At 43.9% G+C, this 72089-nt stretch overlaps 2 protein-coding genes and 1 pseudogene across 7 annotated transcripts in view; all 3 read right to left on the bottom strand.

Moving 5' to 3' along the window:
* Positions 1 to 31423: 31423 nt before the first annotated feature.
* On the bottom strand, positions 31424 to 57819 carry LOC149977379 (uncharacterized). 5 transcript variants are annotated; one of them, XM_090199241.1, is made up of 7 exons: positions 57156 to 57203; positions 56841 to 56922; positions 54872 to 54900; positions 54654 to 54718; positions 54379 to 54538; positions 44751 to 44883; positions 31424 to 33274 (listed from the first exon to the last, which is right to left on the bottom strand). In XM_090199241.1, exons 4-7 carry the CDS (start codon positions 54689 to 54691, stop codon positions 33054 to 33056), a joined length of 552 nt encoding a protein of 183 aa, XP_090055367.1. In that variant the 5' UTR covers positions 54692 to 54718; positions 54872 to 54900; positions 56841 to 56922; positions 57156 to 57203; the 3' UTR covers positions 31424 to 33053. The 5 variants fall into 5 exon arrangements, with proteins under 5 accessions (XP_090055367.1, XP_090055371.1, XP_090055369.1 ...); XM_090199245.1 differs by having other exon boundaries at positions 57172 to 57203; XM_090199243.1 differs by lacking the exon at positions 56841 to 56922 and having other exon boundaries at positions 57172 to 57819.
* Positions 57820 to 65567: 7748 nt separating this feature from the next.
* Positions 65568 to 68181, bottom strand: LOC110490903 (mitochondrial import inner membrane translocase subunit Tim21). The gene is made up of 6 exons (XM_090201535.1): positions 68097 to 68181; positions 67531 to 67593; positions 67327 to 67424; positions 66992 to 67065; positions 66772 to 66872; positions 65568 to 66590 (listed from the first exon to the last, which is right to left on the bottom strand). Exons 1-6 carry the CDS (start codon positions 68179 to 68181, stop codon positions 66583 to 66585), a joined length of 429 nt encoding a protein of 142 aa, XP_090057661.1. The 3' UTR covers positions 65568 to 66582.
* A 2344-nt stretch (positions 68182 to 70525) lies between these two features.
* LOC110489564 (neuropilin and tolloid-like protein 1) overlaps positions 70526 to 72089 on the bottom strand; it is a 200766-nt pseudogene continuing 199202 nt past the window's right edge. Inside the window, exon 12 of the transcript XR_016487006.1 lies at positions 70526 to 71470. The product of XR_016487006.1 is annotated as a neuropilin and tolloid-like protein 1 (transcript). The remainder of the gene's footprint in view (positions 71471 to 72089) is intronic.

The following is a 72089-nucleotide window of genomic DNA, read 5'->3' as shown; positions in this document are numbered from 1 at the left end:
TTCCATTACCGGTGATAATCTCTTTCCCACTTTTTATAATAATGAGGAGGCAGTATGATGTTGAAACTCATTAAAAACAAAAACCCTACATCCATCACACATCACAGGCACACACAGACACACACAGACACACACAGAGACACACAGACCGGACAAGTTAATTCATTGTAATTACTGGCCTGGGATCCGCTTGGGGTTGAATGGAGGGAGAGAGACTGAGCGACAGAACAGACAGAAGTACAAAATGCAAAACAAAAAAAACATGTTTGTGGTCTGTTAGGTTGTTTGTGTTCTTCCTCAGAGAGGACAGTGAAATGTAACTCAGTCTGACATTCAGGGCTCTGATGGGCTGATCTGAGCTGGGCTGCTCTGATGGGCTGAGCTAGGTTGGGCTGAACTAGGCTGGGCTAAGCTGCTCTGATGGGCTGAGCTAGGTTGGGCTGAACTAGGCTGGGCTAAGCTGCTCTGATGGGCTGAGCTAGGCTGCTCTGATGGGCTGAGCTAGGTTGGGCTGAACTAGGCTGGGCTAAGCTGCTCTGATGGGCTGAGCTAGGTTGGGCTGAACTAGGCTGGGCTAAGCTGCTCTGATGGGCTGAGCTAGGTTGGGCTGAACTAGGCTGGGCTAAGCTGCTCTGATGGGCTGAGCTAGGTTGGGCTGAACTAGGCTGGGCTATGCTGCTCTGATGGGCTGAGCTAGGTTGGGCTGAACTAGGCTGGGCTGATGGGCTGAGCTAGGTTGGGCTGAACTAGGCTGGGCTAAGCTGCTCTGATGGGCTGAGCTAGGTTGGGCTGAACTAGGCTTGGCTGATGGGCTGAGCTAGGTTGGGCTGAACTACGCTGGGCTGGGCTAAGCTGCTCTGATGGGCTGAGCTAGGTTGGGCTGAACTAGGCTGGGCTGATGGGCTGAGCTAGGTTGGGCTGAACTAGGTTGGGCTGGGCTAAGCTGCTCTGATGGGCTGAGCTAGGTTGGGCTGAACTAGGCTGGGCTGATGGGCTGAGCTAGGTTGGGCTGAACTAGGCTGGGCTGATGGGCTGAGCTAGGTTGGGCTGAACTAGGCTGGGCTAAGCTGCTCTGATGGGCTGAGCTAGGTTGGGCTGAACTAGGCTGGGCTAAGCTGCTCTGATGGGCTGAGCTAGGTTGGGCTGAACTAGGCTGGGCTAAGCTGCTCTGATGGGCTGAGCTGGGCTGTTCTGATGTGTTGAGCTGTGCTGGACTGCTCTGATGGGCTGAGCTAGGCTGGGCTGGGCTGATGGGCTGAGCTAGGCTGGGCTAGGTTGCTCTGATGGGCTGAGCTAAGCTGACCTGAGCTGGGCTGCTCTGATGGGCTGAGCTAGGGTGGGCTAGGTTGCTCTGATGGGCTGAGCTAAGCTGACCTGAGCTGGGCTGCTCTGATGGGCTGAGCTAAGCTGACCTGAGCTGGGCTGCTCTGATGGGCTGAGCTAAGCTGACCTGAGCTGGGCTGCTCTGATGGGCTGAGCTAAGCTGACCTGAGCTGGGCTGCTCTGATGGGCTGAGCTAAGCTGACCTGAGCTGGGCTGCTCTGATGGGCTGAGCTAAGCTGACCTGAGTTGGGCTGCTCTGATATACTGAGGTAGCCTATTGGGTTTATACAAGGACAAAAGATTATGGGTTACCTTGATGGGTAAGGGTTGCCCAAATTGAGAATATCCACTCACAGCAGTACTATAACAGTGAAGGAGCAACGTACCAGAAATCAATTTCAAAAGGAGAAGTGTGTGAAAATAGGAGACAGCAGAGACAACAACACATTGTAATCAGAGACATGCCTACAGGGTCTACTAGTACTTACCATAAAAACAATGAATTGGGTCTCAAGTCTCCGATGACCCATTGCAAACTACAGGGCACCTCGACGCGGTTAGCTGTAAAACACCCAACTAAATGTGACAAAGGGTTTCGAGTCAGGATTGTGTGTGTGTGTCTCTGTGTGTGTGTGTGTGTGTGTGTGTGTGTGTGTGTGTGTGTGTGTGTGTGTGTCTCTGTGTGTGTCTCTGTGTGTGTGTGTGTGTGTGTGTGCTTGGGGCCACTGTGTTTAATGTTGTTATTGTCCAGTTGAGGGTCGAATATTATGGTACTTTATGAATGAGAGTCCACAGGCACTACATCAATGAATATAAGTTATTTGCTTTAGAACCTTAGGAATGAAAAATTCATTCAACGCTGATTCATTATGCATGTATATATTCATCAGGTTTGGAGTAGAGTCAACAGCAGCTTTGGAGGTTATAATAGGAGGCAATTGTGTGGCTGGTTATTTCAACAAATCCATTGTTTGACCCATAGGAGAGCTGTGTATTTGTTCTATTGGTATGAAACAGCTTGACACCTTCTTATTGTTATGTTTTAGTATCTATTATTGTAACCTTGAACCATAACATGAACAACCTGTCTCATCTATACCTCCCTGAACAACCTGTCTCACCTGTACCTCCCTGAACAACCTGTCTCATCTATACCTCCCTGAACAACCTGTCTCATCTATACCTCCCTGAACAACCTGTCTCACCTGTACCTCCCTGAACAACCTGTCTCATCTATACCTCCCTGAACAACCTGTCTCATCTATACCTCCCTGAACAACCTGTCTCACCTGTACCTCCCTGAACAACCTGTCTCATCTATACCTCCCTGAACAACCTGTCTCATCTATACCTCCCTGAACAACCTGTCTCATCTATACCTCCCTAAACAACCTGTCTCATCTATACCTCCCTGAACAACCTGTCTCATCTATACCTCCCTGAACAACCTGTCTCATCTATACCTCCCTGAACAACCTGTCTCATCTATACCTCCCTGAACAACCTGTCTCATCTATACCTCCCTGAACAACCTGTCTCATCTATACCTCCCTGAACAACCTGTCTCATCTATACCTCCCTGAACAACCTGTCTCATCTATACCTCCCTGAACAACCTGTCTCATCTATACCTCCCTGAACAACCTGTCTCAGCTGTACCTCCCTAAACAAACTGTCTCATCTATACCTCCCTAAACAACCTGTCTCATCTATACCTCCCTGAACAACCTGTCTCATCTATACCTCCCTGAACAACCTGTCTCAGCTGTACCTCCCTAAACAAACTGTCTCATCTATACCTCCCTAAACAAACTGTCTCATCTATACCTCCCTGAACAACCTGTCTCATCTATACCTCCCTAAACAACCTGTCTCATCTATACCTCCCTGAACAACCTGTCTCATCTATACCTCCCTGAACAAACTGTCTCATCTATACCTCCCTGAACAACCTGTCTCATCTATACCTCCCTGAACAAACTGTCTCATCTATACCTCCCTGAACAACCTGTCTCATCTATACCTCCCTGAACAACCTGTCTCATCTATACCTCCCTGAACAACCTGTGTCATCTATACCTCCCTAAACAACCTGTCTCATCTATACCTCCCTGAACAACCTGTCTCATCTATACCTCCCTGAACAACCTGTCTCATCTATACCTCCCTGAACAACCTGTCTCATCTATACCTCCCTGAACAACCTGTCTCATCTATACCTCCCTGAACAACCTGTCTCATCTATACCTCCCTGAACAACCTGTCTCATCTATACCTCCCTGAACAAACTGTCTCATCTATACCTCCCTGAACAACCTGTCTCATCTATACCTCCCTGAACAAACTGTCTCATCTATACCTCCCTGAACAACCTGTCTCATCTATATCTCCCTGAACAACCTGTCTCACCTGTACCTCCCTGATATATATATCACATCGTTTCTTCTGTACCTCTCTGAAGCACCTAATCACATAGTCTATACTGTACCTCCCTGAACAACCTGTCTCATCTATACCTCCCTGAACAACCTGTCTCACCTGTACCTCCCTGAACAACCTGTCTCACCTGTACCTCCCTGATATATATATCACATCGTTTCTTCTGTACCTCTCTGAAGTACCTAGTCACATAGTCACATAGTCTCATCTGTACCTCCCTGAAGTACCTAGTCACATAGTCTCATAGTCTCATCGGTACCTCCCTGAAGTACCTAGTCACATTGTCTCATCTGTACCTCCCTGAAGCCAGCCTGTAGTGTAACACCCTACACAAAGAACAATTCCACTCACAGACATGGGGGTAAAACACAGGGTAAGATACATTTAGTCTGATGAGTGAATGTGAACCCGGTGTGTGAGAAAACAAGACAAAACAAATGGAAAATGAAAGGTGGAGCAGCGATGGCTAGAAGACCGGTGACGTTGACCGCCACCCGCCGCCCGAACAACAAGAGGGACCGACTTCGGCGGAAGTCGTGACAACCTCTCTGAAGCACATAGTCACATAGTCTCTACTGTACCTCCCTGAAGCACCTAGTCACATAGTCTCATCTGTACCCCCCTGAATTACATAGTCACATAGTCTCTACTGTACCTCCCTGAAGCACCTAGTCACATAGTCTCATCTGTACCTCTCTGAAGTACCTAGTCACATAGTCTCTACTGTACCTCTCTGAAGTACCTAGTCACATAGTCTCTACTGTACCTCCCTGAAGCACCTAGTCACATAGTCTCTACTGTACCTCCCTGAAGCACCTAGTCACATAGTCTCTACTGTACCTCCCTGAAGCACATAGTCTCATCTGTACCCCCCTGAATTACATAGTCTCATCTGTACCCCCCTGAAGTACCTAGTCACATAGTCTCTACTGTACCTCCCTGAAGCACCTAGTCACATAGTCTCATCTGTACCCCCCTGAATTACATAGTCACATAGTCTCTACTGTACCTCCCTGAAGCACCTAGTCACATAGTCTCATCTGTACCTCCCTGAAGTACCTAGTCACATAGTCTCATCTGTACCCCCCTGAATTACATAGTCACATAGTCTCTACTGTACCTCCCTGAAGCACCTAGTCACATAGTCTCATCTGTACCTCCCTGAAGCACCTAGTCACATAGTCTCATCTGTACCCCCCTGAATTACATAGTCACATAGTCTCTACTGTACCTCCCTGAAGCACCTAGTCACATAGTCTCATCTGTACCTCCCTGAAGCACCTAGTCACATAGTCTCTACTGTACCTCCCTGAAGCACCTAGTCACATAGTCTCATCTGTACCTCCCTGAAGCACCTAGTCACATAGTCTCTACTGTACCTCCCTGAAGCACCTAGTCACATAGTCTCATCTGTACCCCCCTGAATTACATAGTCACATCTGTACCTCCCTGAAGCACCTAGTCTCATCTGTACCTCCCTGAAGTACCTAGTCACATAGTCTCATCTGTACCCCCCTGAATTACATAGTCACATAGTCTCTACTGTACCTCCATGAAGCACCTAGTCACATAGTCTCATCTGTACCCCCCTGAATTACATAGTCTCATCTGTACCCCCCTGAATTACATAGTCACATAGTCTCTACTGTACCTCCCTGAAGCACCTAGTCACATAGTCTCATCTGTACCTCCCTGAAGCACCTAGTCACATAGTCTCATCTGTACCCCCCTGAATTACATAGTCACATCTGTACCCCCCTGAATTACATAGTCACATAGTCTCTACTGTACCAACCTGAAGCACCTAGTCACATAGTCTCATCTGTACCTCCCTGAAGTACCTAGTCACATAGTCTCATCTGTGCCCCCCTGAATTACATAGTCACATAGTCTCTACTGTACCTCCCTGAAGCACCTAGTCACATAGTCTCATCTGTACCTCCCTGAAGCACCTAGTCACATAGTCTCATCTGTACCTCCCTGAAGTACCTAGTCACATAGTCTCATCTGTACCTCCCTGAAGCACCTAGTCACATAGTCTCATCTGTACCCCCCTGAATTACATAGTCTAATCTGTACCCCCCTGAAATACATAGTCACATAGTCTCTACTGTACCCCCCTGAAGCACCTAGTCACATAGTCTCATCTGTACCCCCCTGAAATACATAGTCTCATCTGTACCCCCCTGAATTACATAGTCTAATCTGTACCCCCCTGAATTACATAGTCACATAGTCTCTACTGTACCCCCCTGAAGCACCTAGTCACATAGTCTCATCTGTGCCCCCCTGAATTACATAGTCACATAGTCTCTACTGTACCTCCCTGAAGCACCTAGTCACATAGTCTCATCTGTACCCCCCTGAAATACATAGTCTCATCTGTACCCCCCTGAATTACATAGTCTAATCTGTACCCCCCTGAATTACATAGTCACATAGTCTCTACTGTACCCCCCTGAAGCACCTAGTCACATAGTCTCATCTGTACCTCCCTGAAGCACCTAGTCACATAGTCTCATCTGTACCTCCCTGAAGTACCTAGTCACATAGTCTCATCTGTACCTCCCTGAAGTACCTAGTCACATAGTCTCTACTGTACCTCCCTGAAGCACCTAGTCACATAGTCTCATCTGTACCCCCCTGAAATACATAGTCTCATCTGTACCCCCCTGAAATACATAGTCTCATCTGTACCCCCCTGAAATACATAGTCTCATCTGTACCTGCCTGAGGTACATAGTCTCATCTGTACCTGCCTGAGGTACATAGTCAGCATTTTTCTTATGTTATTGTCTTTTATCTGATTTACTGGCACTCACTTCTCATCACCCATCCATTCCTAATAGATACACAAATTCTCATTAACCTCTATGAGATCGGAGTCCCACCCACGGGACGGTTGAGCTAATGTAGGCTAATGTGATTAGCATGAGGTTGTAAGTAACAAAATCAAAATCCCAGGTCATAGATACATCTGATGTGGGCAGAGAGTATAAATCAGGTGTTTCCTTTCAAATGGTGTCAGGAATATGCATGTCCTTGCTTCTGGTCCTGAGCTACAGACAGTTAGATTTGGGTACGTAATTTTAGGAGAAAATTGAAATAAAGGGTTGGATCCTTAATTAACTCTATAATTGAATGGGTAATTGGTTGGTTAATTGATTTGCTCATTAATTGGTTAATTTCTTGGAATCCCTGATCTGTGCCCCTACGGCCCACTGGAGACACACTAGGGATTGGGGGAATTATGTCAACCCCCCCCCACTCCGTCTCCTTCAGTCATTTCTCTCTCCATTACTCCTCCTCTCCAGACTGTGAAGCATGAGATTGGATTTATTCTGTAATGGAATAAAGCACATTGTTTCACATTGGTGGAGTGAAAGGGAGGACATATACAATATAGCACCGACGGGCCTGGTCGGGTAAGTTGATCAAGAACAGTGTTTCCTCCAGACAAAATCTATAGAGGTTTTTACCATGAAACAGGTCATCTCCAGGAGAACGAAGAAGAAGCTCCACTCAGGTATTTCCAGGTACTTTAACAAATTCTACAACGATAAAGATGAAGTTAACTAGACACTATGTTCAGTTTGGGGTTTTCCCATGATAATAGATTATCCTAAGAGCTGTGTTTACGGGCAACGTCCTACTCAGGGCAGTGGAAAATATTGAAATTCATACCGTGATGCCGGCCTATTTTTTGTGTGGAGGGAGAATAACTTGCATTGTTCACGATGCTATCTGTGGTTTTAATTGAACACGTATCTCTGTTATCTCTAATGCCCATTATTCTGTCAGCCCTTTCAGTCTTCTTCTCTGCCTCATCGTCTCACTGAATGAAGACACGCTATCAGCCCATTATTCTGTCAGCCCTTTCAGTCTTCTTCTCTGCCTCATCGTCTCACTGAATGAAGACACGCTATCAGCCCATTATTCTGTCAGCCCTTTCAGTCTTCTTCTCTGCCTCATCGTCTCACTGAATGAAGACACGCTATCAGCCCATTATTCTGTCAGCCCTTTCAGTCTTCTTCTCTGCCTCATCGTCTCACTGAATGAAGACACGCTATCAGCCCATTATTCTGTCAGCCCTTTCAGTCTTCTTCTCTGCCTCATCGTCTCACTGAATGAAGACACGCTATCAGCTCATTGACTATTTCCTTACAATGACATCACATCCTCATAGCATCTTTCAGTGTGACATCACATCCTCATAACATCTTTCAGTGTGACATCACATCCTAATAGCATCTTTCAGTGTGACATCGCATCCTAATAGCATCTTTCAGTGTGACATCACATCCTAATAGCATCTTTCAGTGTGACATCACATCCTAATAGCATCTTTCAGTGTGACATCACATCCTAATAGCATCTTTCAGTGTGACATCACATCCTAATAATATCTTTCAGTGTGACACCAATCCACAGTCAACTGCTATTTAATGTTGCATATTAATTTTCATATTCACATGGGCAGGGTAAGGACAGTGTATTAAAAGTTTTGTTTTAGTTGAAGTGATGCGATTGAGAAGGTCAGGATATATGATGTGCTTTATGCAGTATCTTAATGACTATCTTCTGGAAACTGAGAAAGTAGCCCCGATGGCTGGCCTGAAGTTCAATTTTAACTCTTGACTTTTCTGGGCCACACAGAGTTCATAGAAAATCTGTGTCTTTATCCCTGCTAGGACATTTGAACAGTGCCCCAACTCTTGGTCACTCGGTTGCATGCACAAACAAACAAACACACACACAAAAACACAAAAACACACAAACACACACACACACACACACACACACACACACACACACACACACACACACACACACACACACACACACACACACACACACACACACACACACACACACACACACACACACACACACACACACACAGCTAGACCAGACATTATCAAAACCCCCTGTCTCTCACATCAGATGAACAGTTCTTGGTCCTGGAGTTCCACATTGTCTGCAGCCTAAGGTTCATGCCAGACACGTACACCTCCTCATCTAGCCAATCACCATCCTGATTGAACCACTTATGATGCTCATTCAACCAATCAGGTCCTGAAAGAACCAATCTAGCTCCCTGTGTCCCAGGATCAGGGATGAATCAGGTGGTTCTCCCTGTGTCCCAGGGTCAGGAATGAATCAGATGGTTCTCCCTGTCTCCCAGGGTCAGGGATGAATCAGGTGGTTCTCCCTGTCTCCCAGGGTAAAGGATGAATCAGGTGGTTCTCCCTGTCTCCCAGGGTCAGGGATGAATCAGATGGTTCTCCCTGTGTCCCAGGGTGAGGGATGAATCAGATGGTTCTCCCTGTCTCCCAGGGTCAGGGATGAATCAGATGGTTCTCCCTGTGTCCCAGGGTCAGGGATGAATCAGATGGTTATCCCTGTCTCCCAGGGTAAAGGATGAATCAGATGGTTCTCCCTGTGTCCCAGGGTGAGGGATGAATCAGATGGTTCTCCCTGTCTCCCAGGGTCAGGGATGAATCAGATGGTTCTCCCTGTGTCCCAGGGTCAGGGATGAATCAGGTGGTTCTCCCTGTCTCCCAGGGTCAGGGATGAATCCGATGGTTCTCCCTGTCTCCCAGGGTAAAGGATGAATCAGATGGTTCTCCCTGTCTCCCAGGGTAAAGGATGAATCAGATGGTTCTCCCTGTCTCCCAGGGTAAAGGATGAATCAGGTGGTTCTCCCTGTCTCCCAGGGTAAAGGATGAATCAGATGGTTCTCCCTGTCTCCCAGGGTAAAGGATGAATCAGGTGGTTCTCCCTGTCTCCCAGGGTCAGGGATGAATCAGATGGTTCTCCCTGTCTCCCAGGATCAGGGGTGAATCAGGTGGTTCTCCCTGTCTCCCAGGGTCAGGGATGAATCAGATGGTTCTCCCTGTCTCCCAGGGTCAGGGATGAATCAGATGGTTCTACCCAGTCTCACAGGGTCAGGGATGAATCAGGTGGTTCTCCCTGTTTCCCAGGGTCAGGGATGAATCAGATGGTTCTCCCTGTCTCCCAGGGTCAGGGATTAATCAGATGGTTCTCCCTGTCTCCCAGGGTCAGGGATGAATCAGGTGGTTCTCCCTGTCTCCCAGGGTCAGGGATGAATCAGATGGTTATCCCTGTCTCCCAGGGTCAGGGATGAATCAGATGGTTATCCCTGTCTCCCAGGGTCAGGGATGAATCAGGTGTTTCTCCCTGTCTCCCAGGGTCAGGGATGAATCAGGTGGTTCTCCCTGTCTCCCAGGGTAAAGGATGAATCAGATGGTTCTCCCTGTCTCCCAGGGTCAAGGATGAATCAGATGGTTCTCCCTGTCTCCCAGGGTATAGGATGAATCAGATGGTTCTCCCTGTCTCCCAGGGTCAGGGATGAATCAGATGGTTCTCCCTGTCTCCCAGGGTAAAGGATGAATCAGGTGGTTCTCCCTGTCTCCCAGGGTAAAGGATGAATCAGGTGGTTCTCCCTGTCTCCCAGGGTCAGGGATGAATCAGGTGGTTCTCCCTGTCTCCCAGGGTAAAGGATGAATCAGGTGGTTCTCCCTGTCTCCCAGGGTCAGGGATGAATCAGATGGTTCTCCCTGTGTCCCAGGGTAAAGGATGAATCAGATGGTTCTCCCTGTCTCCCAGGGTAAAGGATGAATCAGATGATTCTCCCTGTCTCCCAGGGTCAGGGATGAATCAGGTGGTTCTACCCAGTCTCCCAGGGTAAAGGATGAATCAGGTGGTTCTCCCTGTCTCCCAGGGTAAAGGATGAATCAGTTGGTTCTCCCTGTCTCCCAGGGTCAGGGATGAATCAGGTGGTTCTCCCTGTCTCCCAGGGTCAGGGATGAATCAGGTGGTTCTCCCTGTTTCCCAGGGTCAGGGATGAATCAGATGGTTCTCCCTGTCTCCCAGGGTCAGGGATTAATCAGATGGTTCTCCCTGTCTCCCAGGGTCAGGGATGAATCAGGTGGTTCTCCCTGTCTCCCAGGGTCAGGGATGAATCAGATGGTTATCCCTGTCTCCCAGGGTCAGGGATGAATCAGATGGTTCTCCCTGTCTCCCAGGGTCAGGGATGAATCAGGTGTTTCTCCCTGTCTCCCAGGGTCAGGGATGAATCAGGTGGTTCTCCCTGTCTCCCAGGGTAAAGGATGAATCAGATGGTTCTCCCTGTCTCCCAGGGTCAAGGATGAATCAGATGGTTCTCCCTGTCTCCCAGGGTATAGGATGAATCAGATGGTTCTCCCTGTCTCCCAGGGTCAGGGATGAATCAGATGGTTCTCCCTGTCTCCCAGGGTAAAGGATGAATCAGGTGGTTCTCCCTGTCTCCCAGGGTAAAGGATGAATCAGGTGGTTCTCCCTGTCTCCCAGGGTCAGGGATGAATCAGGTGGTTCTCCCTGTCTCCCAGGGTAAAGGATGAATCAGGTGGTTCTCCCTGTCTCCCAGGGTCAGGGATGAATCAGATGGTTCTCCCTGTGTCCCAGGGTAAAGGATGAATCAGATGGTTCTCCCTGTCTCCCAGGGTAAAGGATGAATCAGATGATTCTCCCTGTCTCCCAGGGTCAGGGATGAATCAGGTGGTTCTACCCAGTCTCCCAGGGTAAAGGATGAATCAGGTGGTTCTCCCTGTCTCCCAGGGTAAAGGATGAATCAGGTGGTTCTCCCTGTCTCCCAGGGTCAGGGATGAATCAGGTGGTTCTCCCTGTCTCCCAGGGTCAGGGATGAATCAGGTGGTTCTCCCTGTCTCCCAGGGTCAGGGGTGAATCAGGTGGTTCTCCCTGTGTCCCAGGGTAAAGGATGAATCAGATGGTTCTCCCTGTCTCCCAGGGTCGGGGATGAATCAGATGGTTATCCCTGTCTCCCAGGGTCAGGGATGAATCAGATGGTTCTCCCTGTGTCCCAGGGTCAGGGATGAATCAGATGGTTCTCCCTGTCTCCCAGGGTCAGGGATGAATCAGATGGTTCTCCCTGTCTCCCAGGGTAAAGGATGAATCAGGTGGTTCTCCCTGTCTCCCAGGGTCAGGGATGAATCAGATGGTTCTCCCTGTGTCCCAGGGTGAGGGATGAATCAGATGGTTCTCCCTGTCTCCCAGGGTCAGGGATTAATCAGATGGTTCTCCCTGTCTCCCAGGGTCAGGGATGAATCAGGTGGTTCTCCCTGTCTCCCAGGGTCAGGGATGAATCAGATGGTTATCCCTGTCTCCCAGGGTCAGGGATGAATCAGATGGTTCTCCCTGTCTCCCAGGGTCAGGGATGAATCAGGTGTTTCTCCCTGTCTCCCAGGGTCAGGGATGAATCAGGTGGTTCTCCCTGTCTCCCAGGGTAAAGGATGAATCAGATGGTTCTCCCTGTCTCCCAGGGTCAAGGATGAATCAGATGGTTCTCCCTGTCTCCCAGGGTATAGGATGAATCAGATGGTTCTCCCTGTCTCCCAGGGTCAGGGATGAATCAGATGGTTCTCCCTGTCTCCCAGGGTAAAGGATGAATCAGGTGGTTCTCCCTGTCTCCCAGGGTAAAGGATGAATCAGGTGGTTCTCCCTGTCTCCCAGGGTCAGGGATGAATCAGGTGGTTCTCCCTGTCTCCCAGGGTAAAGGATGAATCAGGTGGTTCTCCCTGTCTCCCAGGGTCAGGGATGAATCAGATGGTTCTCCCTGTGTCCCAGGGTAAAGGATGAATCAGATGGTTCTCCCTGTCTCCCAGGGTAAAGGATGAATCAGATGATTCTCCCTGTCTCCCAGGGTCAGGGATGAATCAGGTGGTTCTACCCAGTCTCCCAGGGTAAAGGATGAATCAGGTGGTTCTCCCTGTCTCCCAGGGTAAAGGATGAATCAGGTGGTTCTCCCTGTCTCCCAGGGTCAGGGATGAATCAGGTGGTTCTCCCTGTCTCCCAGGGTCAGGGATGAATCAGGTGGTTCTCCCTGTCTCCCAGGGTCAGGGGTGAATCAGGTGGTTCTCCCTGTGTCCCAGGGTAAAGGATGAATCAGATGGTTCTCCCTGTCTCCCAGGGTCGGGGATGAATCAGATGGTTATCCCTGTCTCCCAGGGTCAGGGATGAATCAGATGGTTCTCCCTGTGTCCCAGGGTCAGGGATGAATCAGATGGTTCTCCCTGTCTCCCAGGGTCAGGGATGAATCAGATGGTTCTCCCTGTCTCCCAGGGTAAAGGATGAATCAGGTGGTTCTCCCTGTCTCCCAGGGTCAGGGATGAATCAGATGGTTCTCCCTGTGTCCCAGGGTGAGGGATGAATCAGATGGTTCTCCCTGTCTCCCAGGGTCAGGGATGAATCAGATGGTTCTCCCTGTGTCCCAGGGTCAGGGATGAATCAGATGGTTATCCCTGTCTCCCAGGGTAAAGGATGAATCAGATGGTTCTCCCTGTGTCCCAGGGTGAGGGATGAATCAGATGGTTCTCCCTGTCTCCCAGGGTCAGGGATGAATCAGATGGTTCTCCCTGTGTCCCAGGGTCAGGGATGAATCAGGTGGTTCTCCCTGTCTCCCAGGGTCAGGGATGAATCCGATGGTTCTCCCTGTCTCCCAGGGTAAAGGATGAATCAGATGGTTCTCCCTGTCTCCCAGGGTAAAGGATGAATCAGATGGTTCTCCCTGTCTCCCAGGGTAAAGGATGAATCAGGTGGTTCTCCCTGTCTCCCAGGGTAAAGGATGAATCAGATGGTTCTCCCTGTCTCCCAGGGTAAAGGATGAATCAGGTGGTTCTCCCTGTCTCCCAGGGTCAGGGATGAATCAGATGGTTCTCCCTGTCTCCCAGGATCAGGGGTGAATCAGGTGGTTCTCCCTGTCTCCCAGGGTCAGGGATGAATCAGATGGTTCTCCCTGTCTCCCAGGGTCAGGGATGAATCAGATGGTTCTACCCAGTCTCACAGGGTCAGGGATGAATCAGGTGGTTCTCCCTGTTTCCCAGGGTCAGGGATGAATCAGATGGTTCTCCCTGTCTCCCAGGGTCAGGGATGAATCAGATGGTTCTCCCTGTCTCCCAGGGTCAGGGATGAATCAGGTGGTTCTCCCTGTCTCCCAGGGTCAGGGATGAATCAGGTGGTTATCCCTGTCTCCCAGGGTCAGGGATGAATCAGGTGGTTCTCCCTGTCTCCCAGGGTCAGGGATGAATCAGATGGTTCTCCCTGTGTCCCAGGGTCAGGGATGAATCAGATGGTTCTCCCTGTCTCCCAGGGTCAGGGATGAATCAGGTGGTTCTCCCTGTTTCCCAGGGTCAGGGATGAATCAGGTGGTTCTCCCTGTCTCCCAGGGTCAGGGATGAATCAGGTGGTTCTCCCTGTCTCCCAGGGTCAGGGATGAATCAGATGGTTCTCCCTGTGTCCCAGGGTCAGGGATGAATCAGATGGTTCTCCCTGTCTCCCAGGGTCGGGGATGAATCAGATGGTTCTCCCTGTGTCCCAGGGTCAGGGATGAATCAGATGGTTCTCCCTGTCTCCCAGGGTCAGGGATGAATCAGGTGGTTCTCCCTGTCTCCCAGGGTCAGGGGTGAATCAGGTAGTTTAATGACTGGCTGGAACAGAAGACTGAAGCACTCAACGATCAGGGCTTGGGAATGGAACTTGTTGCGAAGAAGAAGGTGTTGTGTGAGGTTGAATATCAGAAAAGTATTGTGTTGAATTAAATATAATGGCAACAGTGTTACAGTCAGCACTATCTGTAATACAATTATGAAATAGAATTATTGCAAGGAGGCAATAGGGAGTTATACTGGTCAAACACTGAATGCGAATGAACCTGTATCTAAACTAACCTTTATTACAAAACAGCAAACTCAAAGGAAACAACAGCAAGGGTTCTCTTCAGAGACGTTCACTCTGTAGGTAGAGGCAGAAAAATACTGCAGTCACTCAGGACAATCCTAACATGTGTTCCTCCCTCCAGTTCTGTTCCTCTCCAGCGTTCTACAGTACTGTCAATATGAGACATCAACTCAATCCCAACAGACAAAGGAACTGACGAATCACATCTGTTCAAGGTTTCTTGTGTGTTATTAGAGTCTTATTGGGGTCTTCTTTAACTTCAGCAGAGTTAGTGAAGGAGGCGTGTCAAAGACACAGCAGGACTGGACACATCGTCTTCAATCAACAGGAGTGATGGGTCAGAGAACACACACATTCTCATACACAGGACTGGACGCATCGTCTTCAATCAACAGGAGTGATGGGTCAGAGAACACACACATTCTCATACACAGGACTGGACGCATCGTCTTCAATCAACAGGAGTGATGGGTCAGAGAACACACACATTCTCATACACAGGAGTGGATGCATCGTCTTCAATCAACAGGAGTGATGGGTCAGAGAACACACACATTCTCATACACAGGAGTGGATGCACGGAAACATACGGACACACAGAAAGAAAGGCAGATGCAGGCACGCACACACACACACACACACACAGGCAAGCTCACTCACACACACAGGCACTCTCACGCACACACTCAGGCACTCTCACTCACTCACACACAGGCACGCTCACGCACAGACACAGGAACACACACAGGTACGCTCACACACCTCTCCAAGGCCCTGCTCTAATTCGGCAGGTCTCTTATATACACACTTCAATGATATCCCCCTAAAACCCCTGAGTGTCAGTTTGTCAGATATCACTTGGATTCTGTATGGCTAATGTGAGTCAGTCTGACTGCCTGTCATCTTCAACCAAATCATAATAACACAGCTCTATAACACTAACCTCCAACTCGTGTTTATGTGAAGCAGGGCGTCTACGAACCACATCATGATCCAATTAAACATGTGAATTCAACATTCCACTGATAACTGAGGACAAAAGGACTTCAGTTCCACTAGTCACTAGACAGGAGACAGTCTGAAGCCTTGCTGGCGGAAGGTCAGCTTAGCGTAAGGTCAGGTGGTCAGGTGGTCATTGGCATTCAGGCGTCGCTCAGACAAGATATGGGCCATTTTAAGGGATCAGCAGATGATCTTTGACTCTACTCTCGTTCCCCTTTCAGAAACATGTTTTATCTATGTCTGTGCTTGTTGAAAGCTTTGCGATAAGACAAAAACTGCGCTCCACACCTTCTGTACACCTGGTGAGCCTTTAAAATATGTAAAGTGTAGTGAGATGTTGTTCTCTTACACACGACAGTGATTTAAAGGGGTTGAGATTCACCATTACATTACACAACTGTTTTATAAATAACAGGGTATTCAGTGACTCTTCACACCCACTGGAGTGATGTGTTCCACTCTCTGTTAGACCTACGGAGTACTTTGCTTCTCTACTTCCACATGTTAAACTGCAGAGGGAAGAGCAGTAGAGTACATGAATGACTAATGCCAGCATTAAAGCCACGGAGGCTCTCAGCCTCTTGACAGTTTTTAATTTACACCCGTGATTCACCGTAAGCTTCATCATAAGTCACAAATCCACTCGCTCGGACGACAACTTTTCGCTCAGGGGGAAATGTTTGGGATAGCTTTATGCAGAACATATCGGTTCCAAATGACCAACAAATTACCACAGGCAAGAGGTATTGCTGCAATAGCACAATACATGCTTCAGTGCTAGTCTGTGGGTGTCCCGGTGACAGAGTAATCAAACCAAGACTAGAGCATATTCCTACTTCTGACCCGAGAAGATACTACCTTAGAGCAGTGAGTATATGCATAACAATGATATAACATGATACATCTCCTTACTCCCGCATGTCCTTCAGACTATCTGGAGCTGTCATTGTGTCATGCGTTGTCTTTGAAGGATCTGTCTTCATCTCAACAATAACATCCTCTCCAAACAACTTCCTCTTCTGTTCTTCGTGTTCATACCTCTTGTATCTCTTTTATATTTTTATTTGTCGGACGTCTTCACTTCTCCTGTCATCACACACAGACACTGAGTCTTATCCCAGACCTATATGTTAGATCTATTGTGTCTCGTTAGTTGAACGGTGAGGCGGCTATTATGCTATCAACACTTGATGTTCATGAGGGCTCACTTGGTCCCCGTGCCTCCTCTCAGATCCCTGGGTAGACAACAGGGCAATGTGCGTGTAGGTGTGTGCTGCAACAATCTCTCACAGTCTCACGTTACAATTATACGGTCATTGTCTCCTGAGAGGTGCAGTGGTCTAAGGCTCTGCATCGCAGTGTTGAGGTACCACTACAGCCTCGGGTTTGATCCCAGGCTGCGTCACGTCGGACTGTGACCGGGAGACCCATGAGGCGGCGCACAATTGGCCCAGCATCGTCCACGGTTAGGGGAGGGTTTGGCTGGGATTTCCTTGTCTCGTTGTTCTCTAGCGACTCCTTGTGGTGGAAGCTGACTTCGGTCATCAGTTGGATGGTGGATGGTGTTTCCTTCGACACATTGGTTATGCTGATTCGGGGTGAAGCGAGCAGGGTCGTGTTTCTCAGGACGCATGGCTCTTGACCTTTGCCTCTCCCAAGCTCCTTGGGGAGTTGCAGTAATGAGACTAGATTGTAAATACCGATTGGGGAGAAAAATGGGGATAAAGATAATTATATGTTCATCCATGTTTCTCAAAGTGTTTAAGGTTAGGGTTAGGCATTAACTCAGACATGTTGAGGCATTAACTCAGAAATGTTGAGGCATTAACTCAGAAATGTTGAGGCATTAACTCAGAAATGTTGAGGCATTAACTCAGAAATGTTGAGGCATTAACTCAGAAATGTTGAGGCATTAACTCAGACATGTTGAGGCATTAACTCAGACATGTTGAGGCATTAACTCAGAAATGTTGAGGCATTAACTCAGACATGTTGAGGCATTAACTCAGAAATGTTGAGGCATTAACTCAGACATGTTGAGGCATTAACTCAGACATGTTGAGGCATTAACTCAGAAATGTTGAGGCATTAACTCAGACATGTTGAGGCATTAACTCAGAAATGTTGAGGCATTAACTCAGAAATGTTGAGGCATTAACTCAGACATGTTGAGGCATTTACTCAGAAATGTTGAGGCATTAACTCAGACATGTTGAGGCATTAACTCAGACATGTTGAGGCATTAACTCAGAAATGTTGAGGCATTAACTCAGAAATGTTGAGGCATTAACTCAGACATGTTGAGGCATTAACTCAGAAATGTTGAGGCATTAACTCAGACATGTTGAGGCATTAACTCAGACATGTTGAGGCATTAACTCAGAAATGTTGAGGCATGAACTCAGACATGTTGAGGCATTAACTCAGAAATGTTGAGGCATTAACTCAGAAATGTTGAGGCATTAACTCAGAAATGTTGAGGCATTAACTCAGACATGTTGAGGCATTAACTCAGAAATGTTGAGGCATTAACTCAGAAATGTTGAGGCATTAACTCAGAAATGTTGAGGCATTAACACAGAAATGTTTACAGTCAAGGTTAGGCATTAACTCAGAATGGTTAAGGTAAGGGATTATGGTTTGGGATAGACAAAAAAAATATATATATATTTCTGGATTTGGACATGCAAAATTTTGAGCTTTGGCACCCGAGGCGGATGCTTACATCTCTCCACCATCCCTGTCCAAAACATCCTAGCAAAACCAACACCTACTTGAAGGTAACATCGCTCACTGTTTCCCCTAGTGGCCTGTTTCCAAGTCATCTCCCGAACGTCCTCAGGCGTGGATGGACGTTCAATGCTGACTTGTACCACGGGTGACCTGGCTGGTGTTTGCTCTGCCGCAATTGTTTGTGACATTTTCAGCTGAAAATAGGTCGACAGATGGTGCTACAGTAGTGCCAATGTAATGGCACTGATTAGAGGAGCTTGTCACTCCTCTTTCTCTCTCTCTCAATCTCTCTGTAAAACATAACTCACTCTCCCTTCCATCCCTACAGCATCATTCTCTCCCACTCTCCTCCCTTAAACATAATTATATTTTCCTCATTCCTTAAACATCTCTCTTTCTCTCTCTCTCTATACCTCTCTCTCTCTCCCTCTCTCTACCTCTCCCTCTCTACCTCTCTCTCTCTCTCTCCCTCTCTACCTCTCCCCCTCTCTCTCTACCTCTCTCTCTCTCTCTCTACACCTCTCTCTCTACCTCTCTCTCTCTACCTCTCTCTCTCTCTACCTATCTCTCTCTCTCTACCTCTCACTCTCTACCTATCTCTCTCTCTATACCTCTCTCTACCTCTCTCTCTCTACCTCTCTCTCTACCTCTCTGATCTCTCTCTACCTCTCCCTCTCTCTCTCTACCTCTCTCTCATCACCATCACTCACTTCTGCACCCGTTTCCTCAACATCTCCAATCATTCCAGGATGGGCCTCCAGACACGACACAACGAGCACTGATGCCTCGTCGTTATGGCCATAGCTGACGATGGAGCACAGAGTCATGAAGATGGATCAGGAAGATAGATCCCTGGGCAAGTCAAAACAGAGAGCAGGGGGGGGGGGGATGTACACATTGATAGACTTCTACAGAACTAGTTCATTCTTTGCATTATATCGTATTTTATTCTGTTTGAAAAGCCTTGAGAGGTCAAACTTGTATATAAAAAAAAAAACAGTGTTTATGAATTATTTACTATTTGCTTGTTAAATGTTAGTGCTGGAAATACACATTAGCATATCCAAACAGCAGTGCTGGACAACTAATAAAGGGCAAAAAGGTTCAAACGCATTTATTACATGCCGCGAAATATTCGGTCTAATTACTGATATTTTTATGTTTTGCATATCGGTGGGTAGTCTGTTTCTATTAAAACTGTATACATATAACAGTATAGTATCAGCTCACAATTAGGTTATAATTGTGTTCAGTCGTAAAAGGTCTCAGCTGCTTTTAATGCAAGAAAGGTCAGGCTTGTGACTCAATATTCCATCTAATTACAAATTCTGTGGTACTTAGCGTAGTTTGTTTACATAATGTTTCATATCACATATGGCCTCCAAAGCAATTAAGTCTGAATCTACAGCCTGTAGTCACATGGCAAGCTCTACATCCCTCCTGAACTCTCTAGTGTCACAGCCTCAGCAGAAACAAACTCTGTTTCCACTTTTACTTTTAATCCTTTAATACCAATGTTAATGAACAGGCGATAACAGGGCTAATGAACAGGCGATAACAGGGCTAAAGAACAGGCGATACCAGGGCTAATGAAAAGGGGATAACAGGACTAATAAACAGGGGATAACAGGACTAATAAACAGGGGATAACAGGGCTAATGAAAAGGGGATAACAGGGCTAATGAACAGGCGATAACAGGGCTAATGAAAAGGGGATAACAGGGCTAATGAAAAGGGGATAACAGGGCTAATGAAAAGGGGACAACAGGGCTAATGAACAGGGGATAACAGGACTAATGAACGGGCGAGAACAGGGCTAATGAACAGGCGATAACAGGGCTAATTAACAGGCGATAACAGGGCTAAAGAACAGGCGATAACAGGGCTAATGAACAGGCGATAACAGGGCTAATGAAAAGGGGATAACAGGGCTAATGAAAAGGGGATAACAGGACTAATAAAAAGGGGATAACAGGACTAATAAACAGGGGATAACAGGGCTAATGAAAAGGGGACAACAGGGCTAATGAACAGGGGATAACAGGGCTAATGAACAGGCGATAACAGGGCTAATGAAAAGGGGATAACAGGGCTAATGAAAAGGGGATAACAGGACTAATAAACAGGGGATAACAGGACTAATGAACAGGCGAGAACAGGGCTAATGAACAGGCGATAACAGGGCTAAAGAACAGGCGATAACAGGGATAATGAAAAGGGGATAACAGGGCTAATAAACAGGGGATAACAGGGCTAATAAACAGGGGATAACAGGACTAATAAACAGGGGATAACAGGGCTAATGAAAAGGGGATAACAGGACACTCATAAGCGGAAGCAGGAAAAAGTGAGAATGAGAAAACAGAAAAAATAAACGTTCCCTTAGTTTGGCTCTCCTTGGTTTGGACTCCTTGGTTTGGACTCCTTGGTTTGGACTCCTTGGTTCGGTCTCCTTGGTTTGGACTCCTTGGTTTGGCTTTCCTTGGTTTGGACTCCTTGGTTCGGTCTCCTTGGTTCGGACTCCTTGGTTTGGACTCCTTGGTTTGGCTTTCCTTGGTTCGGACTCCTTGGTTCGGACTCCTTGGTTCGGACTCCTTGGTTTGGACTCCTTGGTTCGGACTCCCTGGTTTGGACTTCTTGGATTGGTCTCCTTGGAGGAGAGAAAAAGCTGTGAGAAGAGGGAGACGATGGATCCTGGATGATTCACACACACATGCACAGACACACGCATACACACACAGAACACGAACATACAAACACACACACACACACACACACACACACACACACACACACACACACACACACACACACACACACACACACACACACACACAGCTCTTCTGGCATTGGTCCAACACAGCTCTTCCTCCCCGGTCCAACTCCTCCTCCAGGTTGGCGCACGCTGCTTGGTCTTCTTGTGGTGGGTAATTCTGTCACGCTCGCTATCCTCAAACTCCCTGTCATAAATCAACCAAGGCGTAGCTTGCATGTAGTTCCACATCTTTTAATGAAAGTGAAACCAAAATAAACAAAAAAACAAACAGGTGAACAGCAAAGAACGTGACACAACCGAGGTGCACACACGGAAAAATAATTACCCACAAAACACAGGTGGGAACAGGCTGTCTAAGTATGGTTCTCAATCAGAGACAACGATTGACAGCTGCCTCTGATTGGGAACCATACCAGGCCAAACACATAGCAATAGAAAACCTTGAAAAAACACAGAATGCCCACCCCAACTCACGCCCTGACCAAACTAAAATAGAGACATAAAAAAGGAACTAAGGTCAGGATGTGACAAAGACACCTCTGGGGTTTGTGTGTACATAGTTAATGGGTACATATTATTTATTTGTGTAATTTCCAGGTGTTTTCACGATTGTCTTAACAGAACACAAAGACATGTTTTCCAGTTTACTCCATATTGCATATTACATAAATACTAATAACCACATTATTTCTGTTAGAATTTGTCATTATTGTTTATTTTTACTTAACTATAATGTTGAATAATAATGTGGCATAATCAGAGTGTGCAAAGCTGTCATCAAGGGTAAGGGTGGCTACGGTCGTGACGTTGGTATCATAAATGTGACGACTGCTGTTTTATCGAATAATTAACTATGTTTATAATTACGTGAATCAATTAATCAGGTAATCATGAACTCAGTAACCTGGGGCACCATGGGAAAGTTTTTTTTTTAAATGAGTTTCCGTTTCTTAAATAAACTCAAAGAATATCAGAATATTGATTGTACAGCAGTCGCTAATTAATACATTTCCTCTACAGTCTCATTCTGAATGCCACACAATTCGTAAATCTGCACAAACCCGAGTCTCACTAAATAAGTCCGTACCACAACAATTGAGTTGATTATGTATTTACTAACAAGCTAAATGATAATATAAGATACACAAATACACAGTCTGGGCTATTGACTAGAACTTAGTACGATGACAACAGGTCCATAGCGGACCAACACAATATGACACGTGTTACACAAGATGAAGATGTAGAAAGAGAGAGTGCACTAGAGAAAAGCATACTTGGATACATGTGTAACCTATGCTTAGTTTAGCCCTAGCACCTTGCCCGAACCGCCGCTCCTATGGGTCTGAATTATAGTGATGTAATTACTTGTTGAAGGTCTCCATTGGGGTTTCTCTTCGTGGAATGAGTTCCGGCTTCTCCTCTGATGGCAGCACCTCCTTTATTACCGAGTTTAAGTCTCTGATTGTCCACACGATGTCAGTGTCCTTTCTCTGCTTGAATTCACCGTTTTAGATACAGATACAGCTACTCAACTGAAGCATTGATTGTTAAGAGGTTCCTTTGTCTTCTTCAACCTCGTGTTGCGTTTTGGGGTCACGACTAGTCTTAGATCACGCTGCAGCTGTGGTCCGTTTTAGTCTGAATTGTAAATTCTTAACTCACAAGTTTTATTCCTGTCGGGCCAGAAAGGGGCGTTTCCGTCTTTATGGTTTAAGTTATTTGGGGCATATCTAGTTACGAGGCAAGGTATGGATTTCACTCTGATCTAGTTTAGACAACTAAACTCGCAGTTCAACTTTACAAAAACATTCTCTTTGATCGGGATATTTTCTACACAACGCACAGTATGCAAACATCATGTACATATTATGACAACTCTTCAAGTTACAATGTTTTTGTTATAACGTCGTCATTTCATTTTTAATAACATAACAAAAACAACATTCATTTTCATATTCCCATCTCCTCTGGTGGGAGATGTCTCTGTAGGACTGTGATCCACGGTAACCTGGCCCGAGCAGACCAGTCATGACATTACTTTGAAGAATCTCAAATATGAAATACATTTTGATTTGTTTAACACTTTTTTTGGTTACTACATGATTCCATGTGTTATTTCATAGTTGTGATGTCTTCACTTTTATTCAATGATGTAGAAAATAGTAAAAAATAAAGAAAAACCTTGAATGACTAGGGGTGCCAAACTTTTGGCTGTTACTGTATATATATATACAGTGGCAAGAAAAAGTATGTGAACTGTTCGTTATTACCTGGATATCTATCTGAGCTACTGTGTCCAACAAACCACCAGCTGTCGTTATGATGGGCACCTACTGACCCCCCCCCCCCCCCAAAATGATTTTATTAGGATTTTTGTTGTTCAAAGACATGTTTCAGAGTCTGATTGCTGTACTGTCCCTGTAACCTGTGTTTCCTCGCTGTACATACAGTGCCTTGCGAAAGTATTCGGCCCTCTTGAACTTTGCGACCTTTTGTCACATTTCAGGCTTCAAACATAAAGATATAAAACTGTATTTTTTTGTGAAGAATCAACAACAAGTGGGACACAATCATGAAGTGGAACGACATTTATTGGATATTTCAAACTTTTTTAACAAATCAAAAACTGAAGAATTGGGCGTGCAAAATTATTCAGCCCCCTTAAGTTAATACTTTGTAGCGCCACCTTTTGCTGCGATTACAGCTGTAAGTCGCTTGGGGTATGTCTCTATCAGTTTTGCACATCGAGAGACTGAATTTTTTTCCCATTCCTCCTTGCAAAACAGCTCGAGCTCAGTGAGGTTGGATGGAGAGCATTTGTGAACAGCAGTTTTCAGTTCTTTCCACAGATTCTCGATTGGATTCAGGTCTGGACTTTGACTTGGCCATTTTAACACCTGGATATGTTTATTTTTGAACCATTCCATTGTAGATTTTGCTTTATGTTTTGGATCATTGTCTTGTTGGAAGACAAATCTCCGTCCCAGTCTCAGGTCTTTTGCAGACTCCATCAGGTTTTCTTCCAGAATGGTCCTGTATTTGGCTCCATCCATCTTCCCATCAATTTTAACCATCTTCCCTGTCCCTGCTGAAGAAAAGCAGGCCCAAACCATGATGCTGCCACCACCATGTTTGACAGTGGGGATGGTATGTTCAGCTGTGTTGCTTTTACGCCAAACATAACGTTTTGCATTGTTGCCAAAAAGTTCAATTTTGGTTTCATCTGACCAGAGCACCTTCTTCCACATGTTTGGTGTGTCTCCCAGGTGGCTTGTGTCAAACTTTAAACAACACTTTTTATGGATATCTTTAAGAAATGTCTTTCTTCTTGCCACTCTTCCATAAAGGCCAGATTTGTGCAATATACTGATTGTTGTCCTATGGACAGAGTCTCCCACCTCAGCTGTAGATCTCTGCAGTTCAACCAGAGTGATCATGGGCCTCTTGGCTGCATCTCTGATCAGTCTTCTCCTTGTATGAGCTGAAAGTTTAGAGGGACGGCCAGGTCTTGGTAGATTGGCAGTGGTCTGAAACTCCTTCCATTTCAATATTATCGCTTGCACAGTGATCCTTGGGATGTTTAAAGCTTGGGAAATCTTTTTGTATCCAAATCCGGCTTTAAACTTCTTCACAACAGTATCTCGGACCTGCCTGGTGTGTTCCTTGTTCTTCATGATGCTCTCTGCGCTTTTAACGGACCTCTGAGACTATCACAGTGCAGGTGCATTTATACGGAGACTTGATTACACACAGGTGGATTGTATTTATCATCATTAGTCATTTAGGTCAACATTGGAACATTCAGAGATCCTCACTGAACTTCTGGAGAGAGTTTGCTGCACTGAAAGTAAAGGGGCTGAATAATTTTGCACGCCCAATTTTTCAGTTTTTGATTTGTTAAAAAAGTTTGAAATATCCAATAAATGTCGTTCCACTTCATGATTGTGTCCCACTTGTTGTTGATTCTTCACAAAAAAATACAGTTTTATATCTTTATGTTTGAAGCCTGAAATGTGGCAAAAGGTCGCAAAGTTCAAGGGGGCCGAATACTTTCGCAAGGCACTGTATCTGATAAAGTGTCTGTTGGTAGGTTGTCTAAGGAGAACACTGTTATTTGGTAAAGTGTCTGTTGGTAGGTTGTCTAAGGAGAACACTGTTATCTGATAAAGTGTCTGTTGGTAGGTTGTCTAAGGAGAACACTGTTATCTGATAAAGTGTCTGTTTGTAGGTTGTCTAAGAAGAACACTGTTATTTGGTAAAGTGTCTGTTTTTAGGTTGTCTAAGGAGAACACAAACTCTTCATAACACTGCTGTTACATATCAAATACACAAGCCAATATATTGCTGAGTGTGTGTGTGTTTCAAAAACCAATAAATGACTGCCCAGAACAAACAGAGCTGGCAGGAGTTTGGCTGGCCGTCTCTTAGCTTAGTTATGTGTGTGTGTGTGTGTGTGTGTGTGTGTGGGTACATGCTTTTCATTTCCAAAAAGGAACAATGACTGGTTCTGTTGACAGCCTAAGGACATTCTCGGGTTCCTATTTGGGTTCCTATTTGGGTTCCTATTTGGGTTCCTATTTAGGTCCCTATTTAGGTTTCTATTTGGGTTCCTATTTAGGTTCCTACTTAGGTTCCTATTTGGGTTCCTATTTAGGTCCCTATTTGGGTTTCTTATTTGGGTTCCTATTTAGGTTCCTATTTGGGTTCCTATTTGGGTTCCTATTTAGGTCCCTATTTGGGTTCCTATTTAGGTTCCTATTTAGGTCCCTATGTAGGTTCCTATTTGGGTTCCTATTTGGGTTCCTATTTAGGTCCCTATTTAGGTCCCTATTTGGGTTCCTATTTAGGTTCCTATTTGGGTTCCTATTTAGGTCCCTATTTGGGTTTCTTATTTGGGTTCCTATTTAGGTTCCTATTTGGGTTCCTATTTAGGTTCCTATTTAGGTCCCTATTTAGGTTCCTATTTGGGTTCCTATTTGGGTTTCTATTTAGGTTCCTACTTAGGATCCTACTTAGGTTCCTATTTGGGTTCCTATTTAGGTCCCTATTTGGGTTTCTTATTTGGGTTCCTATTTAGGTTCCTATTTAGGTCCCTATTTAGGTTTTTTATTTGGGTTCCTATTTAGGTTCCTATTTGGGTTCCTATTTAGGTTCCTATTTGGGTTCCTATTTAGGTCCCTATTTGGGTTCCTATTTAGGTCCCTATTTGGGTTCCTATTTAGGTTCCTATTTAGGTCCCTATTTAGGTTCCTATTTAGGGTTCCTACTTTAGGTTCCTATTTGGGTTCCTATTTAGGTCCCTATTTAGGTCCCTATTTGGGTTTCTTATTTGGGTTCCTATTTGGGTTCCTATTTGGGTTCCTATTTAGGTCCCTATTTGGGTTCCTATTTAGGTCCCTATTTGGGTTCCTATTTGGGTTCCTATTTTGTTAGGAAATTATGATTAATATGACTGAACAAATCATTTTAAATGGAACTGTAAGTAAACTTATACTCTGTTATATTATGTTTAATAGGCAATATGAGTTCATAAGAAGAAATTGTGTGACAGGAGAAAGGAGTAATAAAATGTTAAAGAACACCATTCCAACTGGGCAGGAACAAATGGGTTGTGGACTGTAAACACATAAGGTCGTTAGCCTATGGTTGACCCAACCTGAAACTTAGTTCTGGGGTTTTTAGATTAGGCAGTGAGTGCATTCCTAGGGTTTCGGTTTAATTAAAACTGTCAGTTCAGTGGTGATCGATAATGTTGAGGGGTCAAAGGTTATCTGGGAGTGTGTTAGTAAGTTAAAATGAACTTTTCACCTTACTTTGTCCTGGTCGACAGGAGGGGGTTCGGTTAAGGCAGTGAAATGACGTCATGATCTGTATTTAAACTGATGCATGTGTTTGAGTGGTAGCGCGCTCCGAGAATAAATTCTATTACCTATTATTTAAAGACTGGTCTGCGTCTATTTTATGCAAACAAAAAATCTTACAAATTCTCATAAAATAGATGAAGGGCTTTCAATTGATGAAAGCACATTGGCTTAATTAAATTATACTAACATATTTAGGTCCCTATTTGGGTTCCTATTTAGGTTCCTATTTGGGTTCCTTATTTAGGTCCCTATTTGGGTTTCTTATTTGGGTTCCTATTTAGGTTCCTATTTGGGTTCCTATTTAGGTTTCTTATTTGGGTTCCTATTTAGGTTCCTATTTGGGTTCCTATTTAGGTTCCTATTTAGGTTCCTATTTGGGTTCCTATTTAGGTCCCTATTTGGGTTTCTTATTTGGGTTCCTATTTAGGTTCCTATTTAGGTCCCTATTTAGGTTTCTTATTTGGGCTCCTATTTGGGTTCCTAATTAGGTTCCTATTTAGGTTCCTATTTGGGTTCCTATTTAGGTTCCTATTTAGGTTCCTATTTAGGTCCCTATTTAGGTTCCTATTTGGGTTCCTATTTGGATAAGTTTGATGTTACTTCATAAATATGTCAGCCATTAGCTTGCTGTGCCAGTTTAACAGTTTAAACCGTTTATCTTTAGTCATGGCCCCCCAACTGAAATTATTTAGGGGAGAAAAAAAATCAAAAATAAACTCTGTAGACCTTATCTATCCTAAGCCTTTTCAGGAATGTGCTCCCGTGCAGAATTTAAAAACACAAGGTGTGGTATTTTCCACAGACGCCAAATACCTCTCCAAAAATAACTTGACATTTGATAGGTAACTTAGGCAGGTTATTTGAGAGCAATAACCTACGCTTGAGCCCCAATGACAAAAACAAAACTACATTTGAATTTTATGTCTAGGATTATTCATTGATTCTGAAGCCGTCAATGATTCTCTAAGGATGTATACAAATGTCATCTGTGGAGACGTGTGTTGTGGAGGTGAAGGCCTCTACCTCTAACGCTGAAAATACCCTCAGAACTCCAATGTGCCACCTTTTAACATAATGCCTATACAATAAATGCCATGTTCAGTGAGTATGGATCGAAGAGCTTGTTTTTTTTCACCACGGAAACATTTCCCACCTAAACTAACCTCCTAATAGTGCCTTGCGAAAGTATTTGGCCCCCTTGAACTTTGCGACCTTTTGCCACATTTCAGGCTTCAAACATAAAGATATAAAACTGTATTTTTTTTGTGAAGAATCAACAACAAGTGGGACACAATCATGAAGTGGAACGACATTTATTGGATATTTCAAACTTTTTTAACAAATCAAAAACTGAAAAATTGGGCGTGCAAAATTATTCAGCCCCCTTAAGTTAATACTTTGTAGCGCCACCTTTTGCTGCGATTACAGCTGTAAGTCGCTTGGGATATGTCTCTATCATTCCTCCTTGCAAAACAGCTCGAGCTCAGTGAGGTTGGATGGAGAGCATTTGTGAACAGCAGTTTTCAGTTCTTTCCACAGATTCTCGATTGGATTCAGGTCTGGACTTTGACTTGGCCATTCTAACACCTGGATATGTTTATTTTTGAACCATTCCATTGTAGATTTTGCTTTATGTTTTGGATCATTGTCTTGTTGGAAGACAAATCTCCGTCCCAGTCTCAGGTCTTTTGCAGACTCCATCAGGTTTTCTTCCAGAATGGTCCTGTATTTGGCTCCATCCATCTTCCCATCAATTTTAACCATCTTCCCTGTCCCTGCTGAAGAAAAGCAGGCCCAAACCATGATGCTGCCACCACCATGTTTGACAGTGGGGATGGTGTGTTCAGCTGTGTTGCTTTTACGCCAAACATAACGTTTTGCAATGTTGCCAAAAAGTTCAATTTTGGTTTCATCTGACCAGAGCACCTTCTTCCACATGTTTGGTGTGTCTCCCAGGTGGCTTGTGGCAAACTTTAAACAACACTTTTTATGGATATCTTTAAGAAATGGCTTTCTTCTTGCCACTCTTCCATAAAGGCCAGATTTGTGCAATATACGACTGACTGATTGTTGTCCTATGGACAGAGTCTCCCACCTCAGCTGTAGATCTCTGCAGTTCATCCAGAGTGATCATGGGCCTCTTGGCTGCATCTCTGATCAGTCTTCTCATTGTATGAGCTGAAAGTTTAGAGGGAAAATACAGTTTTATATCTTTATGTTTGAAGCCTGAAATGTGGCAAAAGGTCGCAAAGTTCAAGGGGGCCGAATACTTTCGCAAGGCACTGTATTTCATGTGGGAGTCAGTGATGTGTACTGCTGAGGTGACGAGCAGTACACCGATGTTCACAAGAGGCATCAAACACATTGAAGTCGGTGGTCTCGAGTGTCTGTCTGAAACACATTGGAGTCGGTGGCCTCGAGTGTCTGTCTGAAACACATTGGAGTCGGTGGCCTCGAGTGTCTGTCTGAAACACATTGGAGTCGGTGGCCTCGAGTGTCTGTCTGAAACACATTGAAGTCGGTGGCCTCGAGTGTCTGTCTGAAACACATTGGAGTCGGTGGCCTCGAGTGTCTGTCTGAAACACATTGAAGTCGGTGGCCTCGAGTGTCTGTCTGAAACACATTGAAGTCGGTGGCCTCGAGTGTCTGTCTGAAACACATTGGAGTCGGTGGCCTCGAGTGTCTGTCTGAAACACATTGGAGTCGGTGGCCTCGAGTGTCTGTCTGAAACACATTGAAGTCGGTGGCCTCGAGTGTCTGTCTGAAACACATTGGAGTCGGTGGCCTCGAGTGTCTGTCTGAAACACATTGGAGTCGGTGGCCTCGAGTGTCTGTCTGAAACACATTGAAGTCGGTGGCCTCGAGTGTCTGTCTGAAACACATTGGAGTCGGTGGCCTCGAGTGTCTGTCTGAAACACATTGGAGTCGGTGGCCTCGAGTGTCTGTCTGAAACACATTGGAGTCGTAGGCCTCGAGTGTCTGTCTGAAACACATTGGAGTCGGTGGCCTCGAGTGTCTGTCTGAAACACATTGAAGTCGGTGGCCTCGAGTGTCTGTCTGAAACACATTGAAGTCGGTGGCCTCGAGTGTCTGTCTGAAACACATTGAAGTCGGTGGCCTCGAGTGTCTGTCTGAAACACATTGAAGTCGGTGGCCTCGAGTGTCTGTCTGAAACACATTGGAGTCGGTGGCCTCGAGTGTCTGTCTGAAACACATTGGAGTCGGTGGCCTCGAGTGTCTGTCTGAAACACATTGGAGTCGGTGGCCTCGAGTGTCTGTCTCAAACACATTGGAGTCGGTGGCCTCGAGTGTCTGTCTCAAACACATTGGAGTCGGTGGCCTCGAGTGTCTGTCTGAAACACATTCAAGTCACTGCTGTGTTTCCGAAGGCTTTTCAGCCCTGAAGATGGCCTTAAATATCTCACAAACACATTACCTTCTACACCGCCTAACATTGATGTGGTTGATTAATGGGAATTTCATCTAGATAAGATGAATATATAAAATAGCCAAGGGCAGTATGTCATTTTCAGAACCTCTGAGAGGAATGACAACTTAAAGGGAAGAGAGATATTCTTGAGAAATGTGACATTTAACTTGTTTCAAGCAACACGGACAGTTTGTAAAGTTTTCATCTAACAATTAGGTGTCTCAACTGAAAAACTTTCTCAAAAATATTCAGACACCTCTTACTAATCGGATGTGTGACTGTATTATTTTTTGGGGGGTCATTTATTTGTCCTGCTAATTAAAATAAAACATTGAGTGGATTTTAACAGGAGGCAGAGGCAGGTGGCTTAGTGAAACCATAACTGCCACCCACACCTTGGTCTGGCATTGACTGTTTGCTGTTGACTGCTCATTATAGCCATCACTCACTCACCCACGTACAAACACACATGGGGCTAGAGATCTGTGTAGGATTAAAAAAAAAAGAGTGGGTAGAGTTAACTTTTTGTTTTGACTGAAATGAGCCATCGTTTTAAAATTCTGAGCATTCTGAATACAATTTTCTCCATCCCTCACGGGGAATAAAAAAACAGATATGCCAAGTATCATACCCTAGAGACTAGCCTTGAGGAACACTGTGGAACATCCGGTAGAGCAGTCTACAGAGGCCCTATAGACTAGCTTTAAGGAACATCTTGTAGAGCAGTCTACAGAGGCCCTATAGACTAGCTTTAAGGAACATCCGGTAGAGCAGTCTACAGAGGCCCTATAGACTAGCTTTAAGGAACATCTTCAACAGGTGGTTCATGTAGAGCAGGCTCTGCTAGAGGCTTGGTTGAAATAACACTTGGAGCAATACTCCCCCCTAGTGGCTCAATATAACAAGACTGGTTGGAGGTGGAATAGTGGACATTAGGGGGGAGGAAATATTAGCTCGATTATCAACAAAACTTGGAAGGAATTCAAATAAAGCAATGGATACCAAATGATGAAACCTTTAGAAGTGGTGGTAGAATAACGGCCTCAATGTGAAAATTACATTTTGACCTGTGAAAAGACAGACACACCAGAAACGAGATATGAACATATGTTTAATGTACAATTAATTACTCCCCAAAATTCCCAACAATAAAATCAAGTCTCTAAAATGCAGAATCAAACCTCATAACGCACACCTGTTTGGGATGGTTTGACATGTCAAGCACTTAAACCACAGGAATGAACATGAAAACAAAAACCAATTGAAATAACCTAGCTGGTTAAACGGACAGAAACCTGCTATATTATGAAGTGTGTAAATCAAGGTGTTGTGCAGAGATGTTGAATGAAGTAACTCGATACTAACAACTGTATAGAGTAAGGCCAATGAGGCGAGGTTACGAATCTGGAAAGGACACACACCGAGACGTTATCACAAAACGAAGGACAATCGTGTAACAATAACATGTCAAGTCATCTTAAACTCATCGCCAACCATGCGATGCTTATGGACATCTTTCAAATGGGTCTCATCGGTAAACTTTCCCATAGTACTTTACACCACACATAAACCATTAGTATTGTTTGTGGGGTCATCGTGAAGCCCCTTAACTCTGGAGAGGGGTCAACGTAGAGCACCTTAGCTCCTCCTGGGATACTTAAGGTGCGTCCCAATATCAAATTTTTTCGGAATAATTCACACTTTCACTATTTCCCATAAAGCATTGGATTGGTAGAGGCATGGGCTAGAGGGAGTTTCCATCTTAAAACAAGTCATTTCCTTTCAAATCAGTGAAGAGAACAAAATGCACCCTTAGGGAGAAAGGAGATGTGATTGGGACATAACTATAGTCTATACGTTACTATGGGGGTTATGGTAAATCGCATGACATCTCCCATATTCAGTGACCGGAGTGGACTAGGGCTTAAGAGTCTCTCCTGAGTACATGACCTGATCAGGAAAAACCCTATGGGACCCTAGTTATACGGTTTAAGGTCCAGAAGTTTTGGTTGAGGAAAAACTCCTAACCGATGGGGTGAGACTAACAGAAAAGGACATCATTCTACAGGTTCAGGTTCTAACCAAGCCAGATAGTGACGAGATGACGACACTACGGTGGACTGTAGACACTACTCATTATCATGATTGTAGTATAAACATTATGATCAAGTAGTTTATTTCCGACATTCTTTTCAGTAGATAACTTGGAAATTAATTGACACCCCTCTCTAAATCGCCAAGGAAAACGCTGTTGGACGCTCTAAAGATTTGTAGAACAGTGTTTTAGTCGGTTCTGAGAGGGCCGCGGATACACACCTCTGATAGGGAGCACTGGGCTGGAGGACGCAGCACTAAAGGCCATTATGGACTCATTGGATATCAGATATCATTGAGACCTTTCTCCTCTCCGTTGCTGGCGGCTGTGTACATCTCTCCTTCCATCACTCCCCTTCCCATGAGGCAGTGGGGTGTTCCAGAGAGGAGCAGTGGTATAGCAGAGTCAAACTCCCATCAACTCCACCACATGATCTTTTATTCATTTATCATATCCATGATCACAATAAATCACTTTCAGACAGTAGAAAATAGAAAACAACCTTTTTAAAACCTAGAAAACATAGTCTGCCCTCTCGGTTTAGTGAGAGCATAGCTGGCAGGGATCGCTGAGGTTAGAAGGCAGCACTTGGAAAGGAGGTATAGAGTCAGTCAGCATCAGGGTTCGATGGGTCTAGTTGGGTCGGTCCTCTGAATGTGATTGGCTGGGGTTGACAGGACGCTCATGCCGGCTGGGGCTGGGGGTGTATGGAGGCGGGGCCTCGCTTATGATGCTGGCAGAGTCTTCACCCTCAAAGAGAGGGGGAGGGAGAATGGGGAGGGGGGCAGGGCGAGATGCGTCGACGTCGTCGCTCTGGGCAACCTCGCTATACGGAGGAGGCTTCAGGTCATCCGCTGTGGGGTCAGAGGTTAGAGTTCAGTAAGAAGAAAGACAGGAACTGAAGTGAACGTCGAGTGCAGTCAACAGGGAAAGCAACTAAAGAATGTTTCCTTGGTCGGCTGCACACAACAGTGCCGTCGGTAAGTATTCAAACCCCTGGACTTTCTCTACAGTTGGTTGTGTTACAGTCTGAAATTTGAAATTGAGATGTTTGTCACTGACCTTCCAACACACAAATACCCCATAATGTCAAAGTGGAATGATGTTTTCTGAAATGTTTACACATTAGTCAACACACACTCAAACCCTTTGTTACGGCAAAACTAAATAAGTTAATGAGTGAAATGTTGTTGAACAAGTGACATAATATGTTGCGTGGACTCTGTGTGCATAGTATTTAAAAACGACGACCTCATCTCTGTACTCCACACACACAGATATAATTATAAAGGTCACTCAGACAAGCAGTGAATTTCTAAACAGATTAAACTACAAAGGGAGGTTTTCCAATGCCTCACAAAGAGGGGTTGGTAGATGGGAGAAGAAGAAACAAATATATCCCCCTTTGAGCATGGTGAATTTGGGTGGTGTAGCAATACACCCAGTCACTTCCCAACTCAGTTGCCGGAGAGGAAGGAGACCGCTCAGGGATTTCACCATGGAGGCTAATGGTGACTAAAACAGTTAAGAGTTTAATGGCTGTAATAGGAGAAACTGAGGATGGATCAACATGGTAGTTACTTCACAATACTAACCTAATTGATAGAGTGAAAAGGAAGCCTGTACAAAATAAAACAATTTTTGACCAATCGATTGGTTGAAATGTTAAAACGTGTGTTTTTCCCCATATAGACACATCCTATGGTATTTTAATCAAATAAACTATATGCCCTGAGCGTGTCTGATGCTTTAAGCACACTTTTTGATTAAATAATTAAGACACACAAATGACGAGAGGGAGTCCGACAGCAATTGTTTTGATTGTGCCGACTGGCTCAGACTTGCTGCGCAAATTTTTTAAGACAGCGAGTGACTAGCACCAGTTGTCTCTCTCTCCTCCCTGCTGCAGAGACCACCACAGAACATCAGTATGTAGTGTTGTCTCCCTCTCCTCCCTGCTACAGAGACCACCACAGAACATCAGTATGTAGTGTTGTCTCCCTCTCCTCCCTGCTACAGAGACCACCACAGAACATCAGTATGTAGTGTTGTCTCTCTCCTCCCTGCTACAGAACATCAGTATGTAGTGTTGTCTCTCTCCTCCCTGCTACAGAACATCAGTATGTAGTGTTGTCTCTCTCTCCTCCCTGCTACAGAGACCACCACAGAACATCAGTATGTAGTGTTGTCTCCCTCTCCTCCCTGCTACAGAACATCAGTATGTAGTGTTGTCTCTCTCTCCTCCCTGCTGCAGAACATCAGTATGTAGTGTTGTCTCTCTCTCCTCCCTGCTACAGAACATCAGTATGTAGTGTTGTCTCTCTCCTCCCTGCTACAGAACATCAGTATGTAGTGTTGTCTCCCTCTCCTCCCTGCTACAGAGACCACCACAGAACATCAGTATGTAGTGTTGTCTCTCTCTCCTCCCTGCTACAGAGACCACCACAGAACATCAGTATGTAGTGTTGTCTCTCTCCTCCCTGCTACAGAGACCACCACAGAACATCAGTATGTAGTGTTGTCTCTCTCCTCCCTGCTACAGAGACCACCACAGAACATCAGTATGTAGTGTTGTCTCTCTCTCCTCCCTGCTACAGAGACCACCACAGAACATCAGTATGTAGTGTTGTCTCCCTCTCCTCCCTGCTGCAGAACATCAGTATGTAGTGTTGTCTCCCTCTCCTCCCTGCTACAGAGACCACCACAGAACATCAGTATGTAGTGTTGTCTCTCTCTCCTCCCTGCACAGAACATCAGTATGTAGTGTTGTCTCTCTCTCCTCCCTGCTACAGAGACCACCACAGAACATCAGTATGTAGTGTTGTCTCCCTCTCCTCCCTGCTACAGAGACCACCACAGAACATCAGTATGTAGTGTTGTCTCCCTCTCCTCCCTGCTACAGAGACCACCACAGAACATCAGTATGTAGTGTTGTCTCTCTCCTCCCTGCTACAGAACATCAGTATGTAGTGTTGTCTCTCTCCTCCCTGCTACAGAACATCAGTATGTAGTGTTGTCTCTCTCCTCCCTGCTACAGAACATCAGTATGTAGTGTTGTCTCTCTCCTCCCTGCTACAGAACATCAGTATGTAGTGTTGTCTCTCTCCTCCCTGCTACAGAACATCAGTATGTAGTGTTCTCTCTCTCCTCCCTGCTACAGAGACCACCACAGAACATCAGTATGTAGTGTTGTCTCTCTCTCCTCCCTGCTACAGAACATCAGTATGTAGTGTTGTCTCTCTCCTCCCTGCTACAGAACATCAGTATGTAGTGTTGTCTCCCTCTCCTCCCTGCTACAGAGACCACCACAGAACATCAGTATGTAGTGTTGTCTCTCTCTCCTCCCTGCTACAGAACATCAGTATGTAGTGTTGTCTCTCTCCTCCCTGCTACAGAACATCAGTATGTAGTGTTGTCTCTCTCCTCCCTGCTACAGAACATCAGTATGTAGTGTTGTCTCTCTCTCCTCCCTGCTACAGAACATCAGTATGTAGTGTTGTCTCTCTCCTCCCTGCTACAGAACATCAGTATGTAGTGTTGTCTCTCTCTCCTCCCTGCTACAGAACATCAGTATGTAGTGTTGTCTCTCTCCTCCCTGCTACAGAACATCAGTATGTAGTGTTGTCTCTCTCTCCTCCCTGCTACAGAGACCACCACAGAACATCAGTATGTAGTGTTGTCTCTCTCCTCCCTGCTACAGAACATCAGTATGTAGTGTTGTCTCTCTCTCCTCCCTGCTACAGAACATCAGTATGTAGTGTTGTCTCTCTCTCCTCCCTGCTACAGAACATCAGTATGTAGTGTTGTCTCTCTCCTCCCTGCTACAGAGACCACCACAGAACATCAGTATGTAGTGTTGTCTCTCTCTCCTCCCTGCTACAGAACATCAGTATGTAGTGTTGTCTCTCTCTCCTCCCTGCTACAGAACATCAGTATGTAGTGTTGTCTCTCTCTCCTCCCTGCTACAGAACATCAGTATGTAGTGTTGTCTCTCTCTCCTCCCTGCTACAGAACATCAGTATGTAGTGTTGTCTCTCTCCTCCCTGCTACAGAACATCAGTATGTAGTGTTGTCTCTCTCCTCCCTGCTACAGAACATCAGTATGTAGTGTTGTCTCTCTCCTCCCTGCTACAGAACATCAGTATGTAGTGTTGTCTCTCTCCTCCCTGCTACAGAACATCAGTATGTAGTGTTGTCTCTCTCCTCCCTGCTACAGAACATCAGTATGTAGTGTTGTCTCTCTCTCCTCCCTGCTACAGAACATCAGTATATAGTGTTGTCTCTCTCCTCCCTGCTACAGAACATCAGTATGTAGTGTTGTCTCCCTCTCCTCCCTGCTACAGAGACCACCACAGAACATCAGTATGTAGTGTTGTCTCCCTCTCCTCCCTGCTACAGAGACCACCACAGAACATCAGTATGTAGTGGTGTCTCTCTCTCCTCCCTGCTACAGCGACCACCACAGAACATCAGTATGTAGTGTTGTCTCTCTCCTCCCTGCTACAGAACATCAGTATGTAGTGTTGTCTCTCTCCTCCCTGCTACAGAACATCAGTATGTAGTGTTGTCTCTCTCCTCCCTGCCACAGAACATCAGTATGTAGTGTTGTCTCCCTCTCCTCCCTGCTACAGAGACCACCACAGAACATCAGTATGTAGTGTTGTCTCTCTCCTCCCTGCTACAGAGACCACCACAGAACATCAGTATGTAGTGTTGTCTCTCTCCTCCCTGCTACAGAACATCAGTATGTAGTGTTGTCTCTCTCTCCTCCCTGCTACAGAACATCAGTATGTAGTGTTGTCTCTCTCCTCCCTGCTACAGAACATCAGTATGTAGTGTTGTCTCTCTCCTCCCTGCTACAGAACATCAGTATGTAGTGTTGTCTCTCTCTCCTCCCTGCTACAGAACATCAGTATGTAGTGTTGTCTCTCTCTCCTCCCTGCTACAGAGACCACCACAGAACATCAGTATGTAGTGTTGTCTCTCTCCTCCCTGCTACAGAACATCAGTATGTAGTGTTGTCTCTCTCCTCCCTGCACAGAACATCAGTATGTAGTGTTGTCTCTCTCTCCTCCCTGCTACAGAACATCAGTATGTAGTGTTGTCTCTCTCCTCCCTGCTACAGAACATCAGTATGTAGTGTTGTCTCTCTCCTCCCTGCACAGAACATCAGTATGTAGTGTTGTCTCTCTCTCCTCCCTGCTACAGAACATCAGTATGTAGTGTTGTCTCTCTCTCCTCCCTGCTACAGAGACCACCACAGAACATCAGTATGTAGTGTTGTCTCTCTCCTCCCTGCTACAGAACATCAGTATGTAGTGTTGTCTCTCTCTCCTCCCTGCTGCAGCGACCACCACAGAACATTAGTATGTAGTGTTGTCTCTCTCTCCTCCCTGCTACAGCGACCACCACAGAACATCAGTATGTAGTGTTGTCTCTCTCTCCTCCCTGCTACAGAGACCACCACAGAACACCAGTATGTAGTGTTGTCTCTCTCCTCCCTGCTACAGAACATCAGTATGTAGTGTTGTCTCTCTCCTCCCTGCTACAGAACATCAGTATGTAGTGTTGTCTCTCTCTCCTCCCTGCTACAGAGACCACCACAGAACATCAGTATGTAGTGTTGTCTCTCTCCTCCCTGCTACAGAACATCAGTATGTAGTGTTGTCTCTCTCTCCTCCCTGCTACAGAACATCAGTATGTAGTGTTGTCTCTCTCCTCCCTGCTGCAGAACATCAGTATGTAGTGTTGTCTCTCTCTCCTCCCTACTACAGAACATCAGTATGTAGTGTTGTCTCTCTCTCCTCCCTGCTACAGAACATCAGTATGTAGTGTTGTCTCTCTCCTCCCTGCTACAGAACATCAGTATGTAGTGTTGTCTCTCTCTCCTCCCTGCTACAGAACATCAGTATGTAGTGTTGTCTCTCTCCTCCCTGCTACAGAACATCAGTATGTAGTGTTGTCTCTCTCTCCTCCCTGCTGCAGAACATCAGTATGTAGTGTTGTCTCTCTCTCCTCCCTGCTACAGAACATCAGTATGTAGTGTTGTCTCTCTCCTCCCTGCTACAGAACATCAGTATGTAGTGTTGTCTCTCTCCTCCCTGCTACAGAACATCAGTATGTAGTGTTGTCTCTCTCCTCCCTGCTACAGAACATCAGTATATAGTGTTGTCTCTCTCCTCCCTGCTACAGAACATCAGTATGTAGTGTTGTCTCTCTCTCCTCCCTGCTACAGAGACCACCACAGAACATCAGTATGTAGTGGTGTCTCTCTCTCCTCCCTGCTACAGAGACCACCACAGAACATCAGTATGTAGTGTTGTCTCTCTCTCCTCCCTGCTGCAGAACATCAGTATGTAGTGTTGTCTCTCTCCTCCCTGCTACAGAACATCAGTATGTAGTGTTGTCTCTCTCTCCTCCCTGCTACAGAACATCAGTATGTAGTGTTGTCTCTCTCTCCTCCCTGCTACAGAACATCAGTATGTAGTGTTGTCTCTCTCTCCTCCCTGCTACAGAACATCAGTATGTAGTGTTGTCTCTCTCTCCTCCCTGCTACAGAGACCACCACAGAACATCAGTATGTAGTGTTGTCTCTCTCCTCCCTGCTACAGAACATCAGTATGTAGTGTTGTCTCTCTCTCCTCCCTGCTACAGAACATCAGTATGTAGTGTTGTCTCTCTCCTCCCTGCTACAGAACATCAGTATGTAGTGTTGTCTCTCTCTCCTCCCTGCTACAGAACATCAGTATGTAGTGTTGTCTCTCTCCTCCCTGCTACAGAACATCAGTATGTAGTGTTGTCTCTCTCCTCCCTGCTACAGAACATCAGTATGTAGTGTTGTCTCTCTCCTCCCTGCACAGAACATCAGTATGTAGTGTTGTCTCTCTCTCCTCCCTGCTACAGAACATCAGTATGTAGTGTTGTCTCTCTCTCCTCCCTGCTACAGAGACCACCACAGAACATCAGTATGTAGTGTTGTCTCTCTCCTCCCTGCTACAGAACATCAGTATGTAGTGTTGTCTCTCTCTCCTCCCTGCTACAGAACATCAGTATGTAGTGTTGTCTCTCTCTCCTCCCTGCTACAGAACATCAGTATGTAGTGTTGTCTCTCTCTCCTCCCTGCTGCAGCGACCACCACAGAACATCATTGTGCCTGGCGCTGAACGTGTTGCTGGAAGCTATAACATAATTACAACTTTTCAGTCAGAAATAGCGGTGTTACGGAATAGCCTTATTTGCTTAGGCAACACATTCCCTAAAACCCCTTGCTTTCTTTATGAAACGTGTCTTTTTCGCATCCACGTGACCAATAGGGAGGGCCTGACCTACAGCATAATCACATCAATAAATTAGTTATAAACTCTGAACAACTCTGACAGCAAAATGGATGCAGAGGACGTGACAAATAAACCCGAAAACGGGGGAATGTTTACTGGTTGCTCAGGGGGCAAAGGGGACGTCAGGTGTGTGGAGTAAATTTGACTAGTTGTGGAAAATACCGGAGATAAAAGGTAAAAATAAAAGGTTGACAGGAGAGCTGCAGTCATATTAGGCCTGTGTGTGCCAAACAGGTGCCGTTCGATTACAATATCATTATTTGGAACAATGTAAAAGACTAAATAAAACACTAAATACGGATACCAAAAAGTATGTTGTAAGTTTATTTTCATTTCCGAAAAAGCCTTTATTATAGCAAAGACTAAAAACAGCCGCGTTCATTTGTGAATGTCATTTCTCGAAATCGAACGGTTTAGACAAATTTATTGTTTACGCTAATTGTTCCAACGGTGGCTTTTGTTTTATTTTAAAACTAAAATCTTGATTGCATTTCACATCATGAATGGTTGATACAGAAGCCTATATAAGTATTGAAATATAGGTATAAGTAAGTTACGGAATTAAGACTAAACAGGAAGAGCTCTTAGTCCAACAGCTCGATGGTGGTTATACGATGATCATAATAATAAGGAGATCAAGGAAAGAGGAGGGTTATTATAATAATTTCTGTCAATTTAGAACAGTGTAAACACTAAATAAACAATACCAGATAGGCTGGTCTAACGATGAAAGAACAGAGTAAACCTTTGTTACAGCATAGATTAAAAAGATCCAAATGTGAAATTATTGCATGAGGCTCGGTGCTCACGTTATCAGTAGGCTATCAACCCGAACAGTCAGACAAAAGAAGCAGGATCCGTTAGAAGCAGGATCCGTTAGAAGCAGGATCCGTCTTATTTCTGTAGAGGTGGACGATTTACAAAGCCAGCGACATTGAACAGTTAGGCTATTGATTATAGACCTAATTAAGTTGGGGGTTTCCGCTCTCCTGACTTTTCTTAAGACGGTAAGGCAAGGCCTGTTTTCTCATCTCCTAACTCTGCTGCTGTCTCCGCCGCATTGTTCTCAACACCAATACGCTGGTTAACTTTGCTATTATCCACATAGCAACATGGTCTAGGAAAAGACGGCAATTCAACAGCACACGGATGTTTCAGAACCGCGGACAGCGACCGCTATCAAACGTTGGAGAAAGAACATTTGGTATCGAATATTGTATTAGTGTTGCACCACTGTCCTTATGTAATATAACCATATATAAGTTGCAGTAGCACGTCTTAAGAGTGATGAACTGTGGCATCCCCACAATGGATCAGTCCAGTTTTTGCTACTGCTCTACTAAAGAAAGGAGTCGACCAACAACCTATCAACCAAACAATCGACCAGTCGACTAAATGGGGTCAACCCTACCCACATTACTGAGTACCACTCTCTATATTTTCAAGCATAGTGGTGGTTGCATCAGGTTATGATTATGCTTGTAATCGTTAAGGACTGGGGAGTTTTTCCAGGATAAAAAAAATAAACGGAATGAAGCTAAAGCACAGGCAAAATCCTAGTAGGAAACCTGGTTGTCTGCTTTCCACCAGACACTGGAAGATGAATTCACCTTCCAGCAGGACAAATCTACACTGGAGTTACTTACCAAGAAAACAGTGAACGTTCCTAAGTGGCCTAGTTACAGTCGAGACAAACCGGTTTGAAAATCTATGTCAAGACTTGAAAATGTCTGTCTAGCCATGATCAACAACCAATTTGACAGAGCTTGAAGAATTTTGAAAATGGGCAAATATTGCACAACCCAGGTGTGAAAGCTCTTAAGAGATTTACCCAGAAAGAAAGACTCACAGCTGTAACCACTGACAAATATGCTTTTTTACAAAGTATTGACTGAGGGATGTGAATACGTATGTAAATTAGATTTCTGTATTTCATGTCATTACGGGGTAGTGTGTGTAGATGGGTCATGTTTTATTTATTCATAACATTTTGAATTCAGGCTGTAAGTCAAGGGGTATGAACACTTTCTGAAGTCACTGTATATCCTGCCGTACCACATCCGGTTCCTGTTCAGTGAGCTGGCTAGAACCGGTGTAGGGTGAAGTTGTCCCTAGACGCTGATCTTGGATCAGTTTTGCATCCCCCCCCCCCCCCCCACTAGTGGTTAAGAGAGTAATTTAATAAATCCCCAAAGGCACCAGCCCATACAGCCATCACTAATAAACACACTATAAAAACAAGGACACAGACAAAAGCGGCACATCAATGAATAAAAAAAAAACATGTTCATATATTCACTGATGATGTGCTGCGTGTAGTGTCTGTGTGTCCTTGTGTATTTATTTATTTATTGTCCTTGTGTATTTATTGGTGATGGACGTATGGGCTGGTGCAATCAAATTTCCCCTTTAGGATTGGGGGAGGGGAAGCACAAGCTAAAGCAACGGGCAGGAGGAAGCACAAGCTAAAGCAACGGGCAGGTGAGAAGTTGAGTAAAACAGGTACTTATGGCAATGTGTTTATAAAGAAAGTCGACCAGGACACTGTGGGTTTAACCCTGATTCCAGTGTGAGGGGAGGCGGCGGTGGCTCTGTGATCATGAAGAGATCGGAGGGTGAGGCTGTCTTTAATACGGCAGACACAGTCACTGAGGGGCGAGGCTGTCTTTAATACAACAGACAGTCACTGAGGGGTGAGGCTGTCTTTACTACAGCAGACACAGTCACTGAGGGGTGAGGCTGTCTTTACTACGGCAGACAGTCACTGAGGGGTGAGGCTGTCTTTAATACAACAGACAGTCACTGAGGGGTGAGGCTGTCTTTAATACAACAGACAGTCACTGAGGGGCGAGGCTGTCTTTAATACAACAGAGTCACTGAGGGGCGAGGCTGTCTTTAATACAACAGACAGTCACTGAGGGGTGAGGCTGTCTTTACTACAGCAGACACAGTCACTGAGGGGTGAGGCTGTCTTTACTACGGCAGATACAGTCACTGAGGGGTGAGGCTGTCTTTACTACAACAGACAGTCACTGAGGGGTGAGGCTGTCTTTAATACAACAGACAGTCACTGAGGGGTGAGGCTGTCTTTACTACGGCAGATACAGTCACTGAGGGGCGAGGCTGTCTTTAATACAACAGACAGTCACTGAGGGGCGAGGCTGTCTTTAATACAACAGACAGTCACTGAGGGGTGAGGCTGTCTTTACTACGGCAGACAGTCACTGAGGGGTGAGGCTGTCTTTAATACAACAGACAGTCACTGAGGGGTGAGGCTGTCTTTACTACAGCAGACACAGTCACTGAGGGGTGAGGTGTTGGCAGGTGATCTAAAAGCACTAAAGATCTAAGTCCCAGTGAAGCCAAGCAGGGAAGCCCTCCTCCATTTTAAATGGGGCTAGCTACAACAGGTCAATTTCTTGACCTCCTTTGTTCCTTTAGTGTCGTGTCTCAGCAACAACAAACATGGTCAGGTTCCACTAATGGAACCACACAGGAGTGGGACAGGCGGAAAAAACAGCCTCTTTAGCGTCGATTTAGAAAAAAAACATTAGCATCAGTTAGTTGTGAAAACATTTCAAACTGACAAAAGACCATCCTGATCTAAATAATTGTGTCATCACTAAAGTGCCCTTCTGGGACTCATCTGCCCAGCTCTTGTGTTCAGTCTGGATGTGCACAATCACTCTTTTCAACAGGGGTAGAATACTCCCCCTTTGGCAGCAGTGTGGTTGTGACGGGGTTAAAACAAGCCTGTTGTCAGTGGTACCACAGAGCCAGCCAAGCAGGGCTATTATCCTGGGAGATGTGGGCCTTTTCTCTCCTGGGTTATGTTCACTAGGAACCAAACAGACAGAAAGGGGAAGGAGCTACCTAAACTTGCCCCAAAATGAAAGCTGTTTTCTAATGCAAAATGTTTTCCTACGATATGCACTAATGAATAAGACCCTGCTTGGCACCCTGCTCTCTAAGGAAGCCTCAACGCCCCCACTGCTCTCTAAGGAAGCCTCAAAGCCCCCCTGCTCTCTAAGGAAGCCTCAAAGCCCCCCTGCTCTCTAAGGAAGCCTCAAAGCCCCCCTGCTCTCTAAGGAAGCCTCAAAGCCCCCCTGCTCTCTAAGGAAGCCTCAAAGCCCCCCTGCTCTCTAAGGAAGCCTCAAAGCCCCCCTGCTCTCTAAGGAAGCCTCAAAGCCCCCCTGCTCTCTAAGGAAGCCTCAAAGCCCCCCTGCTCTCTAAGGAAGCCTCAAAGCCCCCACTGCTCTCTAAGGAAGCTTCAAAGCCCCCCTGCTCTCTAAGGAAGCCTCAAAGCCCCCCTGCTCTCTAAGGAAGCCTCAACGCCCCCCTGCTCTCTAAGGCTGCCTCAACGCCCCCCTGCTCTCTAAGGAAGCCTCAACGCCCCCCTGCTCTCTAAGGAAGCCTCAAAGCCCCCCTGCTCTCTAAGGCTGCCTCAACACCCCCCTGCTCTCTAAGGCTGCCTCAACACCCCCCTGCTCTCTAAGGAAGCCTCAAAGCCCCCCTGCTCTCTAAGGCTGCCTCAACGCCCCCCTGCTCTCTAAGGAAGCCTCAACGCCCCCCTGCTCTCTAAGGAAGCCTCAAAGCCCCCCTGCTCTCTAAGGAAGCCTCAAAGCCCCCCTGCTCTCTAAGGCTGCCTCAACGCCCCCCTGCTCTCTAAGGCTGCCTCAACGCCCCCCTGCTCTCTAAGGCTGCCTCAACGCCCCCCTGCTCTCTAAGGCTGCCTCAACGCCTCCCTGCTCTCTAAGGCTGCCTCAACGCCCCCCTGCTCTCTAAGGCTGCCTCAACGCCCCCCTGCTCTCTAAGGCTGCTTCAAGGCTCAAGCCCCCCAGGTGCAGCCCCTTCTTAAGATAAGACAAGTATGACCTTAGGTGGTGTTTCTTTGATCCATTTCCTGCAGAGCCATCTTCTCACCTAACCATATCCTGTGTGTGTGTGTGTGTGTGTGTGTGTGTGTGTGTGTGTGTGTGTGTGTGTGTGTTACCTCCGGAGACAGCTTGGTATGGTGGTGGCATGTCCAGGTGAGAGAAGGATACTGCTGCCGGGGGGAGTGAGGCAGAAGACTCGCCCACTGATCCCTCATCCTGAACCCCATACCAACTGGGCCAGATAGACGTCTGGGGAGAGACATGGAGAGAGAGAACAGGAATTATTACCACAAAAACACATAGGCGCACTGAGTGTATACACACACACACACTTACTTTTGGAGCTCAACAGAAGCGTGACGATGAAGAAAGAATCTAAAGCTCACTGGTGGGTAAAAGAGAATCTACATGCTGTATCTCCCTTCTGTCTGCGTCCCAGATGGCTCCCTATTCTTTACTTAGTGCACTACTCTATGGGCCCTGGTAGTCATTTGAGACACTCTCCAGTCTCCCCCTGGCCTCTCTCCCCCCAGGCCTCTGGTCTCCTCCTGCCCCCCCCCCCCCCCCCCCCCCCCCTCCCCTCCTCTGGTCTCCCCCTGGCCTCTCCTCCACCCACCCTCTGGCCTCCCCCCCACCCTCTGGTCTCCCCCCCCACCCTCTGGCCTCTCTCCAGGGACCTTTCAGGGGGGCTGCTGCCTGTCTGCTGGAGTTATGGCTGGCTCTGGGGCCTCCTCGCTGCATGCACATTCCATTAAAATCTAAACAGGGAGCATCATGGTTTAGACTAGAAGACTAAAGGGAGATAAGAGAAAAAAAAGTAGGGGGAGGAGAGCCAGAGAGGGATTGTACTAAAGCACTGAGGCAGTGGAGGCTTGGAGTGAACAGCAACAGGTCATTAAAGCTAGCTCACTGGGGTGTGGCTGAGAAGGATGGAATCACAGGGTTACAACGCTCAATTATACTTGGGTCCTGTTCTGTCCAGAGCACACTACATTCTAATTCCAGCCTAACAGAACTGTGGGGTTGTTTCTCCTCTACAATGATCTAGTTACTTGAACTTGGTTACCTAATAGAGGCGTTTCAGGTCCAAACACAATAACAGAATCCAAGCCAGAAGTGGCTTGTGTGTACATTGTCTCCAGCATCTTCACATGTGATGAATTGTAAAGCAGCTGCATTAATGTCATTACTGGGGGCAGCTTCCTAGGAGAGCTAGCTAGAGCCTGGAATCTCCCCTTAACCACAACATACCTCATTCTTAGAATGGAGACATTTCTGCTATGAGAAAGCTACTCCTAACACTATAAATAGCCTAAAAAAGCCCACCAGGAAAACAAAGGCACCTATACTGATTCAGGTAATGGCAGGGACTGCAATAAAGCATAATTGGTATGGTGTGTTATGGTGTGCATGTCGAGCTAGTTAGAAGACCATTCACTCTGAAAGTAGTCTAACGACGCGGGGGCCTGAAACTTTGAGGTGCTTGTTTGAGTAAGCATAGCATTTACAGTCCTTCAAGCACTAGTGCTTAGCATAACACTGCTCTCTCTAGACAGTCAATTAGAAGGACGGTATAGGCCAGGCTAGTATGGAAATTCACTTGAGCACTATTAAAAATGTAGGCACAGCAGAGTCAAGTTGGAGAGAGAGATGATGAATGTGTTCCCTCAGAATGTTGGAGCCAGGGCTCCGATTCACGGAGTCAGGGTTCTGATTGGGGCGGCAGGTAGCCTAGTGGTTAGCGCGTTGGACTTGTAACCGAAAGGTTGCAAGACCGAATCTCCGAGCTGACAAGGTAAAACAAATCTGTCCTTCTGCCCCTGAACAAGGCACTAGGCCGTCGTTGAAAATAATAATTTCTTCTTAACTGACTAAAATAAAGTTAAACAATTCATGGAGCCAGGGTTCTGATTCACGGAAATAGCTTCTTCCTAGAACTCCTAGGAAGTATAACACTCCTAGGAAGTATAACACGAAGGCAGAGCGTACTGGAAGGAGGACTGATGTCAGAGTTTGTATAATGCAATCTGAGTATTGAAGTCTTCTCCCAGACTTTTTTTCTGAAAACATCTAAGCGTCAGCTATCAAAAGTCACGGGTGAATAGTTCTGGAGATATTAGTCCACAGAGGACAATAAACCACAAAACAAGGTAACAGTTGGCATTTTGGGAGTACCTGACCAGCACAACAAAGGAATGCAGAGGGGGAAAGTTGAATCAACGTCACGTTGAAACCTCCAGGAAACAAGATGAGGAGTTCCTCTTCTCAAAGGTTCCATGGAATCTTAGGAAAGATGGGAACGTTTTCTTACCACTAAACTGATTACATATCTAAAAATGGATAGAATTGCATTTAAAATTAAACAAGCATTTCGCTTGTGACCAATACAATTTTTTTTAAATAATTTGTTTTGATTTAATAGGCAGATTTCTGAATGCTTGAGATTAGGGGAACTATTATGGCTATCCTCTTCTCTTTCCCTGTCCATTTTAGCTGTTCCTATTGGCTCAAAGACTTTCACAGGCTTTTGTTAGATTTGACAAGTGCTGGACAGTCACCGGTAGACAAACCAACTCCAACACTGGCTCTCAAACATTCACTGTGACCCTTACACTGCTTCACACAAGTTCTGAGGCCAGCCAGAGCCCTGACGTTTTAGAAAGGTCACTCTCACACACACAGTACCAGTCAAAGGTTGACACATTTACTCATTCCAGGGTTTTTATTTGTTACTATTTTCTACAATGTAGACTAACAGTGAAGACATCAAGACTATGAAATAGCACATATGGAGTCATGTAGTAACCAAAAAAATTGTTACACAAATAAAAAATATATTTTATATTTGAGATTCTTCAAAGTAGCCTACCTTTGCCCTGACAGCTTTGCACACTCTTGGCATTCTCTCAACCAGCTTCATGAGGTAGTCACCTGGAATGTATTTCAATTAACAAGTGTGCCTTGTTAAAAGTTAATTTGTGGATATCCTTTCCTTCTTAATGCGTTTGAGCCAATCCGTTGTGTTGTGACAAGATATGGTTGGCATACAGAAGATAGCCCTATTTGGTAAAAGACCAAGTCCATATTAAGGCAAGAACAGATCAAATAAGCAAAGAGAAACACCAGTCCATCGTTACTTTAAGACATGAAGGTCAGTCAATACAGAACATTAAGAACTTTGAAAGTTTCTTGAGGTGTTTCTGATGAGGGCCGCCACAGGAAAGGAAGACCCAGAGTTACCACTGCTGTAGAGGATAGGTTCAGAATTACCAGCCTCAGAAATTGAAGCCAGAATAAATGCTTCAGAGTTTAAGTAACAGACATCTCAACTAGAAGTTGACCGTTTATGAATTTTCAACGCCGATACCAATTATTGGAGGACAAAAAAGCCGATGCCGATTTTTTTTAGAATTTATTTACAACAATACTGAATGAACACTTATTTTAACTTAATATAATACATCAATAAAATCAATTTAGCCTCAAGTAAATAATGAAACATGTTCAATTTGTTTTAAATAATGCAAAAACAAAGTGTTGGAGAAGAAAGTAAATGTAAGAAAGCTAACGTTTCAGTTCCTTGCTCAGAACATGAGAACATTTGAAAGCTGGTGGTTCCTTTTAACATGAGTCTTCAATATTCCCAGGTAAGTGTTAGGATGTAGTTATTATAGGACGTTCTTATAGGCACTTTAGTATTGCCAGTGTAACAGTATAGCTTCCGTCCCTCTCCTCGCTCCTCCCTGAGCTCGAACCAGCAACACAACGACAACAGCCATCATCGAAGCAGCGTTACCCATGCAGAGCAAAGGGAACAACTACTAGAAGGCTCAGAGCAAGTGACGTTTGAAACACTATTAGCGCGCGCTAACTAGCTAGCCATTTCACTTCGGTTACACCAGCCTCATCTCGGGGGTTGATAGGCTTGAAGTCATAAACAGCGCAATGCTTGACGCACAACAAAGAGCTGCTGGCAAAACGCACGAGAGTGCTGTTTGAATTAATGTTTACGCGCCTGCTTCTGCCTACCACCGCTCAGTCAGATACTTAGATACTTGTATGCTCAGATTATATGCAACGCAGGACACACTAGATAATATCATCAACCATGTGTAGTTAACTAGTGATTGTGATTGATTGTTTTTTAAGACGATAAGTTTAATGCTAGCTAGCAACTTACCTTGGCTTACTGCAGTCGCGTAACAGGCAGTCAGTCTCCTTGTGGAGTGCAATGAGGGAGAGGAAGGTCGTTATTGCGTTGAACTAGTTAACCTGTTAGAGCTCTAGGGGCGCTATTTCATTTTTGGATAAAAAACGTTCCCGTTTTAAGCGCGATATTTTGTCACGAAAAGATGCTCGACTATGCATATTCTTGACAGTTTTGGAAAGAAAACACTCTGAAGTTTCAGAATCTGCAAAGATTTTGTCTGTAAGTGCCCCAGAACTCATTCTACAGGCGAAACCAAGATGATGCATCACCCAGGAATTAGCAGAATTTCTGAAGCTCTGTTTTCCATTCTCTCCTTATATGGCTGTGATTGCGCAACGAATGAGCCTACACTTTCTGTCGTTCGCCCAAGGTCTTAGCAGCATTGTGACGTATTTGTAGGCATATCATTGGAAGATTGACCATAAGAGACTACATTTTCCAAGTGTCCGCCTGGTGTCCTGCGTCGAATTCGGTGCGCAATTGCCAGCTGCTTCTACTTTACCATTTGATTCAGGGGAGAAAGCATGTGTCCAAGAACGATGTATCAATGAAGAGATATGTGAAAAACACCTTGATGATTGATTCTAAACAACGTTTGCCATGTTTTCAGTCGATATTATGGAGTTAATTTGGAAAAAAGTTTGTGTTTTGAGGACTGAATTTATGGATTTTTTTTGGTAGCCAAATGTGATGTATAAAACGGAGCTATTTCTAATACACAAGGAATCTTTTTGGAAAAACTGAGCATCTGCTATCTAACTGAGAGTATCCTCATTGAAAACATCAGAAGTTCTTCAAAGGTAAATGATTTTATTTGAAGGCTTTTATGTTTTTGTTAATGTTGCGTGCTGGATGCTAACGCTAATGCTAACGCTAAATGCTAACGCGAAATGCTAACTCTAGCTAGCTACTTTTACACAAATTATTGTTTTCCTATGGTTGAGAAGCATATTTTGAAAATCTGAGATGACAGTGTTGTTTACAAAAGGCTAAGCTTGAGAGATGGCATATTTATTTCATTTCATTTGCGATTTTCATAAATAGTTAACGTTGTGTTATGCTAATGAGCTTGCTGATAGATTTATACAATCCTGGATACAGGGGTTTTTTCATAGCTAAACGTGACGCAGAAAACGGAGCGATTTGTCCTAAACAAATAATCTTTCAGGAAAAACTGAACATTTGCTATCTGAGAGTCTCCTCATTGAAAACATCTGAAGTTCTTCAAAGGTAAATGATTTTTTTGAATGCTTTTCTGTTTTTTTGTGTAAATGTTGCCAGCTGAATGCTAATGCTAAATGCTACGTTAGCCATCAATACTGTTACACAAATGCTTGTTTTGCAATGGTTGAGAAGCATATTTTGAAAATCTGAGATGACAGTGTTGTTAACAAAAGGCTAAGCTTGAGAGCTAGCATATTTATTTCATTTCATTTGCGATTTTCATGAATAGTTAACGTTGCGTTATGGTAATGAGCTTGAGTCTGTATTCACGAACCCGGATCCGGGATGGGGAGATCAGAAAGGTTAACTGTAAGGTTGCAAGATTGGATACCCCGAGATGACAAGGTGAAAATCTGTCATTCTGCCCCTGAACGAGGCAGTTAACCCACCGTTCCTAGGCCATCATTGAAAATAAGAATGTGTTCTTAACTGACTTGCCTAGTTAAATAAAGGTATTTAAACAAATATATATATATATCGAATTTTTTAAACAGCACCCAAAAATACAGATTTTCGATTGTTATGAAAACTTGAAATCGTCCCTAATGAAATCGGCCATTCCGATTAATCGGTCGACCTCTAATCTCAACATCAACTGTTCAGAGACTACGTAAATCAGGCCTTCATGGTCAAATTGCTGCAAAGAAACCACTACTAAAGGACATCAATAAGAAGAAACCTGCTTGGGCCAAGAGTCACGAGCAATGGACATTAGACCTGTGGAAATCTGTCCTTTGGTCTGGTGGGTCCACATTTGAGATTTTTGGTTCCAACCGCTGTGTCTTTGTGAGATGCAGAGAAGGTGGACGAATGATCTCTGCATTTGTGGTTTCCACCGTGAAGCATGGAGGAGAAGGTGTGATGGTGCTTTGCTGGTGACATTGTCAGTGATTTATTTAGAATTCAAGGCACATTTAACCAGCATGGTCACCACAGCATTCTGCAGCAATACGCCATCCCATCTGGTTTGCACTTAGTGGGACTATCATTTGTTTTTCAACAAGACAATGACCCAACACACCTCCAGGCTGTGTAAGGGCTATTTGACCAAGAAGGACAGTGATGGAGTGCTGCATCAGATGACCTGGCCACCACAATCCACCAACCAAATTGACATGGTTTGGGATGAGTTGGACTGCAGAGTGAAGCAAAAGCAGCCAACAAGTGCTCAGCATATGTGGGAACTCACTTTTTTGTTTACTACATGATTCCATGTGTTATTTAACAGTTTTGATGTCTTCACTATTATTCTACAATGTAGAAAACAGCAAAAATAAAGGAAAACCATTGAATGAGTAGGTGTGTCCAAACCTTTGACTGGTACTGTAAGCGAACACAAACAATTACTGATACCCACATACATGCGCATATACGAGTGCTGAGCTATTGCCGAAATGTCCGTTTTTTTGTATTTATTTTTAAAAAAAATAACAAATTGACTGACGTCAGTTGAATTATTTGAATTCCGTTTATTTTTTTTTCTGCGCTTACCACGCCGTTTCTCTAGAGTGAATCAAATAAAGAATAAACTATAGGACGTTGTAGGAAATTGTAGTTTACACCAAAGTTAAGTGCAGAAAAAGTGGTATTTAACTATAATGGCAGCAATCCATTGTTCCTGTTCAATGCCTGTTCAATGCCTGTGGGGCTGACAGACAGACAAGGAGATTAAGGGGGTTTCTACTAGATACCACAGCCACAAAGTCAACATGGGCTATATTGTAAGAATTCTTGAACAAATATTAACCTTTTGGTCTTAATATAAAGTTAGCAGTGTGGTTAAAGGTAAGGTTTAAAATACATTTTTAAGAAGATAAATTGTAGAAATGGGCGGGGTTTATGACTTTGTACCTGTGGTAACTAGCGACGACCCGGAGATCAAGTGGCACACGAGAGGGAGCGCTTGGATTTTTTAATTGATAGTTGTTATTCAGCATAAATAGGATGACTCTTTAGGGACCACAGATGGATGGCTGGCTGCTACTGCCTGAGCAGAGATTAGATGACTTAAATAATAAGTTATAAATACATATAAATAACAGACCCCAACTGCAATATAATATTAAAGTACTGTGAATAAAGGATGGTTTATTAATAAGTGATATGCAGAAATGGACAGTCTACCATCATTGGGGTTTTATTTATGAAATAATAAGGTCACCAAAACACAAACAAAATATTTAAGTAAATGAATGTGAATAAATGATAGCTAGAGACTAATAAGAGATAATCAGTAACCATCTTTCATTATTTTACTATGCATTGTTAAAGCATTCAACCCACAATGCAATTTATGGTTATTTTTTGGGGGAAACCGTTATATATTTTTTTAGCCGAATTCTCAAAAAGCAAGTCCGTGTGTTACGTGCACACACCGCGCCCACGGAACAATCTGCTGTTAACCACAGGACGGGTGGGAAGTTGAGTAATCGACAGTGAGAAAGCATCCCATTCTCAGTCAGTCATTCACTGTGGAAAGTGACTCATCTAACCACCAAGCAGCAAGGAAAGCAAATAACTCTTCCCCCACACACTGACACACACCACTGAAAGGGCAACCTTACGGGACTCTTCGAACCAGAGTCTATAGGACATGCTTCCCTGTGCACGACTAGAACCAGAGTCTATAGGACACTCTTCCCTGTGCACGACTAGAACCAGAGTCTATAGGACATGCTTCCCTGTGCACGACTAGAACCAGAGTCTATAGGACATGCTTCCCTGTGCACGACTAGAACCAGAGTCTATAGGACATGCTTCCCTGTGCACGACTAGAACCAGAGTCTATAGGACATGCTTCCCTGTGCACGACTAGAACCAGAGTCTATAGGACATGCTTCCCTGTGCACGACTAGAACCAGAGTCTATAGGACATGCTTCCCTGTGCACGACTAGAACCAGAGTCTATAGGACATGCTTCCCTGTGCACGACTAGAACCAGAGTCTATAGGACATGCTTCCCTGTGCACAACTAGAACCAGAGTCTATAGGACATGCTTCCCTGTGCACAACTAGAACCAGTCTATAGGACATGCTTCCCTGTGCACGACTAGAACCAGAGTCTATAGGACATGCTTCCCTGTGCACGGCTAGAACCAGAGTCTATAGGACATGCTTCACTGTGCACGACTAGAACCAGAGTCTATAGGACATGCTTCCCTGACTAGAACCAGAGTCTATAGGACATGCTTCCCTGACTAGAACCAGAGTCTATAGGACATGCTTCCCTCACTAGAACCAGAGTCTATAGGACATGCTTCCCTGTGCACGACTAGAACCAGTCTATAGGACATGCTTCCTTGTGCACGACTGGAACCAGAGTCTATAGGACATGCTTCCTTGTGCACGACTGGAACCAGAGTCTATAGGACATGCTTCCCTGACTAGAACCAGTCTATAGGACATGCTTCCTTGTGCATGACTGAGCAAAAACAATGCTTTGTAATGTTTCTAAAACAATAAAACAATAAAATGTATTACTAGCAAAAAGTAACTAATGTGGTATATTAACTATCATTTATTATACCAGTCTTTTAACCAAAATATCACATTTGAGACAAATTTTCACCTACCCCTTTAAGGGCGGGAGGTTACCGTGGCAGCACGACTGGAGTCATGTTTGTGCCTGTGAGATTAAGTCTGCCTAGTAGAAGCGTGGGTCTTCTCTTCTCTAGCAGTTGAAAGTAGACTATTTTTATTCATAAATGTGAGTGAAAGGCTCCCAGTGAGGAGTCCTGAACACCCGCCAACAATGCTGGTGAAATGGACAGCTTACCTGCCAATGCCAAAATCTACCCACATTTGGCAGGTGGCGGTTGTTAAATTTAGGCCTCGGACAGGATGAGAGCCAACCCTCAGACAGGGTGAGAGCCAACCCTCAGACAGGGTGAGAGCCAACCCTCAGACAGAGTGAGAGCCAACCCTCAGACAGAGTGAGAGCCAACCCTCAGACAGGGTGAGAGCCATCCCTCAGACAGGATGAGAGCCATCCCTCAGACAGGATGAGAGCCATCCCTCAGACAGGATGAGAGCCATCCCTCAGACAGGATGAGAGCCATCCCTCAGACAGGATGAGAGCCATCCCTCAGACAGGGTGAGAGCCATCCCTCAGACAGGGTGAGAGCCATCCCTCAGACAGGGTGAGAGCCATCCCTCAGACAGGATGAGAGCCATCCCTCAGACAGGATGAGAGCCATCCCTCAGACAGGATGAGAGCCATCCCTACAAAAACTAAAATTGGTTGCCAAATCATATCATTGTATATGAATATCAGCTCAGTCTGTGTTTTGTGGTCTGTCTTTGCTACTTACATTCTGTCTCTCACACATCTGATGCAGGTAGGCCCTCCCTCCCACGATAACTATCTGCGAATTACGAGGGTTGTTGAGGTACGCGGCCAGTTGTCTCTGACGCGAGCGGTACCAGCACACATAGAAGAAGATCTTGATGACGATGAATATGATGACCACTCTGGAAGAGAGAGATAAAACAGTAGCAGCAAAGAATGTCTTATGTTGATCTCAACGTTGTTCAAAACACAGAGTCAAGTGTATGAAAGTGAATATAAGAATGAAAAGTTCCTTACATGTACCAGTACAACTCCATATTGAGATCACTAGGCATCAGATCATGGTCAAAAAACGACAGTGCCTGAAACACAAAACCAAAGTCGTGTTTAGACATTTGAGGCACAGCCCAGTATGTGTTATTCTGAAATAAGATGGCGGAGATAAATGGTTTACTGTAAACCACGACAAAATACATTTGAATAAACACTCCACTTTGTCCATGACTACCTCTCACCTCTGAAGAATAAACGAGCCCCCTTTGATCTGCAAGAGACATGTGGCACAATGTGAGCAACAGTTGAACATCCGATTAAATATATATTATGTGGCTTTAAACACCCTTAACTCTTGGATGAGGCACTTCAAACTACAGGCTGTTATTTAGATAGTTCCCTTAAACAATTAATTTAATGTTAGCTTCATAACCCATGTAGCTAGCTTGCCTGTCAACAACTGAAAGCATAACCAGTTAAAAATAAGTAGTTCACTATTTACAACTTCCTAATCCTGAAAGTAGTGTGGTTCCTTAAACAGACACTATAAACATCAGCTACATTTAGGCACCATAAGCTAAAAAATCAATGGAAGTGATTCGGGAATGTGAGCATGTAACAAAAAAAAAGTTCAAATCTCCTGAAATCAATTCCAATCACTTAAAGGTGATTTAGCCATTTTAAAACAAAACACCCCCCCCCCCCCCCCCCCCCCCATTGATTGTTAGCTAAAGTTAGCTGACGTTTGTAGCAGCTGTGTAAAGCAAACTGAACCATGGATTAGTTTCTCCTGGCCCTTGCACTACTTTCAGGCTGAGAAACAAATCCAACATCAAATGAGAAAACTAGAAAAGTCCAACCAACATGTGAAAGTTGGTTTGGTGTCTCTAGTTTGAATAGTTCAAGAGTTACTGTGGTGAGTTATTTATACAAATTAATGAACATTTGTATAGTTATAGCTGATCAAAGTTAGGATAGCCTGAACATGATGAAGTTGGTTTAGTATCTCTAGCTTGAACAGTTTCAGAGTTACTGTTGCTGATTAATTTTACGCAAATAATAATAATTGTATAATTATAGTTGATAGAAGTTTGAAATAATTACAATTTAGGATAGCCTGAGCATTTGAAAGTTGGTGTGGTGCCTCTACAATGAATGGTTTAAGAGTTACTGTGGGTTGGATACTTTATGTTAATTTGTAGGATTATAGTTGATAAAGATCTCGAAGAATTTGAAGTTAGGATTGCCTGAATGTTTTAAAGTTGGTCTTATAGCGTAATTGGCCAAGGAGTAGTTAGTTACCACTATGACTGTTCCTAATTCAAACCCATGTTAATTTATGCACATTTTAAAATGGTTCTAATTAAAAATTATATATAAATATTTTAAAAACCTGAATGCAAGCTCTCTAAATTGGGTCAGTCTGAACATAAAGGGTTCGTTTTGCGTTGATAGTTTAAACAGTGTAAATAGAGCAGTGGCAAATCCAAATATTTCCCATTCAAGACTACGGAGGTTTTATTAAGATTTAAAATTGCTATAGATCAAAAAGTATAAAATGTCATCAAAAGTATAAACACAAGCCATCTACATTGGGTCAGTCTGAACATCTCATCGTTGGTTTGTTAACTACATTGATAGCGTAAATCGTGACAGAAGAGACCACATTTCCCCGATTTCTGCCCATGTAAATCCATTGAAATGTATTGGGAGCTAATTTAAATATCGCTGTAGTACAAAAAAAGTATAACACATATTTTCTCAAGCTATATAAATTGAGGCAGTCTGCACATTTACAAGTTGGTTTCGCTTTAATAGCTTAAGTCGTTTAAGCGCTATAGCGAGCGGAAGAAAAAAAATAACTATGTAAGAAGGGATAATGAACTAGCTACTCAATTATAGTTAACTGTTAACTACAGTATAAAAACGACTGCCTACTAGGAAACTAGCTTGCTGTATGTAGATATCAAAAGCAGTCTAGACGTTAGCATGGTTACAGTAGGTGTTGCATATCAAATCTAAAAGAGCAGCTAACTGTTAGTTAGCAAACACTTCTTACAAGAAAGGGTAGCTAGCTATGGTCAGTTGGATACTTAGCTACTAAACGTAGCTAACCAGCTATTTAGTTAATACAATGGTAACGTTAGCTATATTAAAATACATGACAATAATATGGTTGAAGTATGTGGCTAAATATAACTTACAACTTACCGTGTGAACCAAGAAATGTAGCTAGCTAACGTTATATCATCCAGAAACCGCTAGCCAAGCCTTGTTGTTTTCCTTTAGCCGCCTGTGTGGTTTACAGTACAATAGCTCATGTAAGCTAGCTTAGCATCAACGATTTAATCAAACACCGTTTGATGTTATCCTCATGCCGAGGTAATCCAACTACCTGTCAATTTCTGTAGTGTATAATCGTTCCCCCCAAGAAAATCAGTATTTAAACATAGTTCGAAGCCCGAAAGTTACAAACCAAAACCCAAAAAACGGCACTTTATTTATCCATTTGTTTCACCATCCTACCTTGACTGCTACTCACGTTTGAGCGCTGTGTTGGTCAGCGATGAGGTTAGGGGCGAAGCTCAAGCTGCAGACTGAAGTTACAACAAGAAACGCCCCACATGAAACGTCATTAGCATTGCGTCACTACATACCACACCCACTACCATTGACGCCGCTTGTAAACAGTGTGGAAAATACCCTACCTGTAATGAAAGATGTTATCTCTTTGAGAGGGTGTATTTGAAAATTTACTCCCGATAAACCATGAAGATAATGAAAAATACTTGTGGATTTTATAACTTTTTTGGGGGGGTAAACTGAAGTAACTGAAGGTGATTGGAATACACAGTTAAAATGAAATTGTATTGGTCACAAAAACATGGTTAGCAGATGTTATTGCCAGTGTAGTGAAATGCTTGACGCTGCTCCCGAGTGGCGCAACGGTCTAAAGGCACTGCATCTCAGTGCTAGAGGCGTCACTACAGACCCTGGTTCGATTCCAGGCTGTATCACAACCGGCCGTGATTGGGAGTCCCATATGGCGGTGCACAATTGGCCCAGCATTGCCCGGGTTTGGCCGGGGTAGGCCGTCATTGTAATTACGAATTTGTTCTTAACTGACTTGCCTAGTTATATAAGTAAAATAACAAATAAAATCACATGACCAGAAAAAGGCAAGTCATGGCTGAATAGATGATAATCACCTCATATGCTAGCAGGGATACAGAAGCTTGCAGCCCACGTGAAGACTTTCCAGAATTAATGGCAAAATACTCCTTACTTACACCACTGCCACCTATGCTGAGTAAGAACCTTCCTACCAAATACAAGGTAGTGTTACCATACGGCGCGTTACCATTGACATCCTAGCACAGTAGCACCCAGGAGTCGAGATAAGCTCCCGGACGTTGTCAACGTGGTGCGCCACCTGAGAAAGCTGATGCATCTCCGCCGACGACCATCAAGCGGATCTCCGCAGACGACCATCATGTCTACAGACATGTCGTATGGAAAGAAAGAGAAAGGGGAAATAACTAGTCAGAAGCCAAGGAGTCCAGCTCTCACTCCAGAAGATGCTGCTGCAAGGGAGCATAGAGAAGAATGGAAGAGAGCCTATTTCAGCAGACCTTTCACATTTATCAATGGAAAGCAGATCGATTGCCAAGACTTCAAGTGAATGTCTCAATCTGACATGAGAGCACTGAATGACTTGAAACATCTGTGCTCAGGTATATAGCTGACTTGAAATCAATGTGGTTCTACTCTTTCTAAGTCAAATGAAAATGCTAAGAGTTAACTAAATTACTCTTGAGTAATAAGTCGATCGTCATTTTTACCATTCACCCAGTTTTATATTACCAGATTTGTAAATGTGAAAACGTGTTCATCATCTTGATCACAACTACCTTGGGTAATGTTTGTCCAGTTCTTTCTCTAAGCTCAGGTTTCCTTACTGGCTAACGTTACCTAGTTTACTAGTTAACCTGTTATTCATATCACTACACTGTATTTGTTTTCTCATAAAAAAAGTCAGGTTATGCAAAGTTTTTAATTCTATGCACTAAATGTTGTATATAAATGCCAGGGGTTTACAAGACATAAATTAAAGAAAATAACTTTTTTATTTTGTAAAGACTAATGCACATTTCACTTCAGGAGAAAATGGGGAAATACTGTTTATTATAGTCACGGGTCTAACCACTCAGCTGGTATGATGAAATTGATTTATACGTTTAGAGGTGATATGTCAGAGTCTTTTGTGTCCAAAGATGTGAGATGGGTTGTATTGATCTAGAAACTAGATAATGCTTGTTTTATTATATGCTAAATCTATGGGTACAATTGTCACACCTCAAATAAGACTTTATTTCTGGATCTTGCTGATAAGCTTACTGAGCTGCAAAAACAAGTGTACACATGAATGGCTTATAATAGCTGGAGACTTCAATGAAACACCTGATGACTCTTTAGATTTTCACCTAGAATAGCTCAGAGATCTCAGAATAGTGACATCATCACCCCATTTAGCAGTAAACTGACTGTGGTTGATACATGGCATTTCTTTATTACAAACTTAGTCTATTTCTAATTTCTCCCCCACTTTTACAGAAGTAAGTTATAAACATGCTACTTTGACTGATCATAAAAGTAAACGACTGAAAGTTAGAATTTGAGGACACTGGAAACTTAATAATTCACTCCTAAATGATCCAGCCAGTCTTTAATAAGAGCATAAAGAGCTTAATCAGGGAGGATTTAGAACCAAAGCATGGAAGTAACTGGGAAATATTTCAATTCAAAGTAAGATCTCTATTACGCGCAGTAAGGAACTAGAAGGGCCTTGGTCAGGGAGGTGACTAAGAACCCGATGGCCACTCTAACAGAGCTCCATAGTTCCTCTGTGGAGAGGGAAGAACCTTCCAGAAGGACAACCATCTCTGTAGCACTCCACCATTCAGGCCATTATGGTAGAGTGGCCAGACAGAAGCAACTCCTCAGTAAAAGGCACATGACAGCCTACTTGTAGTTTGCCAAAAGGCACCTAAAGGACTCTCAGACCATGAGAAACAAGATTCTCTGGTCTGATGAAATCAAGATTGAACTCTTTGGACTGAATGCCAAGTGTCACGTCTGGAGGAAAACCTGGCACCATCCCTACAGTGAAGCATGGTGGTGGCAGAATCATGCTAGCCAGGATTGTGGGAAAGATGAATGGAGCAGAGTACAGAGATCCTTGATGAAAACCTGCTCCAGAGCGCTCAGGACCTCAGACTGGGGAAAAGGTTCACCTTCCAACAGGACAAGGACCCCAATTACACAGCCCAAGACAATGAAGGAGTGGCTTTGTGACAAGTCCTTGATTGGTCCAGCCAGAGCCCGGACTTGAACCCGATCGCACATCTCTGGAGAGACCTGAAAATAGCCGTGCAAACAACAAAGGCCCAAACAACCAAAGGCTCAACTTACTTTCACTGTGGTCCTTCTGAACGAGTGTCACTACACTCACTGCAATTTGCAAAGCAATAACAACAGCACTAATGACTATCATAACATTATTAACAATAGAAAAATACAGGAGGTACCCATTAATAATGGTTCACTTCTAGAAAGATGCCCTAAATCAATCAGCCATGAAACTTCCTCAACCAACTTTATATACAGTCAGGTCCTAAATTATCAGTACCCTTAAAGATGTGCAAAAAAGACACAAAAATAAATTCAAATATGGAGCTATATCGTATGCGCCAGAAAAATTGGGGAAATTATATTTTATACTAATACTAATACATATAATTGCTCAGAGAAATAGATGTTTACCAAGTAATTGTTTTATTTATTTAAAAAAAAATGGATGTCAAAATTATTGGCACACCTTTTTTCAATACCTTACCTTGCGAGGACAATGGCACTGAGCCTTTTTCTATCATGTTTTATGAGATTGGAGAACACATTGGGAGGGATCTTAGAACACTCATCCCTACAGAATCTTTCCAGTTCCTTGATATCGTTTGTCTGCGCTTATGGACTGCACACTTCAATTCAAACCACGTTTTCAACAGGGTTCCAGTCCGGAAACTGAGATGGCCATTGCAAAATGTAAAGTTTTGTGGTCAATTAACCTTTTCTTTGTGTATTTTGATGTGTGCTTGATGTGTTAGTCTTGCTAGAAGATCCACTTGCATCGGCAACCAGGTTTTTGGCTAAAAGGTCCTGGTACTGGGTAAAGTTCATGATGCCGTTGATCTTAACAAGGGCCCCAGGACCAGTGGAAGCAAAATATTCCCATAACATCAAAGTTCGACCACCATATTTTACAGCAGGTGTGGGGTTCTTTTCTGCTTACGCCTCTTTCTTTAGACACCAAACTCACCACTAGCGTGCTTGGTCAAAGAGCTCTATTTTCATGCCATCCAACAAATGTAAATGCCTTGGAGACTGCTAAAACATTATTGGCACTTGGATTGGAACCTGTGCTATGGTCAGATGACATGTCTATAGGGAGGAGGAAGTAGGGAAGAGTTTTGAGAATGCACTCCAATAAATCTAGACTGTTCCATTTCGCTAGCACTACAACGACAGAGGCAGAGCAGATATCTGCCAATATCAATTCTAAACACTTAAGTTATATAGGCTGTGTTTTTCTTTTAGAAAACTCTGCAATGTGATCAATAGTTAAAATGAACAAAGCTTAATATTTAAATCAAATGAAAATAACTAAATGACGTACAACATAAAGAGTGACTATGAAATTCCTACCACACCCTTTTGGCTTCTTCTTGTTGGCCACCTTGGTTAGTAAAAAAATATATAAATTCCAAACACTTAATTGTAGCTTCTATTACGACCAGAAGAAAAAACAAACGTGAAAGCATGTGATCTATTTCCAAAAAGGTCCACTTGCTTTGCCTCGACTGAGAAGGATTTAAGTAATGGATTTCAGTTAATGACTCCGATGGACTGTGATACACCAACACTTACCAGGGAGACACCCTGGACCCAAACTGTTACAGACCTATATCCATCCTGCCCTGCCTATCTAAGGTCTTCGAAAGCCAAGTCAACAAACAGATCACTGACCATCTCGAATCCCACCTTAACTTCTCCGCTGTGCAATTCCGAGCCGGTCACGGGTGCACCTCAGCCACGCTCAAGGTACTAAACGATATCATAACCGCCATTGATAAAAGACAGTACTGTGCAGCCGTCTTCATCGACCTGGCTAAAGCTTTCGACTCTGTCAATCATCATATTCTTACCGGCAGACTCAGTAGCCTCGGTTTTTCTAATAACTGCCTTGCCTGGTTCACCAACTACTTTGCAGAAAGAGTTCAGTGTGTCGAATCGGAGGGCATGTTGTCCGGCCCTCTGGCAGTCTCTATGGGGGTGCCGCAGGGTTCAATTCTCGGGCAGACTCTTTTCTCTGTAAATATATCAATGATGTTGCTCTTGCTGCGTGCGATTCCCTGATCCACCTCTACGCAGATGACACCATTCTGTATACTTCCGGCCCGTCCTTGGCCACTGTGCTATCTAACCTCCAAACGTGCTTCAATGCCATACAACACTCCTTCCGTGGCCTCCAAATGCTCTTAAACGCTAGTAAAACCAAATGCATGCTTTTCAACCGTTCGCTGCCTGCACCCGCACGCCCGACTAGCATCACCACCCTGGATGGTTCCGAACTAGAATACGTGGACATCTATAAGTACCTAGGTGTCTGGCTAGACTGTAAACTCTCCTTCCAGACTCATATCAAACATCTCCAATCTAAAATCAAATCTAGAATCTGCTTTCTATTTCGCAACAAAGCCTCCTTCACTCACGCCGCCAAACTTACCCTAGTAAAACTGACTATCCTACCGATCCTCGACTTCGGCAATGTCATCTACAAAATAGCTTCCAATAATCTACTCAGCAAACTGGATGGTTTATCACAGTGCCATCCGTTTTGTTACTAAAGCACCTTAACACCCACCACTGTGACCTGTATGCTCTAGTCGGCTGGTCCCTCGCTACATATTCGTTGCCAGACCCACTGGCTCCAGGTCATCTACAAGTCCATGCTATGTAAATCTCCGCCTTATCTCAGTTCTCTGGTCACGATGGCAACACCCACCCCCGTAGCACGCGCTCCAGCAGGTGTATCTCACTGATCATCCCTAAAGCCAACACCTCATTTGGCCGCCTTTCCTTCCAGTTCTCTGCTGCCTGTGACTGGAACGAATTGCAAAAATCTCTGAAGTTGGAGACTTTTATCTCCCTCACCAACGTTAAACATCTGCTATCTGAGCAGCTAACCGATCGCTGCAGCTGTACATAGTCCATCGGTAAATAGCCCACCCAATTCACCTACCTCATCCCCATACTGTTTTTATTTATTTACTTTTCTACTCTTTTGCACACCAGTATCTCTACCTGCACATGACCATCTGATAATTTATCACTCCAGTGTTAATCTGCTAAATTGTAATTATTGCCTACCTCCTCATGCCTTTTGCACACAATGTATATAGACTATTTTCTTTCTACTGTGTTATTGACTTGTTTATTGTTTACTCCATGTGTAACTCTGTGTTGTTATCTGTTCACACTGCTTTGCTTTATCTTGGCCAGGTCGCAGTTGTAAATGAGAACTTGTTCTCAACTAGCCTAGGCTAGTCAACTAGCCTTCAGGCTTCAAACATAAAGATATAAAACTGTATTTTTTTGTGAAGAATCAACAACAAGTGGGACACAATCATGAAGTGGAACGACATTTATTGGATATTTCAAACTTTTTTAACAAATCAAAAACTGAAAAATTGGGCGTGCAAAATTATTCAGCCCCTTTACTTTCATTGCAGCAAACTCTCTCCAGAATTTCAGTGAGGATCTCTGAATGATCCAATGTTGACCTAAATGACTAATGATGATAAATACAATCCACCTGTGTGTAATCAAGTCTCCGTATAAATGCACCTGCACTGTGGTAGTCTCAGAGGTCCGTTAAAAGCGCAGAGAGCATCATGAAGAACAAGGAACACACCAGGCAGGTCCGAGATACTGTTGTGAAGAAGTTTAAAGCCGGATTTGGATACAAAAAGATTTCCCAAGCTTTAAACATCCAAGGAGCACTGTGCAAGCGATAATATTGAAATGGAAGGAGTATCAGACCACTGCAAATCTACCAAGACCTGGCCGTCCCTCTAAACTTTCAGCTCATACAAGGAGAAGACTGATCAGAGATGCAGCCAAGAGGCCCATGATCACTCTGGATGAACTGCAGAGATCTACAGCTGAGGTGGGAGACTCTGTCCATAGGACAACAATCAGTCGTATATTGCACAAATCTGGCCTTTATGGAAGAGTGGCAAGAAGAAAGCCATTTCTTAAAGATATCCATAAAAAGTGTCGTTTAAAGTTTGCCACAAGCCACCTGGGAGACACACCAAACATGTGGAAGAAGGTGCTCTGGTCAGATGAAACCAAAATTGAACTTTTTGGCAACAATGCAAGACGTTATGTTTGGCGTAAAAGCAACACAGCTGAACACACCATCCCCACTGTCAAACATGGTGGTGGCAGCATCATGGTTTGGGCCTGCTTTTCTTCAGCAGGGACAGGGAAGATGGTTAAAAGTGATGGGAAGATGGATGGAGCCAAATACAGGACCATTCTGGAAGAAAACCTGGTGGAGTCTGCAAAAGACCTGAGACTGGGACGGAGATTTGTCTTCCAACAAGACAATGATCCAAAACATAAAGCTAAATCTACAATGGAATGGTTCAAAAATAAACATATCCAGGTGTTAGAATGGCCAAGTCAAAGTCCAGACCTGAATCCAATCGAGAATCTGTGGAAAGAACTGAAAACTGCTGTTCACAAATGCTCTCCATCCAACCTCACTGAGCTCGAGCTGTTTTGCAAGGAGGAATGGGAAAACATTTCAGTCTCTCGATGTGCAAAACTGATAGAGACATACCCCAAGCGACTTACAGCTGTAATCGCAGCAAAAGGTGGCGCTACAAAGTATTAACTTAAGGGGGCTGAATAATTTTGCACGCCCAATTTTTCAGTTTTTGATTTGTTAAAAAAGTTTGAAATATCCAATAAATGTTGTTCCACTTCATGATTGTGTCCCACTTGTTGTTGATTCTTCACAAAAAAATACAGTTTTATATCTTTATGTTTGAAGCCTGAAATGTGGCAAAAGGTGGCAAAGTTCAAGGGGGCCGAATACTTTCGCAAGACACTGTACATTCACTTATGCTTTTGATAAAGTAATCCTTAATTTATTGGATTGAGAAATGTCACCATCTGACTGGAAATGTGATTATCTAACTGGAAATGTGATTTTCTGACTGGAAATGTGATTATCTGACTGGAAATGTGATTATCTGACTGGAAATGTCACCATCTGACTGGAAATGTGATTATCTGACTGGAAATGTCACCATCTGACTGGAAATGTCACCATCTGACTGGAAATGTGATTATCTGACAGGAAATGTCACCATCTGACTGGAAATGTGAACATCTGACTGGAAATGTCACCATCTGACTGGGAATGTGGTCATCTGACTGGGAATGTCACCATCTGACTGGGGATGTGATCATCTGACTGGGAATGTCACCATCTGACTGGAAATGTGATTATCTGACTGGGAATGTGATCATCTGACTGGGAATGTGATCATCTGACTGGGAATGTCACCATCTGACTGGAAATGTCACCATCTGACTAGAAATGTGATCATCTGACTGGGAATGTGATCATCTGACTAGGAATGTCACCATCTGACTGGAAATGTGACCATCTGACTGGAAATGTCACCATCTGACTGGAAATGTGAGCATCTGACTGGGAATGTGAGCAGGCCTGTGGAAATGTGAGCAGGCCTGTGGAAATGTCACCATCTGGTGTCCATACACACAAAAATCAAAGAGATACACTTTTAATACATTTATTATATTAAATAAAATGTAATTTCTTTCTCCAATACACTTGAAGGTGGGGAACACCATTGCAAAACGTGATTGACATTTAAATTCCAAGGGGTATAAATGTCAACGCAATATTTAGCTCACGAGATGTCAAATCTCATCGCAGGAACACACTTGTTAATGTGGACAAATCATTTCTCAACTTTAACACCAAATCGTCTTAAGCAAAATCCCAATGATCTCTTGGCAGGTTTGTGTCTCCGTTTAGTACTGCTCCACAACCAAGAAAATAGGCTACATTCTCACTTTTGAGTTGTCAAAACACAAATAGCATCTGTGCAACAGTTTAGACTATTTTTTTATTTATGTTACCTTTATTTAACTAGGCAAGTCAGTTAAAGAACAAATTCTTATTTTCAATGACGGCCGAGGAACAGTGGGTTAACTGCCTGTTCAGGGGCAGAACGACAGATTTGTACCTTATCAGCTCGGGGGTTTGAACTTGCAACCTTCCGGTTACTAGTCCGGTATAATTCTTTCACAAATGCCTTTAATCCTCTGGAACTTCAACACTGCATGGCATTGGTTGGCAATCAGCAGGCAACAGCCACCTCAAAGAAGCACCATCCAACATGCTCCCTCTCGTCTCAAAATAAAGAAATTGTCCCGAGCGCTGAGTGATCTGTTTCGCTTACAATCATCTTCTTACCCCATTTTTCTAAATCACCCAAAATAACTGTGACAATGCTATCAACACTAAAACTAATACTAAACAAGACATCTGGAGATAGAGACTTGATTGCCATCTGCTATTTTGTTGTTTAAACTGATACACTCTGTAAAACTGTATCGGCATCTGTTAAGACATTGTGTCACAAATATTACTCAGCAACAAATGAATTTACTCCCTGCACCAGCACCTTTTTAGACTGGTAAAATAGTCAGCCTCCATCTTATCTGTTGTCCACGATGACGATGGTTCTCCTTGGGTAGGTGTCTACTTCCACCAAGATGTAGCGAAACTCTAACTTTCTAGTTCCAGGGTTCCGTCAAAAGAGGACAAAAGCACGTTAAACATTTTTTCCCCACAACTTAAATAGCCTCTATGCAGATTAGCCAAATCTTAAAGATGAAAATTGAGTTAAAATCAAATCAACCAGATTATTGACACATGAAAGAAAGACAAAATACTACATGAATAGTATATCCTAACCTCTTTGGATTCCGTGTGCACCGTTCCCTGAGGGTTCTTCCCCTTCAATGTAGAACTTCAGCCTCATGTGCTTTGGTCCATCCTTCATATACTCTACATGACTGAAGAAAACATGCTAGTTATCACACTTACAAAAGTCGGTCTGTTTTAATGAGGTCATTTTGTATTCCTAGTGTCTGAAGAAAGACAATCTTGGTAAAAAAAAAGAGTGAATTCTCACCTAACTCGCTGTCTTCTACCACGACGGGACGTCTCACCAAAGCACTTGATTGGCTCCCCAAACACTCCAATCACCTGTGGTTTAACAAGATGATAGAAAAGAGCAATCAGCTTCACACCATATTGCTTTAACCTAACCTGTGTCTTCAGATCAGTGCAGATGCAGAGAGGGAGACAAGACTAATGACATTTTGATGGTTAATGTCTAACTCAGTGCTCCTGTATTCCAAGACACATTCCTGCGAAAGGTCAATGCATAAATTAATTGAACTGAAATGCAGACCGAGACTAGATGGTTTTGTTGATGTTATGTTTCGGTGCTTGTTCTAATCTCACCTCTGGGTGTAACCTGGCTTCGTTGAAGGCTTTGCTGTAGACCTTGTTGGGGCTGGAGGAGGAGAACAGCTCCTGGAACACCACATACAACAACCCACCTGGGAACAAAACACACAGGTGTCAACAGGTGGGAGCAATACTGCCTTTCAATCAGACTACATCAACTAATGTTTCAATATCATATTGTGGAAGTTGTGGAATCACCAGTTACTCCAAGTCCGATGAGCACAACTATGAGATAGGTGAGGTCTTTGCCAGCTTCTTTGACTGTTGAGAGGGCAAGAACTGTGATTTAGTATACCCTCCTGTAATATTCATACGTGTAAAAATACTGAATTGGATGCATTTTACCGCCATATCATACTGTGCTATGATTGGTTAAGACCACCCAAATGGTTAGGTCATCGTCAGTTTGATCCTGGTTGGCGATACGTGAACATGCCAGTTATAGCTAGCTAATAAAGAGCTACTGTAGTACTGCATTTTATTATTTTGTACAAAGTGTGCAAAACAAGACACCTTCTAGTACTAAACTCTGATAACTGGACCAAAGGATGGGCCAATGTCTTATTTTGCAACAAGTGTGATCATGGCCAAAAACAAATCCACTGATTCTGTCCAGTTACTGGCTGATTGTTTGACAATTACATTCCTGTGTTTGACAGACTTACCTTAGGTACTGACACCTGTCCACCATCATTTTCTTCTTTACTTCTCAACCTTGTGTCGAGAGAAATGCTTCGATTCGGTGTGCAAAATATAGCGCTCACAATAGCTGAGCGATCTGCGGTCCTGTAGAAAATATATCTGGATGGCGCTGTAGTCGGTTCCTGAAGGGGCACACTGTTTTTGCATGCCTTTCCATATTCGAACAACGCATTGCGTTGATAGTGATTGATGTTGCCGCAAATTACGCCGCACAGCTTCCAGTATGAAAGAATAGACCATGTTGTCCTCTATTCACGTTGACTTGCTCGCCACCTCAGCTGTCAAAACGCTCTCGGTGTCTGGCCTCTACTTCGCAAACTTTCCCAGTATTAATAAACTGTTACTAAAGTCAAACCATTATTCGATATAAATGACCCATAGGAACACAAATCAATCTACATTTCAATAAATACTTGCAGGTCTGTCAGCGTTACATTTGGAAGCTTACTGTTGAACCTTGGGCGCACGTATGTGTCGTGCTCGCTGTACCCGCGCGAAGAACTGTGGGAAAGTGAGTTTTCTTGGTAGAATGGTCGTCACTAGATACCACAGTCACAAAGTCATAATTATGGCTAAAACCCGTCTATTTCTACAATTTATCTTCTTAAAAATATTATTTTAAACCTAACCACACTGCTAAATTTTGTCTAATACTAACCTTAAATTAAGACCAAAAAGCACATTTTTGTGTGCATGACTTTTTACGATTTTGATTAGTGACCACAGCCACAAAGAATCCTGGCTGATATCTGTTGTCCCTGACAAGTCCCAGTGAATTATATCAAAGAGAATGCTGTGTTGGATGAAATAGACACCACAGCGAGTTGTTGAAACATGTATATATTAAAACATGTTTATTGTCTTTGATAATATGGGCACTTATTCTAGACTTATTCTAGGAATGGTGCCAACAGTGGCGGTCGGTGCCGTTTTAAGATGAGGGAGTGTGATTTTTTAAAATTTGTTTTCATGAGCATGGCTTGATTTCTGTTACGCCTTTTTGGATGACTGTAATTCGTATTCCATTCACCCAGGTCAATGTAACAGCGATGGGTTTAGGCTACTACATGATCCTCAAATGTTCCCTTTACCCATCAGGAGGTTGCTACAACCTAGCCTATGAATGAAAGTTTACAACGTAGATGCAGACAGGTCAAGAGAGAACTTGAGGTGACATATGGACAGACAGTGACACATTCAATACACTCATGCCTGCATTTAGCTGATCTAGGGTGTAATCATTAGGCCAACTGTTGCAAAAAAAAATAGTTTATATTGGACGAATTCAGGTATGTTCATGCACGTTTCTTTTCCGTTGCTTCCATTTAAGAAACCTTTTTCAACAGAATCGGTGGAATGAATACACCCTTGACCACGCTAGATTCCTTCTCGCATCAATGCGCTCTCCTCCTCTCACCTTTTCCCTTCGCGTGTGGACTTCAATGCACAACACATCAGCTGTATGTGACCAAGCAAAAAAAAACTTTCCAAGCCTAACCATTATCATAACTGTTACACACAGCCTACACCGTTGTCACCATATTAGCAAAAGTAACGTCATGGTCAACATTGCTAATATAACTAATGTGTTAGTAAACCAGCTTCAATCATGCAGTAACGTTACAGTATAAAGTCAGTAAGCAGTTTAGCACTTACACCGGCGGGCACCGATGGCAATAAATTAGTAAATCCAAAACGCTTACCTTGACTTGGAAGCGATCCAGTGTTGTGTTGGATAGTTATAGCCAGCTAGCTAACGTAGCATCCCTCTGTTTGAGCAGGGTGTTTGAGTAGGCTAAACTAGCAAGCTGCTAGCTAAGTAAGTGGAACTGAAAGTGAAAAAAAATAATAGAAAATCTCTCTCTCTTGCTTCTTGCTCTCTCGCTCCTTCATTTTGACTATTGTCTTTCTCTCTCTTTGAGTCAACTACTCACCACATTTTATGCACTGCAGTGCAAGCTAGTTGTAGCATATGCTTTCAGTACTAAATTCATTGGGTGGACAACAGGTCAGTTCATGCTGCAAGAGCTCTGATAGGTTGGAGGACATCCTCCGGAAGTTGTCATAATTACTGTGCAAGTTTATGGAAGGGAGTGAGAACCACGAGCCTCCTAGGTTTTGTATTGAAGTCAAAGTACCCAGAGGAGGACGGAAGCTAGCTGTCCTCTGGCTACACCGTGGTGTTCTCCTACAGAGTGCTGTTGAGGCTACTGTAGAACTTCATTGCAAAACAGTGTGTTTTAATCAATTATTTGGTGACGTGAATACATTTAGTGTAGTTTTATAAAATAAAAAAAAAAAAACGTTTTTAAATGTTTTACAAAAAAATCTAAATAATTCACTGAGGAGGATGGTCCTCCCCTTCCTCCACTGGGTCCCACTTCGGCTACAGCATTACAACAAGATTTCACAAGTGTCAGCTTACATTGTTCATGGACAGGAACAAATTAATATCACTTTCCAATACAAACTCAACAAGACTCGATAAGATTTAGTATCAGTTTATTGAAAACATTCTGCCCAGCATTTCTTTAATGTGTTACCAAACAAAGTAGAGATCTCAGCAAACAGAGGGGTCTCAGACATATTCTGAAAGACAGGAAATAAAATATTGATGCTAATGCAAAGAAGGACTAAGGCTATTGGGCAATCAAGGGATTATGTAGTAGCCTAATAATTGAGCCCACTTTTCTTACTGTAGTCTAGTGTGCATAGACAAGCCACAAATACAACCATTACCAATGTTTGGGTTCCTAGTAGGAAATCTGACTGGGAATTCTCAAAACCAATTTCATTACTTCCTGATGAGACCTGTGGCTGCCATAGAAATTACCCATACATCCCAATGTCCCATTTCAGTCCTCAGAAAGCACCAACATGGAGACCCTTCCTGTCCAGTGGCTTGGAACACTATACTGTTTATACCCTTATGACATCACAACATTCTCTGGGGTTTGAAACTTCGTCTGGGGAAAGAACTTGAGCCCTAATAGAGTGTAGGAAACATAACAGCGACACAGTGGGTTTGCAGATGGGATTTCAGTACCAAAATGGCGTCCTCACATGATGTTAAATACAAAACAAAAAAAAAAGTTAAAAAGAACAGGTTCAGGTTCAGTCCCATGAACAATGTACATTTAAGGTATTTCTGTATCTTTTAAAGTTTCCGTCCAGTATCTGAAAGTATCAGTTACGTGTCTCTGGCTTTACAATCTCAGCCATTTGATGAATACCAACAGGGCATATCACCGCTGTCATCAAAACAAGCCAACACATACACAGAAAAAAAAAAAAACTTTTTTTTTTTTCCTCATCACAACACTCAAAATTGTTTTTGTCGCTCAGTGCAACAGTTCTCACGAGGGAGATTAATGTTACTTCCATAAATTGTCAAACTCGGCAAGATGCAGAAGAATGATGTAGCTTTCTGAAGTATCTGTAGAGATATAAACACACTATTAGTCTACTCAGTCCACAGTTACTGCAACACTATTCTCTCTCACTAGTTTGAGACAGCTTCAATTGGATACGTTTAAAAAAAAATAACTAATAAGAATGTTAATCCGGAAAAAAAGATAAATAAACTAAATGTATTACAGTTTGATGTGATTTAACTTTACCTCTCTGTCCTGAAGTTTCATTAGAACAGTTTACTGTGTGAATGAAATTAGACTCTATAGCAATAATAAGATAGGCCTACTTCATTACATAAAGTAGGCCTATCTTTTTGTAAGTTGCCTACAGGGTTAAGATATGTACTGTTATTTTTCTGTCTCTCTGTGTGTGTGTGTGTGTGTGTGTGTGTGCGTGTGTGTGTGTGTGTGTGTGTGTGCATTTACATAGCATTTGATTTTCATTCTCTTCACTTTAAATGACAGTAATTCAATAACAACAAGCTGTGTCAAAATGAAGTGACCACAAAACATAAACTGAACGTGTGAAAACACACAAAGTGCATTACTGAAAGAACAAACACTAACATAAACAACAGCAAAGCAGAAAACTGAGCAAGCATGTCAAATTAAACTAAACATGGATTTGTTGTTGGGATACTG

This window comes from Oncorhynchus mykiss, chromosome 15, assembly GCF_057628025.1.
Source record: "Oncorhynchus mykiss isolate SJ-2025 chromosome 15, ASM5762802v1, whole genome shotgun sequence".
NCBI lineage: Eukaryota > Metazoa > Chordata > Actinopteri > Salmoniformes > Salmonidae > Oncorhynchus > Oncorhynchus mykiss.
Note: the sequence above shows the minus strand (reverse complement) of the source record. Positions and strands in the feature narration are given on the sequence as shown.

Coding starts and splice junctions, on each gene's coding strand:
- LOC110490903 (XM_090201535.1), bottom strand. CDS start 68,181: ATGCAAAAACAGTGTGCCCCTTCAGGAACCGACTACAGCGCCATCCAG. Junction 67,594..68,096: donor CCGCAGATCGCTCAGCTATT/GTGAGCGCTATA, acceptor CCCTCTCAACAG/TCAAAGAAGCTGGCAAAGAC. Junction 67,425..67,530: donor CATCGGACTTGGAGTAACTG/GTGATTCCACAA, acceptor TTTTGTTCCCAG/GTGGGTTGTTGTATGTGGTG.
- LOC149977379 (XM_090199243.1), bottom strand. CDS start 54,691: ATGCCTAGTGATCTCAATATGGAGTTGTACTGGTACAT. Junction 54,539..54,653: donor ATGGAGTTGTACTGGTACAT/GTAAGGAACTTT, acceptor TCTCTCTTCCAG/AGTGGTCATCATATTCATCG. Junction 44,884..54,378: donor AGATGTGTGAGAGACAGAAT/GTAAGTAGCAAA, acceptor GTCTCTCCCCAG/ACGTCTATCTGGCCCAGTTG.